The sequence below is a fragment of the Rana temporaria genome, chromosome 2 (genome assembly GCF_905171775.1).
Source record: "Rana temporaria chromosome 2, aRanTem1.1, whole genome shotgun sequence".
Taxonomy (NCBI): domain Eukaryota; kingdom Metazoa; phylum Chordata; class Amphibia; order Anura; family Ranidae; genus Rana; species Rana temporaria.
The window spans coordinates 177,263,269-177,335,357 of NC_053490.1; positions in this window are offsets into that span (position 1 = coordinate 177,263,269).

Consider the following 72,089-nt stretch of genomic DNA (forward strand, 5'->3'; position numbering starts at 1 on the left):
TAGATTTGAGTAACAGATACATTATAAAATGCATGCAGGAGAGTGGGAGTGCTGATTGGATTACCATTACCCATTAATTGCATGATCTTTGTAAATTGATTTCTCCAATGTGATAAACACCATGTCCGACCCTGGCCACCTTCGCCAACATGTGACAAATTGCTGGTGAAACTCACACTGTGTTGTCACGAATATGTGACAATGACACTATCAGACTTTTCCTGCACAAAAGTTTAACAGCTTGCTGGACCACAATCTAAGTGCCAGCAGACTGAGAGTGATTGATACTGGGTTTAAATCAATTTAACCATGCAGTTTACCTGCCAGGATGCAGTCCTCATGAGATCTGGCAGTCCTGCTATTATCTTACATGGTCAACAGGGCTTTTTTTCAGGGGGAACTTGGGGGAACTCAGTTCCACCAGCTCTAGCTCAGACCCTTTGGTGCCTGCTTACCACAATCACTTGTAAACACAGAAGTCTGTTTTTTGTGTTTACAAGTGACAGCTCTGCACTCTGTGTGTAACCCCCTGAACTCTGCACCCTTTAAGACCCTCTTAGGCCCCGTACACACGACCAAACATGTCTGCTGAAACTGGTCCGCGGGCCAGTTTCAGCAGACATGTTCGGTCGTGTGTAGGCCCGAGTGTGCAGGATTCCAGCAAACTTTTGCCCGCCGGGCCTTTTCCCAGTGGGCAAATATTCCTGGACTTGTTTTAAAACAGTCCGCTGGAATCCTGCCCGCTTGGACATATTCGGTCGTCTGTACAGACCTACCGTACATGTCCGAGCGCCCGCCATCCCTCGCATGCGTCAAATGACTTTTACGCATGCGTGGAAGCATTTAACTGACAGGCCCGCCCACGTTGCCGCGGCGACGCCGCGGACACGCCGCGGACACGCCCCGCGTATTGTTTACGCGCGGATTTCTGTACGATGGTTAGTACAGCCATCGTACAGAAATCCCCGGCCAGATATGTATGGTGAAAACGGTCCGGCTGACCACTTTCATCGTACATGTTTGGTCGTCTGTACACGGCCTAACTGTTTGTGAAATCAGACTGGGGTTGTGGTTGGGTTCCTGCACCTATTTTCTGAGAAAAAAAGCTCTGCACAGGAATATGTGGTGGCACATAATGGATGCATTAGGATGCACGCTGAAGCACAGATAGATACTGTTGCATGGCCATGCATGCTCTCAGACCAGATTGGTGCCAAACGGCCTTCATAAGGGAGCTAGCGGCCCTACATGATTGATGGATGATCTTCGGCTTTCTATTGCCCTTGTTCTTGTGATTCCCTGTATCTGTGATTTCTGTTACAGACACGGCTTCCCCTGGGACCTGTCTTCTTCCTGCCTCCTGGTTTGAAGCAGCATTAAATTATAATTTCCGATGATCCAAAGATAAGTTGGCCAGAGTTGAAGCTCCTGATTCCTTGGTGAACTTCACCTGCAGGAATGTTTCACGCATACCCACTCCTTCCAGCCCACATGGGTACTAAGGTTCCGGGTCCTGCCACTCCTGCTCCTACTTCTCAAGCTACCAGAACCTCTGAGGGAGAACCTATGCAAAATAGCCTTCTTCTGACCTGTTCTAAGCTCTGAAGAAAGGGCACGCTGGCAACAGGGCAATCTCTGCTTATACAGCGGTGCCACAGGCCACTTCCTTTGCAACTGCCCTATTCAACCTAGTAACTCCAGTCTACCAAATCCTATGTACCTCCAGTTATCTGGGACTTTATTGACTCATATCATTCTCCCCATTTCATTACAGGTGGCTGGAAGGTAACTCAAGCTGTGGGCAGTTGTTAACTTTGTAGCCTACAGCTGTGTCATCGATATTGCCCTTGAAAAAGCATCATGCATTCCTTTTAATTAAACAAAAACAGGGACTTGACATTCACCTAGCTGATGGCACTATCCCTAGCTTGGCACCTGTTACCCAGGAAACCATCTGTTATACCTGAAGGGTTCCATATGTACTGTTTAAGGCTGGCTCCACCAAGGAGTGATAACAAGGGTCAAGGGGCATTGTAACCATCTTAGAGCACATGGAAGGGAAGCATACTAAGATATACCTGTCCTGAGATGTATGTTGGAGTGTATAGTGAGTACTGAAGTAAACATCAGTTGTTCCAGACCAGAGTCTTGTGTCTCTCACAACTCCGAGAATATAACAGTGGTGACAAGGATGGGATTTACCAAGTGTATATCAGTCAGAGAGAGAGAGAAAGGCTGTGTGGATTGTCACCTGGATAAAAACACTCACAGAGCCCGGCAGGAAAATTAAATTGATCGAGACATTACGTGAATTTGATGGAGAACAGACATCCTGGAGCTGAGAGAATGGAATGCCTCCTACACATGACCGTTTTTCTCAGCAGGAAAAAAAACAATGTTTTTCCCAACGGGATTCCTCTCAAGCCTGCCTTGCATACACACGTTCAGGCCAAATACCGCCTGTCCAAAGCGTGGTGACGTACACCATGTACAACGGGACTATAAAGGGGAAGTTCTATTCAAATGGCGCCACCCTTTGGGCTGCTTTTGCTGATCCTCGTTTTAGTAAAAGTTTGGTGAGTGACGATTCACGGTTTTCGTGCTTTTCAGTTCGTTACAGCATGGCGAATGTGCTATCTTCATTCCGAATGCTAGTTTTACCAGAACGAGTGCTCCCGTCTCATACTTGATTCTGAGCATGCGCATTTTTTCCCTTCGGGAAAGCATAACACGACCGGTTTTCCCGATGGGAAAAAGTCCACTGGAGATCCTGGCAGAAAAAATAAAACATGTTTTTTTTTCCCCGCAGTTTTCTCATCGGGAAAACTGCGATAGAGCATACACATGGCTGGTTTTCCCAGCCAAAAGCTGTCATGCCAGTTTTCCCGATGGGAAAACCGGTCGTGTGTAGGAGGCAGAACAGTATTTCAGTGCAAATGCCATCCCAGACAACAGGCAAGTGGCAGAATTTTTTACAGTGGTTGGTGCTAAGACATATGACACTCTTAGGGATCTCCTATCCCCTGTAAAACCTGCAACTAAGACATTGGCAGAGCTACTGACACTGTTAGAAGATCATTTCCAGACTAAACCACTTGAGATTGCAAAAAGATTCCGGTTCTATCAGCGGCAGCAGCAGCCAGGTGAAGAAATTAAAGCTTATGTGCTTGCCCTTCGCAGACTAGCCTCTACCTGTTCTTTTGAGGAGTACTTACCTACTGCACTGACAAAAAAATGTTTGCTGAAATGACTGTTTACAGGGTATAGAGACATAATAGTTAACTTATTCCTTTTAAAAATGATTGAAAATAGATAAAAATCAATCATATAATGTACCTTCAGTTTCTAGTTTCGTTTTTGCATGTTTCCTACTTCTGTGATGTACAGAGCCACAGAGCCAATACAGGGCAGTGATGGTTTGGAAAACTAAACTGATTGGTGCTAAAGGGGTTTTAGACACACAGTAATCACACATCCTTGATTAGTGACCACAGAGAGAAAGCTCACAGTACTGTGGTTATCAGGAAACATGAGGACATGAAAACAGCACTGCATTAAGGTAAAGGAAGCTATTAAGATAAAACAAAATCCTTTACAAACCCTTTAAGGATCAGACCTGTCATAATTGCAGTAAGATGGGCCATCTTCAACGGGTGTGCCATAGCAACAAGGTGCAAGATAAACAACCTCCAAACCACAAGACTAATATATAGGTGGGAAGATATACATCATCATCTGAGTCAGAGGATGAGGAAGTGGTGTACAGATTAGACATACATCATATGCATTCAGCACCCTCTGCAATGACTGTAGAGGTAACCGGTGAGGGAAAGAAACTCAAGATGGATGTAGACACAGGAGCAGAAATTTCAGTCATCACCCAAAAACAATAGAGACAACTTCAGACCCAAACAACTGTCTGCCCAACACCAATCAAACTGCAGACATACTCAAAGCAGACACTCCACCCACTGGGTTACGCAAAAGTACAGATATCCTACAAGGGTCAGACAAAGAGACTTATATTAAATATCCTAGAAAATGGGGGACCCCCTCTCTTTAGGAGAGACTGGATTGCTCACTTTGTTATGCCAGACATAGCCATAAACCCCTGTAACATAGTTACAATTCCATTAGGAGATGATGAGGGATGGGTGGTGTCCCTGAAGCAGCAGTTTCCAAAGATATTTGATAACCAGTTGGGGAAAATAAAGCATGACTGTGTGAGACTCAAGCTGAAACCCAACCCCAAGCCTAAGTTCTTCAAAACTTAGACAGTACTTTTCACACTTTGAGCAGGAGTGGAAGCTGAACTAAGTCAGCTGGAGGAACATGTCCTCGAGGGTGCATTCAGCCCTGGACTTGGCCCATGGTTCCCTGGTTTTGCCTACACTTGGACACACCTTCTTGATCATAGTGGATGCCCATTCAAAGTGGTCTGAGGTCATTCCTGCTACTCAGCCAACGACTAAGGCGACTGTTACATCTCGGTGCTAAGTTTGGATGAACCAGACAAATTGTCACGGAAAACGGTGCACAATTCACCAGTCAGAAATTTCAGCGTTTTCTGACTGCCCACATCAAGCACAAGTTGACCGCACCTTTCCACCCAGTAACAAATGGTCAATCAAAACAGTTTGTGCAGACTTTCAAATGTTATTTCAAAGCTACAGTGGCTGCAAGTAAACAACAGTCCCTGTCACCCCAGCAGCTGGACTCCTTCCTTTCTGCTTACAGAAACACACCTCATGCAACCACCAGGAAAACTCCAGCTGAACTCCATCTGGGTCGTCAGCCATGGACTGTTTTGGACATTCTCCACCCTAAAATGGTCCAGGAACATGTACTGCAGTCCCAAGACAAGATGGTCAATCATGACAAGCTCCCCTAATTCACAGCCCAACAAAAGGTATGGCCCCGATCTTATGGGGCTCCCAACAGTCGTTGGCTTCTTGCTATCATTACAGAGACTTTGGGACCCAAGATGTATAAGGTCCGCCTGGAAGATGGTTCCATTTGCAGACAGCATACATCAACTGCATCCTGATTCTCAGCTACCCGAATCTCTGATGATGGCTGAACCACCAGTGTCTCAAGGGACCAGCGGATCAGGATGCACTGTTACTGATGATTGGGGGGACTCTGAACTTTTAAACTTGTCTCCAACAGAGCCTTCCAGCCCTGGTCCAGGGGGTCTGTTCACCCACCGGTGCCCATTCTGGCCAGCCCTGTTTCCTCCAGTTCTGAGTCGCTGGGTGCCCGCCCTCGAAACTGTTGCTCTCCTGACCGGTTTCAGCTGCAAGATCGGTTATAAGGCTTTCAACGGGGCTGCCAAAAGTGATCCAATGCCTTTTTATCCCTTGTAGCTGTCCCTGGAAACTTGTTCTCACATCTGGATGTGGGAGAAGTCCTGTGAATCTGTTTAGATGACTGTTATTGGACAGTTATTAGTTACTGTTTTGTACCTGTTCTCATTTTTGTTGTGTTTTTTTGAGAGATGAATGGAAGGTGTTATACCTGAAGGGTTCTACATGTATTGTCACTTTAAGGCTGGCTCCACCCAGGAGTGATTACAAGGGTCAAGTGGCATGGTAGCCATCTTAGAGCACATGTAAGGGAAGCATACTAAGATATACCTGTCCTGAGATGTATATTGCAGTGTACAGTGAGTATTGAAAAAAACATCAGTTGTTCAAGACCAGAGTCTTGTGTCTCTCACAACTCAGGGAATATAACACCATCCCAATCCTGCCAGCTACCAATTCCAGGAATTCCTTAATTTCAATGTCTTCAAGTCTCCTATATTTCTAGCCATCCTGGGAATACCCTGGTTGCAGGTGCATAACCCGCAAATTGATTGGCCCAAGGAAGAAATTACTTTGCAAATCAAACTACTGCCTCCAGCTTTGTTGCATTTCCAAATCCAACAATTGCCCAATTAAGCTTCTTCCAGGGACTGAAATACCCTTTAGACAAATCTTCCCTCTAGTCAAACTTGAGCTGGAAGGCCTCCAGTAGTACACAGATGAAAACCTTGCTAAGGGGTTTGTCCACCCCTCATCTTCACCTGCTGGGAATGACATCTTTGTTGAGTAGAAAGATCATTCACTCATACTCTGTGTTGATTACAGAGAGCTTAATAAAATGACAATAAAGAATTTATATTCACTTCCTCTCATTCCAAAACTGTTTCAAGGGTTCTGATCAGCCTGAGTGTTTACTAAGTTGGACTAAGTTGGACTTAGGGGATACTATAACTTATGCCACATATACACGATCAGTCCATCCGATGAGAACGGACCGATTTCATCGTTTAAGCGATGAAGCTGACTGATGGTCCGTCGCGCCTACACACCATCGGTTAAAAACCGATCGTGTCAGAATGCGGTGACGTAAAACACACAACGTGCTGAAAAAACGAAGTTCAATGCTTCCAAGCATGCGTCGACTTGATTCTGAGCATGTGTGGATTTTTAACCGATGGTTGTGCCTACTAATGATCGGTTTTGACCTATCGGTTAGGAATCCATCGGTTAAATTTAAAACAAGTTGACTTTTTTTTAACCGATGGTTAAATAACCGATGGCGCCCACACACGATCGTTTTTTTTTTTTTTATATATTCTTTATTTTACATTTTTCACCTTTTACATTGTCTTGAACTCAGTTTAGTATCAATACACACAATATAAACAGTTTTCTATTGCTGTGTTTCTTGCATTTCCAAGAACTGTTATTCCTTTCTATCCCTCTTCATCCTATTGTATCGTCCCCTTACTCGTGTTCTCCCCTGGTTCAAAACATCACATCCCCCCCTCCCCCCCTTGCCCCCAAGCCCTTCTTCCGGGCTTAGAGAAAAAACACCAAAAAAAAAAAAAAAAAAGGGAAAAAATCCCCTCTCTCTCTCCTTCCCTCCTCCTCCCACACCCCGTCATCCCTCCCTAGTCCCCCCCCCCCGCTCCCATCTCACAAAGGGTTCCCATGTCTCCCTCACTATCTCCTCCCTCTCCCCTAGAAATGCCGTAAGGTTCTCCATGCATTGCATTTCCTTGATTTTAGCTAGCCATTGTGCTTTACTTGGATAGCATGTGCTCTTCCAAAGTACCGGGATACACGATCTAGCTGTAACCACTAAATGTCTCACAAGGGATCTTTTGTATTTCTCCATTGACATAGGTATGTCTAATAGCAGATAAGTCGCCGGTTCCTCTCCTAGTGCTGTCTCCGTTATTTCTTCTATCACTTCAGATACCATTTTCCAGAAATCTTTAACCCCCTCACAGTTCCAAAAAATATGTAAGAGTGTTCCCTCTTCTTTTTTGACATCGCCAACGGGTATTTGACACCTGAGGGTAAATCTGGTTTAATACCTCCGGTGTCCTATACCATCGGCTCAGTATCTTATATCCTCCTTCTTGAAATTTGGAAGCGATTGATGCTTTATGGTTAAATTGGAAGATTTTTTTTTCCTGAATTTCCGTAAATCTAACCCCTAAGTCTGTTTCCCACTTCTGAATAAAGCCTATCTCTCGCGGTGCTTTCATTTCATTTATCAAGGAGTAGAATATAGAAAGTGAATGTCTCACCGACTCTCCCCTAAGACACATTTTCTCGAACTCTGTTGGTGTTTCTCTCATCCTAATATGTCCCCGTATAGATCGAAGAAATCCCCCTAACTGTCTCCTCCTGTAGGGATCTATGTACTCTGATAAATCCCTTTCTATTTCTTCTTTTGTCATTATCCGATTCTCTCTCTGGAAATGTATCAGTCTGGTTTGTCCGCTATTTTTTAAATTCGCGAACCCTAAGTCCTTCATACCCGGTACGAACGCTGGGTTCCCTAGGATTGGAGTCATCGGGTTCGCCCCGTTTTCATCTGTTACATTTTTAAATATTTTTTTCACAATGTTAATTGTCGTCCCTATCATCGGATGTCTTTTCACTGTCTGAGGTATCACCGATTTCGAGAGCCATATTAGTCCCTCCAGTGGAATCTCTGTCACTTCTTGTTCTAGTAGAATCCAAGGTTTATTTTTTGGCCTTACACACCAGTCTAGTGCTCTCGATAAATGTACTGCCTCGTAATAGGCTAGCGGGTCTGGAAATCCTACTCCCCCCTTTTCCTTAGGTAATGTAAGGATATCTCTTCTTACTCTAGCTGGTTTCCCTGCCCATATGAATCCTACAAACTTCCCTCTGATTTCTTTGAGGACTCCCTGAGATATTTTTGTTGGTAGTGTCTGTAATAAATATAGCACTCTCGGCATTGCATTCATCTTAATAATGTTTATCCTACCAAACCAGGTAAACACCTCCTTATCCCATTTCTGTAGGTCCTTTTTCAATTGTCTTGCCAAAGGTGCTAGGTTTAACTCATGTATTCTGCTTAATTTCTTTGGAATATTAGTCCCCAGGTAACCTATATGCGAGTTTGTCCATCTAAATGGAAAAAAGTTAGTCAGTTGTTGTTGTTGTATAATGCTCATCTCTACCCCCATCGCTTCCGATTTGTTATAGTTCACCCTGAAATTTGAAAGTTTGCCATACTTATCTATCTCAGCTAACAATGGGGGTAGAGATAGCACTGGTTCCGAGACGAAAAACATTAAGTCATCAGCAAATGCCGCTAGTTTCTGTTCTCCCCCCTTCGCTTTTATACCTCTAATATCTGTACATAATCTTATTGTCCTCAAAAAAGGTTCTAACGTCAAAATAAAAATCAGTGGTGACAAGGGGCATCCCTGCCGCGTCCCGTTTCGTATTTCGAAGGGTTTGGACATCATGCTGTTTATCTTAATTTTCGCTTTAGGTCTGGAATAAAGGCTTGTGATCCATCTTTGCATCCCCTCTCGCAGGCCTATATGTTGTATAATTGCTTTTAAAAATTTCCAATCTACCCTATCGAATGCTTTTTCAGCATCGGTAGATACTAGTACTAAGGGCATTTTATATGTCTGCGAGAGGTGGATAGCATTTATTACTCGTTGGGTGTTTTCCCTGCCTTCTCTTCCTGGCGTAAAGCCCACCTGATCTTGGTGTACCAGCCCAGGAATGTATGGTATTATTCTATTAGCAAGGATCTTTGCAAAGATTTTTAGATCGACATTCAGCAATGAAATTGGGCGATAGTTGGCACATTGCGCTGGGTCTTTACCCTCTTTCTTTATGACCGCTATGTGTGCCATTAGGGTTTCCTCTGGCATCTCCTGTCCCTCCCGTATCGAATTAAATGCATCTAAGAATCTCGGCAACAGTTCTTCTACATATGTCTTATAGTACAGGAGGTTAAAACCGTCTGGTCCTGGTGCTTTACCTGGTTTTAACTGCTTTAGCGTATTTTTAACTTCTTCCGCTGTTATTGGGTTTTCTAAACTTCTTCCTATTTCTTCTGATAGCTTTGGCATTTCCGACTTCTCTATATACTCTTTTATTTTTCTCTCCCTCTCCCCTATTTCTTCTGACTCCTGCTCCCCCTTCAACTGGTACAGACCCACATAATAGTTCCTAAATACTTCCGCCATTTCCTGTGGGGATTTTGTTATCTTATCTCCTGTTGATTTTATACCCTCTATATGGTTTTGCGCTCTTACCTCTCCTAAAGCTCTTGCTAACATTTTACTTGGTTTGTTGCCAAATTCGTAAAAAGCTTGTCTACACCTTCTCAGCGATGCTTTTGCTTTATCCGTTAGTAATAAGTTCAGTTCCTCTCGTGTCTTCCTCAACTTCTTCTCTACCTGTATAGCTAATGATTTTTTATGCATTTTTTCCAATCTTCGAATTTCTCCTAACAAGGTTTCCATCTGTGCTTCTGTCTTACGTTTCCTATGGGACCCCAAAGATATCAGGATTCCTCTAACAAAACACTTATGTGTTTCCCAAATACACATTGGGGACACCTCTCCTGCAACATTGTTGGAGAAAAACATCTTCATCTCCTGAATTATCTTTCCTTCATATTCTGGGTCTTTTATAAGGGACTCATTAATTTTCCATTGCCATTCCCGTGCTTCAGTACTCCCCCATTTTAATGTACATTTTGTCGGTGCGTGATCTGATATTGAAAATGACCCAATGGAAGCCTCTTCTATACTTTGTAGGGAATTTTGTGATATAAATATATAGTCTATTCTAGAATAGCTTCTATATTTAGCTGAAAAGAAGGTGTAATCTTTCTCATAGGGATGATTGGTTCTCCAACAATCTACTACCTGTATCTCTTGCAAGAGTCTATTAGCTTTGCTTAATTTACTGTATGCCAGGTGTGAGGCTCCCCTCGATGTATCTAGAATTGGATCCAAGGCAATATTTAGGTCTCCTGCCATTATTAAAATCCCCTCCATATTCTGTTGTATCCTGTTTATGTATCTCTCTAATGCCCCTACTTGACCCTCATTGGGCAAGTATACATTTACCAGGGTCACCTTCCGGTCGTCAATGTATCCTTTCACAATAAGGAGCCTTCCTTCCTCTTCCTGTATTACGCTTAATTCTTTCCATGAGATATTTTTAGAGAGCAAGATTGATACTCCCTTTGTTTTTGTTAAAGTTGAAGAACTATGATACACCTTTGGGAATCTATAATTTTCTAGTTTTGGTGTTTTGTTTTTTTTTAAATGAGTCTCTTGGAGAAATACTATTTGTGCCTTCGCTCTCCATAATTCTGCCCTTAGTTTAGATCGTTTCTCCGGACTATTCAGTCCTTTGACATTATAGGACATTACTGTGATTGACATTTTTCCCCCTTTTTTTTTCCTCTTCTCCCTTTAAATTTTACCGTGTTCCCCCTAAACTGGGGATCGAGGGAGAGGAGGCTCCCCTCGGTTGCGAGAACACCCGTCACACAAGGGGGGTAGGGGGCGGGGGGGGAGGGGAGCGCCGTGCGAAGAGAGAGAGAGCAAGCGGGAAAAAAAAAAAAAAAAACACACAACAAAAGGCCCGCACCGATTAATCCCCTAGGATCTCGGACGAGCAACTAACCAAAAAAAAAAAAACCCCCTAGCGTCTCTGACTTCCCTCCACACGGAGGAGAGGCGCTAAAAATGGGGATCAGTATATGAGCACCGAGGCGAGTCACGCCTTCGCACAGGTCCGGGTGCACCTCATCTAATTACCTCATCTAATTATCTCTTGTAAACCCCCCCCTCCAATCTATCCGGTGGAGGAGTAGGGCCCAAACAGGGAATGGGGAGTAACCGGGTGCTGGAGGGAAAATACCCCCCCCCCAATTGACCACCCCCCCCGCCCCCCCCCCGCTCATCCACCCACAGCAACCTCCGCTTCTCCATGATCACAATATTATACAATATTATACATAAATTTTTTATACATAACGTTGATTCTGAGCATGTGTGGATTTTTAACCGATGGTTGTGCCTACTAATGATCGGTTTTGACCTATCGGTTAGGAATCCATCGGTTAAATTTAAAACAAGTTGACTTTTTTTTAACCGATGGTTAAATAACCGATGGCGCCCACACACGATCGGTTTTGACCAATGAAAACGGTCTATCAGACCATTCTCATCGGTTTAACCAATCGTGTGTACGCGGCATAAGTCTGCATCAGGGAAGGTGATGAATGGAAGACTGCCTTCCAAACACGTTTTGGACACTTTAAATTTCTTGTAATGCCTCTGCAACATTCCAGCACTTCATAAACAACATATTCAGAGAATACCTTGACCTTTTCCTAATTGCAAATTTTATTGATACCTTGATCTGTTCAACTTCACTCAAACTTGTGGAGACCACATCCAGAAAATGCTGTCCACACCTTGGATGCATGGCCTGTGTGCAATGTGTGAGTTTGAGAAGCAGTTTATTCAGTTCCTGGATACACAGAAGGTTTCTGCTTTTCTGAACTGGCCTGCCCCTAATGATAGGAAGGGGGTTCAGAGATTTGTAGGCATTGCCAACTTTTATCGAACTCCAAATTGTATTTATTAAGAACTTTTCAACCATTATTGCCCAAATTACTCAGCTCACACATGTCCTTTGGAATCAAGAAGCTCAAGCAGCATTTGATCAGTTAGCCCTGTTCACTTCTGCTACTGTTCTGCAACATCCAGACCCTGCATTACCCTATGTCCTTGAAATAGATGCCTCTGAAGTTGCAACAGGGGCAGTGCTCTCCCAACGGCAGACTCTGCTTCATCCAGTAGCCTTTTGTTCTGGAAATTTGAACCAGGCTTAGGAGGCACTGTGATGTGAGCGAATCTTGCAATTAAAGTAGTCATTGAAAAATGTAAGATATATGATCTTCTGGAATATTTGAAGATCCACAAAGCGCATAAAACCCCGGCAAGCCAGGTGGGCTCAGTTCTTTTCCAGATTCAACTTCCACATAACCTGGGTTCCAAAAATGGGAAAGCAGGCACTTTATTTTGCATTTTCCTGAATAATTCAAGTCTGCACCCCCAAGCACTATCCTGTCTTCTATATTTTTTTTGCTGATCCAGCCCTGTTTAATGGCATTCATTGAACAAGCCTCCACACTATGCACAGAACCTGAACATGGCCCTCTAAGAAAACAGGATGGAGTATTTTGGCATGAGAACAAGATCTTCGTACTTCAAGAAGTAGGATCTCAAGTCCTTAGGACCTTCCATGACCACCAGATGGAAATTTTGAGGTTCCTAAAACAAATGAACTAATCCAGCAGTCTTTTTGGTGGCCTAACTTGAATCAAGATTGCAAGAATTACAGTATGTGAAATCCTGCACAGTATGTCTACACAGCAAGGGTAAACATGGGGGCTTTGAGATCATTACCCATCCCAAACTGCACACATATCCATTAAATAAATTGTTATACTACATGGTCTACTCAGGAATATCTTCTCTCTCCTCCTCTCCTCCTGCAGCTTCGGTGTCCTCCAGCATGGCGGGGTGGCGGGCAGCGGCTCTGGTGTCCTCTCCGCCTCCTCTCTTCTCATCCTAGGCGCTACAACGCTCAACGAGTGACGGCTCACTTGGACAGTCTTCCACCCATCACCATATAAGACCCCCCAATCAACATTACTTCTCTGCGTTTTTTTCTGCGACCATGGGTTACCTAAAATACTCTGCAGAAACCATCCAGGAACTAAAACCATTGGCCTCTATACTACCAGTTGTCACCAACAAAGCTCTAAGGAATGAGCGACTGTTGAGAATCAATCGACGATCAACAATCAAAAACTATGCGCAGGTACCCCAGCCCAAGCGCATAATATGCGCTTTGGTCAACACAAGATCGGCAGTAAAACACTGACAAGAAATCTATGATTTCATCCTTCAACACGATCTTGACTGCCTCTTCATCACAGAAAGCTGGCTGACAGCCGACTGCAACACCATTCTAGCAGAATTGGTGCCAGCAAATTATCGCATTCAAATGCAAAACAGAGTGGGGCAAAGAGGGGGGGCCTGGCGGTGATCCACAAGACTCACCTCTCGATCACCAAACCAGTCCTTCAAAACTCGCTTCCATTCATGGAAACCCTCACTCTGCAGCTGCAAACAAATCCCCAAGATACGGTCCATATGCTACTTTGCTATAGACCACCAGGCCCAAAAACGCACCTTCTCACGTCATTGACTGAATTCATCTCCACATATACCCTAAACATCAAACACCTTTTGGTGCTTGGGGATTTCAACCTCTGGGCCAACTCCTCGCTGGACCCCGTAGCCGACGCCTGCATCAACCATATGGAAGGATTAGGTCTGCAGCAACTAATACAAGGCCCCACTCATGCCTCAGGCCATACGCTCGATCTCATTTTCAAAAAAGATTTGGAAATTGACGTCCTGGGAAATGAGCCGCAACCATGGACCAATCACCATGCCATCAAATTCACAATCACCAAAAATGCCAGCCCAAAAAAAACGACAAAACCGGTGACAACTCACTGGACTAGATCTCAGAAGAAGCTCCACTCGGAACTCTTCAAAACAACACTAGGGAATGAAATAAAAACAACCCAACAAAAACAAACAGCCACAGAAACACTTGACGCCATCAACAAGGCGCTACTACAGTCAGCTGACTTAGTAGCACCAAAACGCAAAACTTGCATCCGGAAAAACAACTCCAGCTGGTTTGATGACCAGCTGACGTTGCTAAAGCAAGAGCGTAGAAGAGCAGAAGCTGCGTGGAAAAGGTGCTCTTCAGATAAAAACCACACCATTTACAAGATAATAACAAAGAAATATCACAAAGAAATCTTCACGGCCAAAAAAAAACATTTCTCCAACATCATCGCAAATGCCCTTAACCGACCCCGAGAACTCTTCAAGCTGGTCACTCAGACTATGAATCCAGCTTGTTTAGAGGCCCCCAATTCTGATTCACAAGAATTTTGCAACGAATTATCGGATTATTTCATTAATAAAATAGAAAAAATCCGTGAAAGTATTCAGCAAAATGGAACCGTCACCAACCCCCCCCCCCCAAATCACAAACCTAATACCCACATAAATCCGTCGCAACCACCAAAATTCACTCTAAAACCCATTTCCATCGATGCCACTAAAAACATCATCGGGACTCTGCGTAATAGCACAGCACCCAATGATATCATCCCCACTAAACTGCTGAAAGAAAGTGCCGATATACTGGCACCAGCTATCATACAGCTCATTAACCAATCATTCAAGGAGGGTATGGTGCCCACCTTGCTAAAACAAGGTACAATAAAACCAATTCTAAAAAAAACTACCCTCGACCCCAAAGACCCAAACAACCGGAGGCCCATAACAGCTCTAAATGTCTTCTCCAAGGTAATGTAGAAAGTAGTTGTACAACAGCTGCAACTGCATTTAGACACCCATAAATTACTCGATCCGTTTCAATCAGGCTTCCGTCCGGGTCACGGAACAGAAACGGCGCTGCTTAAAATATGGGATGACGCTCTAGAGGCCGCAGACGAAGGAGAATCTTGTCTCTTGATACTGCTGGACCTAAGCGCGGCTTTTGACACTGTAGACCACAGATTATTACTGGCTAGGCTAGCTGAAGTAGCCGGAGTCGCTGAAGGTGTTTTACCCTGGTTCTCCTCCTTCTTGGAAAAGCGATCACAAATAGTGAAACTGGGGTCTTTCACTTCTGAAAAACGTACGGTGTCATGCGGAGTCCCTCAGGGATCTCCCTTATCGCCCGTATTGTTTAATATCTATCTTCGCCCTCTCTTTGAAATCATCAGTAACCAGAAGTTACTTTATCACTCTTATGCAGACGACACACAACTGTATTTCCGCATCTGCAACAAAAAGGATCATTCTCTTGGACTAGAGAAATGCCTCACTCTAATAGATAACCGGATGACAAACAGTTATATTAAACTCAATGGTTTGAAAACAGAACTTCTCCTGTTTCATGCTAACCCAAAAAATCACCCTGCGTCACTCCCCCACCCATTCTGGGTAAAACTATCACCCCTAGCACCAAAGTCAAAAATCTCGGAGTCATTTTCGATACCTACATGACAATGGATGCACAAATAGGGTCAGTAGTCAGCGGATCCCACCATCTGCTGCGCCTACTACGCAGACTCACGCCCTTTATCCCGAAAGAGTACATTGCAGTCGTGGTGGGAACAATCATCAATTCCAGACTCGACTACGCAAATGCCCTCTATCTAGGACTCCCCAAATACCAAATCACTCGTCTGCAAGTCGTTCAAAATACGGCCGCTAGACTAGTGACTGGGAAAAAACCATGGGAATCAATCTCACCTTCACTGAGATCCCTTCATTGGTTGCCAGTAAAAGACAGAATCACTTTCAAGGCACTCTGCCTAATACATAAGTGTATTCAAGGCAATGCCCCCCAATATCTATGCGAAAAAATAAAAGCCCATAACCCCAATCGCATTCTGCGATCCACCAATCAAAACCTCCTCCAGATACCCAAGGCCAGATACAAGTGCAAAGGAGATCGAAGATTTGCAGTCCAGGGACCTCGCCTGTGGAATGCACTACCAACCACCATCCGACTGGAGTCGGACCACTTGGCCTTCAGGAGAAAGATTAAAAACCAATCTCTTCTGAGGTCAAGGGGTTCCTTACCCATGAAATGGATACAGCGCCCAGAGGCGATTCAGTTCGCATGTGTTGCTCTTTACAAGTCTCTCTCTCTCTCTCTCTCTCTCTCTCTCTCTCTCTCTCTCTCTCTCTCTCTACATGTCCAATAGGATTGCCTGACATTTTGGCCAATCAGCAAACTGGTCACTGGTCTCATGATTGGAGGTATGATTTCCTCCGTCCACATCCACATACCTGACCTTGCCTTTAAACAAACTACTCTTCTGACTCCTGCTCTACCTGATACCTGATACTTACCTTGGGTGCCACCTGTCTGCAGTCCTTTTCTAGTGCTTACTGCACTAAGAAACTGCAAATGTGGACGTCTCACCTGACAATGACAACTCCAGTAGAGACACACCAGCCTAGAGGAAAAGCCGGAAAATATTAATCTCCCGTCAGCTCTACTACAACCATTGCACTTAAATAGAGATTACTTCAACCTGTATCTGAATTTCACCAGTGAGTAAACCTGTTGCCACTTCTGACCCTTATCACTCTATATTTCTCTCCGCACATGGATGTTCACAAACTGACCATCCTATTACTGAAACCCTGTTCAAACAACCCTTGCTAATAACCCAGCACAACCAGAAGGAATCTCTCCTAGTTATACAGGAGACAGAAACTTACACCACCCATAGCGTAATGCAAGGATTATGCCCTTCAGTTGCCTTACTAAAGTTGCATTGCATGAATCCTAGTCAAATGATTAAACTCCTCAATCATAATGATTAGTCACAGCTCACCCCACTACAAACCTCCCCTAATTCCCGTTATACAGCATCTGGTTTGTTACCACCTTCCACTTGCGGGCAAAAAATGCAGTGCTGCATCGCCTTGTATCTCACATACAAAAAGTACACATAGTACACAGCCATGGCCTTGGCCTAGACAAACTCCTTTGGACATTATCATGGCAACACTCCAACGGCACTAGCACCCACCTGTTATGTCTCCCAACTAAATTTGTGGTCACGAGGTTGAGATGTGACAAGAAGAATAAGACCTTTTACCACAGGCTGGGTTATTTTATCCTTTTTTTGTATTGTATTTTTATTGGGTTATAAAGAGCAAATAAGACAAAACTGTTACATAATGTACAAAGTGCTGATAACAAAAACAGAATGTTATCGGATAAACGTTTAGAGAAAGAGAAAAAAAACAGATACAGATACACAGTGTCCAGAAACACAGAGTACAGTGGTGGTCTGCACAGCTTATCAAGAATGTACAAAATAAACAACTAATAGGTAAATAATAGAAATCAAAATCAGAGAGCAATTGTAAAAAATAAGAAGGTGAAGATTTTGTAGAGGGTATATATTAGGTTATATAAAACCCAAAAAGGCACCAATTAACATACATAGATATGGGATGAAGAGGAAGGAAACACATTCAAAAAAGATGTAATGTTAATAAAATTTGAGGTGGGGCCATTGGCACAGGGGTCCCATATTCTGATCGATCCCAAGGCTCACAAACTTTATCAAATTGTGAGATGGAATCGTGAACAGAGGCTGTTAAATATTCCATCCTCCGTATCTCAGTTACCAAGTGAAGGAATCTGGACCACGGAGGAGGAGCGTTAAACAACCAGCACAATGGAATAAGCCTCTTGGAAGCTAGCAAAATATAGGAGATTAGTCGATTGAGATTTTTGGTTATGCCTGAAAATGGAAGGTCCATTAGACAATTCAAGGGATCTAACGGAAGGGACACATCCACCACCTTCTGTATTAGTAGCCTCACATTCTTCCAGAAAGGTTGAATCAGAGAACATTGCCATAAAATATGAAATAAAGAAGCTGTGTCAGATCTGCAACACCAGCAGTGCGGTGAGACTATGGAATCATATTTGTGAATGACATCAGGGGTTTTATACCAAAACATGAGAATTTTTAAGGACGTTTCCCTTTGTGTTTTGCATTTGGAGGACTTAAAGGTGGAAGACCAAATCCTGTCCCAAACTTGAACCGTGATAGGTCTACCTAGTAAGTGAGACCATTTTCTCATGTAGTGGTGTGTGGTCTCAGAGAGAGGGGTCGACTCATGGAGGATTCGATAGACAGAGGATATTAAGTGCAATTGGTGGGGGCCCTGAGCACACAAAAGTTCAATAACTGTTGGTTTATCAAGAGTCAGGGTAGGAGATTTGGAGTGAAAGAAATGTCTAATCTGTAAATAAAAATGAAAAAGGTGGGAGGGTATTTCTTGCATAAAGTATCAAAATGATGTAATCTCCGTGTGATGGGATGGACCAAATTCCAGAGCTGAAAAAGAGGTGCGTCAAGCCATGGAACTATCCTGCCCAGGGACATACTATCTGCTATGATTGGGTTAAACAGCACATTCACAAGGGGAGGGCAAGGTGAGGCAAGAGGGTAGCATTTGAGACACTTACGCCAAATGGTTAGAGAAAAGGTCATTGGGGCAGTGCATTGGTGTTTAAAAAAGGGATCCAGGGATGGAAGGGTGCCCCAAACCAAAGAGCAAGGATGAACCGGTATAACACCCCCTTTTCAATGGCAGTCCATTGATTCGGTGCATGTAGAGAGGACCAAGAAACAACAGCCCCCAGGTGTGAGGCATAATAATATTTAACAATGTCCGGGGCTCCCAAACCCCCCCTGGATCTTGGGGCAAACACCACTGAACCCGCTATATGGTGAGCCCTGCTGCCCCATATGCTTCTCTGAAGCACTTTCAATTGAGAAGAAGGCAAGGCAACCAGCAATGTTTCAAAGTGGTAATCTATCTGACCAGTATTAGGGGCATAGAGATTGACCAGAGTGAATGAGGTGGTCAAACATTCACAATCCAAAAATGAGGAATCTCCCATGAGGGTCAGCATGGGAGTTTTTAACCTTAATAGGGCAGGATTTCCTAATTAGATATGCCACTTCCCTCCTTGCCTGTGGAATCAGAGGCAAGGAAGGAGGTGGGGAAAAACTTTCAGACAAATTTAAATGAACCTCCTGCCCGGAAGTGAGTTTCCTGGATCATTACCATATCTGCGCCTGAGGCCCTGAAATCCTTCGAATGGAACCCAGACCCTTTACATTATATGACAGAATCCTTAAGGCCATGTATGCAATCTATTTAAATAGGCTTGTGTACGAATAATGAAAATGGAGGGCAGCAAAATACAGGAAACATAAAAATAATAATAAAAACAGAGCTGTTTATAAACATTACTGGAAACAACACCACCTCAGTACCTGGGGGTGAACAGATATACCCTGCAACAAGACATCAGTGAGTTAGGAAAATAAGAACATTGCAATTCCAACCTATAGAGATGATCTAAATATATGGACACAGCAAACAAAACAAAAAAAAAAGAAAGAAAAATAACTTAAGTTTTTGAAAACCTGAGATGTGGTTACCACTAAGGAAGTCCAGGACATAATCCAAGGCCACATACGGACTTCCATCAGGAGACTCTGGGTAAAGAGACGGGGAGGACCGTCTGCTCACCTTATTAACTCGGTAGCGTTCAAAATAAGTTTAACAGTTAAACACCTGTTAATAGTGGGGGAAAAAAGTCAGCAGGTAAACAGGGATGACTGTCAGCTGAGGTACGATAACCTGAGAAAAAGAAAACCACTAATTAAATATCCTATGGGTTGGGAAAAAAATTCTATCCCAAACCGGAAACAAGGTAGACACAAAACTTTGTAAGACCAGGAAAGCAAACTTAGGGCCAGATCCACATAGAAATGGATTGGAGCAGCGTATCAGAGATACGCTACACTGCCGTAACTTTTCCGGCTTTGGTTCGAATCCTGAAAGATTGCGCGCCGAAAGTTACGGCGGCGTAGTGTATTTCTGGCGGCAGAATTTAAATCGGCGATTAGGGGGTGTGATTCATTTAAATTCAAAATTTCCCGCCGCGCTTTGCACAAAATGACATCGCAACGACGTAATTTTTTGAACTTAGACGTGACTTACGTCCATCCCTATTCACGGATGACTTACGCAAAAAATAAAAAACATTCAAATTTTGATGCGGGAACGACGGCCATACTTAACATGGCAAGTCTATCTATACGCCGCAAAATAGCCGACTAGAGACGACGTAAGAGAATGCGATGGCCGCGCGTACGTTCGTGGATTGACGGAAAAAGCTCATTTGCATACCCAACGCGGAAAACGACGCAAACTCCACCCAGCGGACGCCGAAGTATTGCATCTACGATCCGAAGGCGTACGAAGCCGTACTCCTGTCGGATCAAACCCAGATGCCATCATATCCTGGTTTGAGGATTCAAACTAAAGATACGACGCGGGAAATTTGAAAGTACGCCGGCGTATCAGTAGATACGCCGGCGTACTCTCACTGTGGATCTGCCCCTTAGTTTCTTACGGATTAAGAAGAAACTGAAATGCAAGGAGCAATGAAGTGTGGATCCAAGGAGAAGTATTCAAAAGATTCAAGGAGGTTGCTTGGAGAAACGTGGAAGTTGAAGTGTAAAGAGATGCTTCCTAGATCTGCCCCTCATGTGGGTCCAGATGCGGCTGGGAGCGTTAGGAGGAGGACAGACCTGGGCGACAGGAGGATTCAAATCTTCTTCCAGAAGAGGAGACAAGCCGAGATTTTTCAGAAATGCTTCACCCTCCTGCAATTTTATCCTTTCTTATAATCATCTAAAAATAAAAAAAAAATAAAAACAAAATCTAGTCCGAACAATATCTCCCACAAACAGGCTAACACTTTCTAACGCTAGCTTAACATAACCTGGAGGTGCTTGCTTGAGACACAAATTTAAGCAGGCCAATGCTGCAAGCTAGGTCTGTTTGTTTTTGATCTGGGGGCAGGGGAGTGGTTTCGTGTAGCAGTGGGTGACTGACATGTATTTTAGCTCTTGGGCACATCCCCTGTTTTCAGGGAGAATATTCTGGAAAAGTGGCAGGGCAGAGAGCTGGAGTGACATGGGGTACATGTGCATAGCTCCCAACTGTCCCTGATTTTGAGGGACTGTCCCTGATTTGGAACAAAGTCCCTCTGAGCTCCTCATTTGTCCCTCATTCTGGTCTGATTTATATAGTTGTTTATAAAATGCACTATTTATCTTTCAAAAAGTGTGAGATGTATGTGTAGCATGTTACCTCTGTATCTCCGCCATCTAGGGAACTGGATGAGAGCTGTAATAAAGTCAATGTCCACATGACAGGTGTCTTTTCTGTGCTTTTATTACCCAACGGGGAAAAAAATGGTAAATAGTAGTAAGGTGAAGGGATAGAAGGGATAGACAGGTCTGGTATGGATATTAAGGGGAACCCTGCCCTCAATTTAAAACAAAATTACGTGGGGTTCCCCCCAAATATCTATTCCAGACCCTTCAGGTCTGGTGTGGATTATAATGGGAATTCCACCCCAAATAAAAAAAAATGGCGTGGAGTTCCCCCAAAAATCCACACCAGACCCCTTATCCAAGCACGTAACCTGGCCGGCCACAGAAAATAGTGGGGGATGAGAGAGCACCCCCCCGAACCATACTAGGCCACATGCCCTCAACATGGGGAGAATGTCCCCATTTTGATGGGGACAAGGGCCTCATCCCCACAACCCTGGCCGGTGATTGTGGGGGTCTGCGGGCGGGGGGCTCATCAGAATCTGGAAGACCCCTTTAACAAAGGGGACCCCCAGATCCTGCCTCCCCTATGTGAATTGGTAATAGGGTACATTGTACCCCTACCATTTCACGAAGGAAGTGTAAATAAATGTAAAAAAACACACACACCGTGGAAAAAAAGAAATAAAAAATCCAGCGGTGGCTTTCCACTCTCCGTCCCCGCTCCAACGTTGTCTGGCCCGGATTCAGAGAGAATTTACGCCGGCGTATCCATAGATACGCCGCGTAAATTCAAATCTGTGCCGGCGTATCTACTTTCTGTATTCAGAAAGCTAGATACGTCGACATTAGCCTAAGATACGACTGGCATAAGTCTCTTCTGCCGTTGTATCTTAGGGTGCATTCTGATGCAGGCCGCTAGGGGCGCTTCCGTCGTTGTCAGCGTAGAATATGCTAATTACCTACATACGCCGATTCACAAACGTACGTACGCCCGGCGCAATTTATTTACGTTGTTTACGTTAGGCTTTTTTTGCGTAAGGTTGTTTCTGATATTAGGAGGCGCAGCCAATGTTAAGTATGGACGTCGTTCCTGCTTCGAAATTTGAATTGTTTTCGTCGTTTGCGTAAGTCGTTCGCAAATAGGGCTGGGCGTAATTTACGTTCACGTTGAAACCAATACGTCTTTGCACCGTACTTGGAAGCAATGCACACTGGGATATGTACATGGACGGCGCATCAATCACATCGGGTCATCAAACATTTACATAAAACACGCCCCCCTTCCACATTTGAATTACGCGCGCTTACGCCGGCCCCATTTACGCTATGCCTCCGCAACTTACGGAGCAAGTGCTTTGTGAATACTGCACTTGCTCCTGTAAGTTACGCAGGCGTAGCGTAAAGACGATACGCTGCGCCGCCGTACGAGGAAGCGCAGCTACGTGAATCCACCCCTCTGTATCCAGAGACGGGTGATCTTCTCTCCGTCGGGGTCCAGCCATGAGAAGATCATTTCAGGTACGGGATCCAGAGCGCAGCATCGCCGGGTGCCTGTCTCCACCGGAGACAGCCCGGCGAATGACGCGGCTGGAGCTAGTGACACTTCTTATATAGGTGAGACGGGGCCACCGGTCACGTGACCCCGCCTCACCTCCGTTACTGGGCTTCCCCAGTGATGTAGCATAGGGTGCGTCAGTGGGGGTGGGGTCACGTGACTGGTGGCCCCCGCCTCACCTATATAAGAAATGTCACTAGCTCCAGCCGCGTCATTCGCTGGGCTGTCTCGGCCGGCGATGCTGCGCTCTGGATCTGAAATGATCTTCTCATTGCTGGACCCCGACGGAGAGGAGATCACCAGTTGAGATCACAACATTGGAGCGGGCACCGAGAGTGGATTACCACCGCTGAATTTATTTTTTATTTTTAATAAATAACTTTTTTCCATGGTGTGTTTTTTTACAATTATTTACACTTCCTTTGTGAAATGGTAGGGGTACAATGTACCCCATTACCAATTCACATAGGGGGGGCAGGATCTGGGGGTCCCCTTTGTTAAAGGGGGCTTCCAGATTCTGATAATCCCCCCACCCGCAGACTCCCACAACCACCGGCCGGGGTTGTGGGGATGAGGCCCTTGTCTCCATCAACATGGGGACATCCTCCCCATGTTGAGGGCATGTGGCCTGGTACGGTTCAGGAGAGGGGGGCACTCTCTCGTCCCCCCTCTTTTCTGCAGGCGGCCAGGTTACGTGCTTGGATAAGGGGTCTGGTGTGGATTTTTGAGGGGACTCCTCGACATTTTTTTTTACATTTGGGGTGGAGTTCCCCTTAAAATCCACACCAGACCTGAAGGGTCTGGAATGGATATTTGGGGGGAACCCCACGTCATTTTTTTTAAATTGACGGCGGGGTTCCCCTTAATATCCATACCAGACCGGAAGGGCCTGGTAATTGAATTTGGGGGGACCCCCATGCTTTTTTTTATTTTTTATGAATTCTCTCTCAATTGCTGGGAGCCGACAATTCATTATAGCCACGAGTCATTTTTAAATGATGTTTTTCCTTAAGAAATTACACTTTGTGCAGAGATAGTTCTAAGTACGGGAGACATGCGCTATTTCACATGCATACTTTACACCCCCCCTAGGTACGAAATTTAAATAAATATTTCACTTTTATTGTTTCACTTTAAGCATTATTAAATTCACTGCTCCCTGCATTGATACATGTCCCCTGGGGCAGGACCCAGGTCCCCAAACACTTTTTAGAACAATAACTTGGATATTAGCCTTTAAAATTAGCACTTTAGATTTCAAACATTTGAGTCCCATAGACTTTAATGGGGTTCTAAGTTCACACAAACATTTGGTGTGTTCGCAAGTTCTGGTGCGAACCGAACAGGGGGTGTTCAGCTCATCCCTATTTAACATATAGCTGGCTATTTTGGGAAAATATGTTGGACTATGTAGGCAGAGAGTGGAAAGGCTTCATGTTACAAATCCACAGGAATTGCTCTAATACAAATGTTGAAAAAGGCTTTGAAATGCAAGTCCAACATATTCTGGCATTAGGGATGAGCCCGATGTTCGAGTCAAACGCCAGTTCGACTCGAACATTGGGTGTCCCCCGAATAGTGAACAATTTGGGTTGTTTGTGGCACATTCGAAACCCCCGGAACACCCTTTAAAAGTCTATGGGAAAAATAAAAAGTGCTAATTTTAAAGGTTAATATGCAAGTTATTGTCATAAAAAATGTTTGGGGACCTGGGTCCTGCCCCAGGGGACATGTATCAATGCAAAAAAAAAAAATTAAATTTTTTCGGGAGCAGTGATTTTAATAATGCTTAAAGTGAAACAATAAAAGTGAAATGTTCCTTTAAATTTTGCACCTGGTTGTGTCTATAGTATGCCTGTAAAGTGGCACATTTTTCCAGTGTTTAGAACAGTCCCTGCACAAAATGACATTTCTAAAGGAAAAAAAGTCATTTAAAACTACTCGCGGCTATAATGAATTTCCGGTCCCGGCAATACAGATAAAGGTTATTGAAAAAAACGTCATGGGTTCCCCCCCAGTCCATTACCAGGCCCTTTGGGTCTGGTATGAATATTAAGGGGAACTCCAAACCAAATAAAAAACAAAACAAATGGTGTAGGGGTCCCCCTCAAAATCCATACTAGAAAAGAAAACGCTGAGACACGATCTGCCTCCATGGGAGGTTCCCGTCGAATGACACTACGCCCACCGTGACAGCTCTTAAATATCTGCAGGTGGGGCCACCCATTACATACGCAGGTGACCCTGCCCCCTTCTGACGCCACGGGGAAATGCTGAGAGGTTACCCAGTGATGTTAATGGGCGACCCCGCCCCTTGTTGAATCAGAGGGGGCAGGGTCACCCACACACGTGATGGGTGGCCCTGCCCTCAGCTATTTAAGAGATGTCACGGCGGGTGTAGTGTCATTCGACGGGAACCTCCCATGGAGGCGGATCATGTCTTTGCGTTTTTTTTCTTGGATTTATATCACTTGAATTTGTTTCTTTTTTTTCTTTTTCAATAAAGGACTTGTCCCAAGCTGTCTCCTGTGTTTTTTTACCATTTTTAAAACTTTTTTTTTGTGAAATGGTAGTTTTACCCCAATACCAATTCACATAGGGGGGCCAGGATCTGGGGGTCCCCTTTGTTAAAGGGGGCTTCCAGATTCTGATAAGCCCCCCGCCCGCAGACCCTCACAACCACCACGCAAGGGTTGTGGGGATAAGGCCCTTGTCCCCATCAACATGGGGACATCCTCCCCATGTTGAGGGCATGTGGCCTGGTATGGTTCAGGAGGGGGGCACTCTCTCGTCCCACCTCTTTTCCTGTGGCCTGTCAGGTTGCATGCTCGGATAAGGGTCTGGTATGGATTTTTGGGGAGACCCCACACCATTTTTTTTTTTTTTTTTGGTTTAGGGTTCCCCTTAAAATCCATACCAGACCTGAAGGATCTGGTATGATTTTTTTGGGGGGGATGCAATGCCATTTAAAAAAAATGGTGTGGGGTTCCCCTTAATATCCATACCAGACCTGAAGGGCCTGATATGGAATTTGGGGGGACCCCCATGCTTTTTTTTTGGTTCAGGGTTCCCCTTAATATTCATACCAGACCCAAAGGGCCTGGTAATGGACTGAGGGGGACCCCTGAAGTTTTTTCCAATGACTTTGATCTGTATTGCCGACACCTGACAATTCATGAATAGCCGCACATTTTTTAATTATTTTTTTTTTCCTTTAGAAATTACATTTTGTGCAGGGACAGTTCTAAACACAGGAAACATGTGCTACTTTACAGGCATACTATAGACACCCCCAGGTATGAAATTTAAAGGAATATTTCACTTTTATTGTTTCACTTAGCATTATTAGAACCACTGCTCCCGAAAAAACTTCAGTTTTCTTTTTTTTAATTGCTTTGACTCATGCCCCTTGGGGCAGGACCCAGGTCCTCAAACACTTTTTATGACAATAACTTGCATATTAACCTTTAAAATTAACACTTTAGATTTCCCCAATAGACTTTTAAAGGGTGTTCTGTGGCTTTTTGAATTTGGCGTGAACACCCCAAATTGTTCGCTGTTCGCCGAACGGGCGAACAGCCAATGTTCGAGTCAAACTCATGTTCGACCCGAACATAAAGCTCATCCCTAGCCGCAAATAGTTTTAAATTACTGGGACTGTTCTAAACACTGGGAAAATGTGCCACTTTACAGGCATACTATAGACACCCCCAGGTACGAAATTTAAATGAATATTTTACTTTTATTGTTTTACTTTAAACAATATTAAAATTACTGCTCCCAAAGAAAATGCCGTTTTTAAAACTTTTTTTTGCATTGATACATGTCCCCTGGGGCAGGACCCGGGTCCCCAAACACTTTTTATGACAATAACTTGTATATTAACCTTTAAAATGAGCACTTTTGATTTTTCACGTTCGTGTCCCAGAGACTTTTAACAGTGTTCGATCTAATTTTTTGCCTGTTCGCATGTTCTGCTGCAAACCGAAGATTGATAGTTAGAGATTAAAACAAATCAAGAAAATGGTGCCTGGACAGTCAAACCATAGTTAAAGCGGTTGTATACCCTGTTTTTTTTCTTTACACCTGTAAAGGAAAAGCCATAATGAGCTAGTATGCACTGCATACTAGCTCATTATGAAATATTTACCTTAAAACTAGGTGAAGAGAACTTACCTGGTCCACGCCGAGCGAGATGTCATCTTGCTCTGGCGTGTCTTCCGGGTATCGCCACTCCAGCGCTGTGATTGGCTGGAGCTGCGGGAGACTTCAATTCGGCAAGGTCCGGCGGCTGCCGGTCCTTTAGCCGAGGATCACCTCTGTGCATGCGCCACTGCAATCAGTGGCACATTGCGGGGGGAATATCTCCTAAACCGTACAGGTTTAGGAGATATTCTTTATACCTACAGGTAAGCCTTATTATAGGCTTACCTGTAGGTAAAAGTCAACAAGTGGGGTTTACAACCACTTTAACCACATGTACTATTCAGATAATATATTTGCCCAACATAGTTCAGACCAGGAAGTCAAATGTTTTGCATTATTTGCTTCTTCAGGACCTTGTATTCTTGGAGGCAAAGAGAAATAGCCTAACTGAAAAGATATATACATAATAAGTACACGTACAGTATTAAATGTAAGTAAAGAATTTCCTGGCAAATCTGTGCAACTTACACATTGCTTCTAGGTTACAGATATCGGCATTGAACACTGACACCAAATGAGGCAGCTAATGGGTATTATGGTAATGCTTATCCAATGAATGGCAACAATAGACCTAGCAACTAGATAAAACAGAAAAACAGGGGGAAGGACCAATATGAGAACAGGGACCAAGCAAATAATATAAGCTAGTTCCCAAAATAAATCCACTTACTTAAAAAACAACCTTTATAACCTTTCCAGTAAGGAGTATATGGGGGCAGATATGAAAACAGGGGAAACTCCCAAAATCAACCCCATATAAGTCAGATAATCCAAATCCATATTATGTTCATCCACTAATAAAAAATCTATAGATTTACAAATATCCATCCACATAGAAATACCTGATAATTAGTATTAGTCATGAGAACAGATTTCTCCATTGGATGTCCAGCTGTAATAGATTAAATATCAAAAAGCCAGGCCATATAACTTCCTTAGTGTGGATGCTGGTAGCTAAAGCTAAACAATAAGCCACAATACCACACATATCTGAAAGGGACATTAAATGTTAAATACTCTTGCTGGAGAAACAATGGGGGTTATTTACGGCAAATCCACTTTGCACTACAAGTGCAAACTACACTTGAAAATGCACTGAAAGTGCACCTGGAAGTGCAGTCACTGTAAATCCGAGGGGGGCATGCAAGGAATATAAAAAAAACAGCATTTTAGCTTACACATGATTGGATGATAAAATCAGCAGAGCTTCCCCTCATTTCAGATCCCCCCCTCAGATTTACAGCGACTGCACTTCCAAGTGCCTTTCTTAAATAACCCCCAATGTGTATTAGACCAATAGATAGATTCAGGTAGGTTTAGGTCGGCATATCAGTAGATACGCCGACCTAACTCTGCATCTGCGCCGACCTAGGTTTAAGTGTATTCTCAAACAGAGATACACTTAAACCTATCTAAGATACGACGGCTTGCGCCATCCTATCTTAGGGTGCAATATTTTGGCTGGTCGCTAGGTGGCGCTTCCATTGCGGTCGGCGTAGAATAAGTAAATCACTAGTTACGCCTATTCATGAACGTACGCCCGGCCGACGCAGTACAGATACACCGTTTCCGTAACGCATTATCAGGCCTAAAGTTATTCCAACTAATAGATGGAATAGTAATGTTAAAGTATGGCCGCCGTTCCCGCTTCGAAATTCGAAAATTTTACGTCGTTTGCGTAAGTCGTCCGTGAATAGGGATTTACGTTGTTTACGTCCACGTCGAAATCAATAGGCCCGTGCGGCGGACTTAGCCGCAATGCACACTGGGAAATGTGTGTGAGGTGAGACCGCTGCACTAAAGTGCCCAGCAGACCAGCGTGGAGTGGTGAGTGCTGTGGGAGGAAATCTGGAACAGAGCTACAGTGTGCAAGGTGAGAGTGCGGTACTACAGAGATCAGCAGACCAGCACGGATTAGTGTGCGCTGTAGGAGGAAGCTTGGAGCAGAGCCATAGTGTGAGTGGAGAGAGTGAGGTACTAAAGAGCCCAGCATCTCAGCGTGAGATGGAGCAGGACTTGAGGGCTTTGATACAAGCTCTGCCCACGAGAGTAGGCATTGCCTACTAAAAATGACATAGAAGCCCTCATTGCTAAAATTGAAGAGGCGCATCACGCTGATATACAACAAGTGTATGGAGAGATACAGGAGGTATCTGAACGAGTGGAGGCAGGAGAGGTGAAAGTCTTAAAACTGGAGGAAAGAATTGAAAAATTAGAGAAAAAGGTGAGAAGAACATACAGAAATGGCTTTGGAGATGCAGTTGCAGATAGAAGAGTTAGGAGACCGCAGCCGTCGCTGTAATTTAAGACTTCAATGAACAGGAAAATTTGCAAGAAAAAGTAATGAGTATTTTTCAATTGATTTTAGAGAGCAAAATTCCATCAAATTTGGACATGGACAGAGTTCACAGGGCCCTTGGTCCAATCGGTGGACCCCCCAGAGACCCCGGGACATTATATGCCGATTGCATAGATATGCGCATAAAGAAGCTCTGCTCAGGAAAGCGTGGGATATGGGCACGGTTGATTTTGAGGGGGGCTCAGTGAAAATTTTGCCTGACCTGTCTCGAGCCACACTACAGCGTAGGGCAATGCTGCGACCTGTTTTGGAGTGTGTGCGAAAGGAGGGGGGAACATATCGATGGAGGTACCCCATTGCAGTGGCTATAAGGAAGGATGCAGCTACGTATATATTACAAACATACAATGACCTTCCAGGGTTTTTTTCTTTCCTGAAAGTAGAACCTTTTACAGTCCAGAATAGGCGACTCCCAATTAAAAATCTGAGGAACACTGGGCATATGCGAATTTCTGAACACTCGTAAATAAAATCATAAATAGGCAACAACATATGTATTGATGTCCCTGCAGGAAAATGAACATTTAAAGAAGTATACTGGGTTTTTTCTTTTTTCTTATGAACGGTGTATGTAAAGGAACTTCAACATAGCGTTACATATCCTGTAATGTAAATTTTTTTATTTTTTTATGAGGGGAAATCTACAGTCCCACAGATAATATTTTTTTTTCTTTATGTGGGACCACTGGAACTATTAAAAATATTAAAATTTGATTCCCCTCACCCTTTTTTCTCTCTGGGGGAAATTTGCAATTTTATTTTTATTTTTTTGGGGACGATAGGAATTATAAAATTTTTTGATTCCCCCCATTTAGGAGAACCCTAGAGAAGGAGCTATTTAATTAATCTGTTAATTATCAATTAATTATTAATTTGTCTTAGAGCATTTAAATTTATGGTAATAGGGTTTTTTTTTTTTTCTCGCCCTTTCCCTTATCCTTTTTCCTAGTGAATAATGTTTATGAGTACTCAATTTATGCCACCCCTTCCTCCCTCAGCCTCTTACCTTTTTATTTATTTATTTATTTATTTATTTATTTTATTTTATATAAAGTGGAAAAGGCGTAAGTGATAAAAAAAAAAATATTAAGATGCTTTAGATGCGACAAGATTTACGATACAAGATATATTGTAATTGGATGGACTCCAAATGTTGGGTGATTATTATATTGGATATCAGCTAGTTGGAGGGGAGGGGGGAGGGGGGGATATAGGAATAAGTTGGTATAGTAATAATAATAATAAATTGGTAGGGGAGGAAGGGGAGATGGTGGGGGTAGGGCACTAAAGGACAAATCACTGGTACACCATGAAACACTTTTTTTTTTTTTTGGTTTTGGTTGAGATATGGGGATAGGAAATGGGAGTATGTCCCTATGGGGAGACTCACCTCGGATTGGGAGGGCTGGGGGGAGGGGGGTTTGGTGGGTGGAGATATAATATAAGGGAGAGGGGGGGTAGTGATGTTATTGTACACTGACACTGGACACTAGTGGGTTTTAATGGGTGTAGATGAGACCACCCCCCAATTGGCAAAAGAGCGAGGGGGGAGGTATATGATAGATAGGGGAGGGAGGGGTAGGGGATTGTAATATTATTGTACACTGATATTGGACATAATTAGGACACATAAGGGGTGTAGAGGGGACCCCTCTAACTGGCTAAATGTAAATGGTAAGATAAACCCCCTTTTTTTTGTTTTTTTTTTCTCCTGAGGAAGAGTTATATTGAGAGGAAATGGAGCCATACTATTAGAAATAGCATCTGGAGGATGGTTAAGTAACATGGGTAATGAGTGATATGAGAGGCAGGCGGAGAGAGGAGGAAGAGGAGCAAATTAGAGTGTAGAGGGAGGGAAGAGGAGAGGGGGGAGGGAATATTAGGGGAGATGAGAAGAAAAGGAGGGGAATGATCTAATGAAGATATTGGGACTTTTCCCCCTGAGGGGTTCCCCCTTTTTTTTTTTTTGTTCGTTGTTTGATGGGACAAAATGAATAATGCTATTAAATTGTTTATACATATATAAACAGGTGGGCTATGGACGGAGAGTCAGCTCTGGCTCAGCTGCTCTTTACCCCAACACCTCAATAGGCCAACACTCAATTATAGATTGGGAATTGAGTGTATAAAGCAAGAAGCTTTACTGACTTGTGCGGCCAAGTAGGGGTTGGTTGTAGAGTTATTAGGGAATTTGTGTACTGTTTTATTTTTATTTTTTTGTTTTTTTTTCCTTTCCCTTTTTTTTTTTTCCTGTGTTGGGTGGGGGTTTTTTTTTTTTCTGTGTTGGGTGGGTTTTTTTTTTTTTTTTTTTTTTTTTTTTTCTTCATCTCTCTTTCTCTCCCTCTCTCTCTCCCCCAATATTGTTATTCTTTACTCTCTCTTTAGACCCTTTGTCCTGTTGATCCTCCATTCAAACTTCGATCAGCTTCAAACGGGGTAAGGTAGGAAAGGAAAAAAATGAAAACTTTGCAGATTATGTCATTTAATGTCAAAGGATTAAACACTCCTGAAAAACGCCGAATGTTAGTACAGGATCTTAAGAGATATCAAGTCGATATTGCCTTTATGCAAGAAACTAATTTTAAAGAGGAAAAGTTGAATCTACTTAGGAGTAGAGAATATTCAACGGTATACCATTCCACTAACCCAGAGGCAAAGACTAAGGGAGTATCTATTATGATATCTAATAGAGTAACATGGGAACATAGGGAAGTCTTGACAGATGCATCAGGAAGATACTTGTTTATTAAAAGGAACAATTAGAGGGATTATAATGACATTTGTAACCTACTACGCCCCAAATGTTCAACAAGATAATTTTTTAAAAGAATGTTGGGTGGTACTCATTGAATTCTCAGAGGGCAGTTAATTATGGGAGAGATGCGAATATCCCTTTAATACCAAGTGAAGATACTTCAGGGGAACATCATCAGTGCCAGCTAAAGTTAGAAAGTAGTAGATATTTGGAGATTATTACATCCGAAGGAAAAAGATTTCTCCTTCTTTTCTAACCCTCATAGGTCTTATTCACGAATAGATATTTTTTTAATCCCACATAAACAATTACATTTTGTTAAAGAAACCTCAATTGGTATAATTACCTGGTCTGATCATGCGCCAATCTTTTTAAAATATAAATCAGTAGAAGGGAAATATTCAACTTTAACTACCTGGAAACTTAATGAGAGTCCACCCAATGGTCTTGGAGGATGTACAGAAATAATTAGTATTCTTCTTTCAAACCAAATGATAATTTGGAAAGCCCTACGGAGGTAATTTGGGAAACGCATAAAAGCGTAATAGCGCGAATACTGATTAAGCATGGCTCAAGAATTAAGAAAATTAGGGAGGCCAAATTAACTGAATTATTAGCAAAGATTCATATATTAGAAGCAAAACATAAACATGCTCAGACAACTGTAGTGGAACAATAATTATTTAAAATAAGGACCCAGGTAACAGGTTTACTACAATATAAAGCTAAAATGGCACTACAGATAGGTCGCAAATGTAGTTATGAATCAGGGAACAAATGTGGGAGACAATTAGCTAGAGCCCTACGAGATGTACAAGCAAGGACCTATATACCCTCAATTAAGAAAAAAGATGGAGTGGAGGTTCAAATGCCAGGACAAATTGCGGATACTTTGGTGATTTTTACTCCTCACTCTATAATTTATATCTGGAGGTCCCAGACCAAGTAGAAATGGAGGAATACTTAACATTAAGTGGAATGCCATGCCTGTCTATAACAGATATTGAGGAGTTGGAATCACCAATAACAGTAGAAGAAACTAGAAGAGCAATACAATTATTAGAAAATGGAAAAGCACTAGGCCCAGATGGCTTTACGGCTCAGTATTACAAATCACTTTGCCCAGAACTGATACTCTTTATGGTTAAAATGTTCAATGAAATGGGTAATAAATCAGCTTTTCATTCTGAAACAACAAAAGCCACAATAGCAGTGATTCCAAAGGAGGGTAAAGACCTGAGGCAATGCGGCAGCTATAGGCCGATATCCTTGCTGAATGTGGATCTTAAAATATTCAGCAAGATACTAGCCCTCAGATTGCAACAACATCTTCCCTCCTTGATCCATCAAGATCAGGCAGGCTTTATCCCAACAAGAGAGGCAAGAGATGACACTATTAGAGCAATAATTTGATGCGTATAGCAGATTCGTCTAAAACTCCCTGCGTGTTTCTTGGGACGGATGCCGAAAAGGCTTTTGATCGGTGGGGTGGGAGTTTATGTTTTCAGTCCTACGACATATAAAATTAGGAGAGAAGATGGTTGGAAGGATTGCAAGCATGTATAAGAACCCCTACGGCGCAGGTAAAGGTAAACGGAGTAATTCATCTTCTCTTAAAAGATAACAAATGGGACAAGACAAGGTTGCCCTCTATCACCCTTGATTTTTGCCCTGACCTTAGAACCCTTCTTATGTAAAATAAGACTTAATAAAGAAATCAAAGGAATTGAAATGAAAGGAACACAACATAAAATAGCAGCATATGCTGATGATATGTTATTTTCAATAACAAATCCGACAGTGTCATTACCGATTCTGATCAAGGAAATGGAACTATACGGTAGATTATCATATTTTAAAATAAATTGTAGCAAGTCAGAAGCTTTGATGATAGCAATACCAAAAGAAATATCAAAAGGATTAGGACTAAGTTTTAAGTTTAAATGGGCAGACCAAAGTCTGAAATATTTGGGGACAAGGATCGCAGTGACCTCAAAGAAAATGTATGAATTGAACTTTGTACCATTACTGAATAAAATATGTGAATTATTGGAAAGATGGAATAAGGGAATGTTCTCCTGGTTTGGAAGGAGTAATATAATCAAGATGAACATATTGCCCAAAATATTGTATATGCTCCAGGCAATTCCGATAACATTACCAAGAACATTTTTTAAGAATTTACAAACAGTATTTACAAAGTTCATATGGGTAGGAAAGCAACCAAGCGTAAAGAGGTCACTGCTATCCCTACCAAGGCTCTATGGAGGCTTAGCAGTACCAGATATTTATAAATATTACCAGGCAGTACATTTAGGTCGAGTACTTGATTGGTGTAGACATAAGAATACAAAGATTTGGCCAAATTTAGAACAATTACAATGTAAAGAACTATTAAGTAGAGCCCCCTGGTGCTATAAAGCGGTCGCAATTAACACCAAAAAACACCCAACAATAGGTACAACTTTAAAGATTTGCTATAATTTGTTTTCTAGGCAATTGATATCTACGGATAATTCGCCCCTTACACCTATACTGGGTAATCCGCAGTTTATACCTGGCATACAGAAAGGCCCTTTTACGGCATTGATTGAGAGAGGGACATATCAGATTTCCCATTTCAGAAATGAAGGCAACTGGCCAACAATACAGAACTTGATGGATAAAAATGGACCTTATCAGCTAGAGTTCTGGCAAGCAGCTCAATTAATACATTTTTTAAATTCTCAAGTTGTGCCATGGTACCGGGAACGGGAAATGTCACAATTTGAGAAATATTGCATGGAAAAAGAACCAAGTACACATACAATATCTAAAATGTATGCAATACTGAGTAGTCCATCAGGAAATTTTCAGTTGCATTTTATCCAGAAATGGGAATTAGACTTGGGTAGGACTTTTGAGGAAAAACAAAAAACTAAAATGATAAAAGCTATATTTAAGACAGCAACCTGTACCAAAATGCAGGAATGTAATTATAAAATAATTGCACAATGGTACAGGACTCCAGATAAGTTACACAGATACTACCCAAACATAAAAAAATGAATGCTGGAGATGTAAGACAGAAAATGGCACGATGGTGCATATCTTCTGGACATGCTCTAGAATGAGGGGGTTTTGGGGAGGGGTCCGGAAGATTACACACACAATTTGTAAAATGACTATACCAGAGGACCCAGCTTTCTTCTTGCTGCACCTGTCAGACATTGCCTGGGGAATAAATGGGAACCCACTATTGTATCACCTGTTGAATGCTGCTAAAGCATGCATACCGCTTAAATGGAAACAAATGCAACCCCCTACTTTGAGTATGTGGATTAGGAAGTATTAAGTATTAGGGGGGGAGAGGGCACGGGGAGTGGGCTAAAACAAAAAGGGAGGGCATGGGACAGAATCCCCCCATGTCCAAACATTAGGGAATTTGAAGTTTTTGTTTATCAAACGCTACCTCCTACAGAGCCCCCCCTCCTGTTATGGATCAATATTGGGAGTTAACTGGCCACGCTCTCGACTCGGAAGACTGGGAGGATGGGAATTAACAGGGGAGATGAAAAGACCCCAATGGTAGGAATGTTATTGTTTAGTTCCTTTTTTCTCTTTTTTTTTTTCCTTCTCCTTTCTCTCTCCTTCCTCTCTCTCTTTTGAGAAGAACGGATAGAGAGATTGCACTGTGATAAGTTTTTTTTTTTTCTTTTTGAATGTACTTGGATTTATTTACTTATATTTGTTAGATGATTTATATTTCCTATGTTTTGTATAAATGAAGAGGAAAAATTTATTTTGAAAATAAAGAAATTGAAAAAAATAAATAAACATCAATCACATCGGGTCAAGCCTCATTATCATAAAACACGCCCCCTCAGACAAATTTGAATTAGGCGCCCTTACGCCCGCCCGCTTTAGGCTACGCCACCGTAACTTAGCAGACAAGAACTTTGAGAATAAAGTACTTGCCTCGCTAACTTACGGCGGCATAGCCTAAACACGCTAAGCTACGCGGCCGCAAAGTTGCGGCCATCTCTCTGAATCTAGCTACAAGTCTTCAACAAGCATAATGGATGGATAAATATGGCCCAAATCTTCAGCAAGCATGACGGGTAGATGAAAGAAACCACCGCTCTGTCATTCCAAAGAAAACCTTAAAAACAAACATACAACTATATCAGAAGATCCATAAACATCCCAAAGTATAGTCCTTACCTCATCTAGTAGATAAAGGGCTGGATTCACGTAGATCCGCGCATTTTTACGGCGGCGTAGCGTATCGTATTTTTGCTACACTGCCGTAAGTCAGAGAGGCAAGTGCTGTATTCACAAAGCACTTACGGCGGCATAGCGTAAATGGGGCCAGCGTAAGCGCGCCTAATTCAAATGAGGATGAGGGGGCGTGTTTTATGTAAATTATTGGTGACCCGACGTGATTGATGTTTTTTATGAACGGCGCATGCGCGACGTCCGTGTACATATCCCAGTGTGCATTGCTCCAAAGTACGCCGCAAGGACGTCATTGGTTTCGACGTGAACGTTAATTATGTCCAGCCCCATTCACGGACGATTTTCAAATTTCGACGTGGGACGATGGCTATACTTAACATTGGCTACGCCACCTAGGGGGCAGCTTTATCTTTACGCGGCGTATCTCTTACGAAAACGGCATATCTTTACTGCGACGGCAAGCGTATGTTCGTGAATCGGCGTATCTAGTCATTTACATATTCTACGCCAAAATCAACGGAAGCGCCACCTAGCGGCCAGCGGAAAAATTGCACCCTAAGATACAACGGCGCAGGCCGTCGTATCTTAGCTAGGTTTAAGTGTATCTCAGTTTGAGCATACACTTAAACTTACGACGGGCTTAGATTCCGAGTTACGTACGACGTTGCATACTGCCACAGAGCCTATGAACAATGCTAGTAATGCATCAGAGAGAGTATTTGTTTCAATTGGGATGAACATTTATTAATATTTCTGCCAATGTCACCACCACCTTTTTATAATCTGTGAAACAATTACACTAATTAGACTAATAGCACAAACCAATATGAGGTACTAGAGTCAATACAAGGTAGGGATAAAGGGCATTACAAAGGCAAGGCTGTGAGGTGAAGAGGACTCAGCATTAGTTGAAAATGTCAACAAGTATTTATTTTTCCCAGCTTTAATAAAGCTTACAGAAATGATGAAGAGTATTTGCAATGTGGTACATGGTCATTATTTGTGTTTATTTGGCTTTGAATTTTTTTTGGCAATAATTCTCTTCTTGGGCCCAAAACTGTAATAATTTTCTTATTAGAGTCCTCTGATTAATCATTCATCACCAAGCATCCACTGTAATCATCCATCTCTAGCCACTGTCATTTACTTTACCTATTGTAGGTCATGTTTTCCCACCTCTTAGATAGTAAGCTCATTCATGCATTGACAACTTTTCTGTACCAATTTTTATTCTGTTTGCATATTAACTTTGTTATTTACATTATGTTATTATTACAGCACTGTATATTGTGTTAACTTAAAAAAAAAAGAAGAAAAAAAAAAAGAATATGACAGCATTTAAAATTAAGGTACATTTCTTATGAGCAAATGCTAGGTCTGGCATGTAGCATGATGTAATCCATCAGCCTACTCTGATCTTATTTGACAGAATTTCAGGGGATTAAACTGGAACAACTGTAAACGGAAGTTATAAGTCAGCAAATATCTTAAAAATTTCAGCTCTGATGATTCACCTAGATTGACTCCTCAATTACTTTCAAGTTAAAGAAATGTATGTAAGCTTGCAAATTTTCCAGTATTCAGAATTAAAAATGACCTGTGCAGTTTTTATTTTTTGCGCTATAAACAAAAATAGAGCGACAGTTTTGAAAAAAACACAATATTTTTTATTTTTTTGCTATAATAAATATCCCATTTAAAAAAAATATATATTGTTTTTCAGTTTAGTCCGATACGTATTTTTCTACATATTTTTGGTAAAAAAAAAAAAATCACAATAAGCGTATAGTGATTGGATTGCGCAAACGTTATAACGCCTACAAAATAGGGGATAGAATTATTACTTTTTTTTTTTTACTAGTAATGGCGGCGATCTGCGATTTTTGTCATGACTGCGATATTACGGCAGACACATTGGACACTTTTGACACATTGTTGGGAACATTCACATTTATACAGTGATCCCTGCTATAAAAATGCACTGGTTACGGTATAAATGTGACTGGCAGGGAAGGGGTTAACACTAGGGGGCATCAAGGGGTTAAATATGTACCCTGGGAGTGATTCTTACTGTGGGGGAGGGGGACTGACTGGGGGAGGTGACCTATGGTTGTCCCTATGTACAAGGGACACACCATTGGTCTCCTCTCCCTGACAGGACGTGGAGCTCTGTGTTTACACAAGCTCCACGTCCCTGGCTCTGTGACTGCCGATCGCAGGTGCCTGCTTAAACTGAGACCTCCTCATGATTGCTAGGAGAAATCAATTCAAATAGAGCCCTAAGCACACCAGCCACTCCCATCATTATGGTATATGAAGATCTGCACCATGCCCTGGAAAAAGAGAGAGATGCTTCAAACACAGAAACTCCTGGGTTTCTTGCCATCAATCTCCCAGAGGCCATGACAAAATGGAGGTGGTTCTTACATATGCCTCTAGTGGAATCATCCATGCCATCTTCATCTGTATCTGAGGTAGCAGCTGGAGAAACAGCAGGGTCCAAGACTAAGGATGGCCGAACGTTCCGGCCCAAGCATAAGTTCGGCCCAAACTTTTGCTGTTCGGTCCTTCGGGAACAGCCGAACATTCGGGACATTTGACCGTTTGTTAGCCCCCTCTGATCCGACCACAATGCATTGCAGTGCTGGACAGTGCATTGCAAGCCCTGATTGGCTGAAGCAGTGAAAACTTCAGCCAATCAGGGCACAAAGCGCTGTCAGAGTCATCATTGGACACTGTCATCATGACTTTATCCAATCATGGCTCATTGCCGCCCCACAGTATAAATGTATTATTGCAATTGCAGTCATTATCAGTGTGATCTTGGCATGGAGAGAGATAGAACAGGGCTCTGTTCAGTGCTATTAGCTAGTTAGTGTGCTATAGTGTGCTGTTTTGCTTCAATTGTCAGTGTAGAATATTAGTTTAGTGTCAGTCTAGGGATAGTGTGAGTGTAGTGAGGAGGACTATCATTCAGCTTTGCATAGTGTGCAGCTAGAGTAGGGAAAGCTCAGATAGTTTCACTATAGTGTAGTGAGGCCGTGTCATTTACACATACATTAGCTCAGATAGTTTCACTGTAGTGTAGTGAGACCGTGTCAGTAATCTTGACATTAGTGTATAGCTAGAGTAGGGACAGTTCAGATAGCGTCAGTGTAGTGACGGTTGAACACTGTCTATTTGATTGTGTTACTGCCAGTTAAATGCCATTTACTTCAGCATGCGTTACTGCCAGTTTATCGCCATATAGTTTTGCGTGCGTTACTGTGAGTTTAATGCCATATAGTTTTGCATGAATTACTGCCAGTTTAATGCCATATAGTTCTGTGTGTCACTGTACGTTTGCTGCATTATATTGCAGTATATTATATTGTATCCGTGGAGTGTGTCTGTGTAGTGTAAGTACTCAAATTAAAGGGCACCAAACACCTCTTTACATTGAGTAAAGTGCATCTACGTACAGATTTCAACTTCTCCTTTACATTTGCTTATAAGCACCGCCCCCTCCTCCCAATAATGTCTGTGAGGACAAGGAGAGGCAGACGTTTCCTTGGCACTGTAAGGGGGCCAGCAACAAATATGTCTATAAATCCTGTATAATAATAATAATAATAATAATAATAATAATAATAATAATAATAATAATATGTCCACAGGCAAAGGTGGACATGGTGGTAAAAGTCCAATTTTTCAGTACCTGTTTGACAAGTGCATATCATTGCAATTTTTTACAGCAAGGCGAATTCTTGCTTTTATCAAGATTATCTCTATAGGGATATGGTGGGAAGCCACCACTGACACCCAAAGACCAATTTTAGTCAAAGTGACACCAGAATGTATCCAAAAAATCTCTAATCTTGTCCCCAGTGCACTACATTGTGGCCTCATCATACACATTGGCTCCCCAATGTTGCTGAGCAAAATAAAGGCAGCTTGCAGGAAAAATTCCATTTTTGTTGGGCCTTTATAAATTCAATGATTGCTGCAGTAGATTCTAGACATGGTACAGATCTGCCACTTTTCAGTTAGACTAAGGGGAACCCCAGGCAATGTATTGGTAGACATTTTTCATTTTTATTTTTTTTACTTAAAAAAATAAATCACTGCTCATTTAAAAATGATGTTTTTCATAAACGTGTTTTTATTGATACATGTCCCCAAGGGCAGGACCCGGACCCCTATAACCATTGTATACCCAATTACTTGCATTTAAGCCTTCAAAATGGTCACTTTAAATATTTGACATTCAGGTCCCATTGACTTTAATGGGGTTTGTTATTCGGGTCCGAACATTTGCGGTGTTCGAACGTTCGGGTCCGAACCGTACAGGAGTTTGTTCGGTCCATCCCTATCCTAATCCTACCTTCCACACTTCAGTGAAGTTTAAACCTTGCAGATATTTCCCTCCCCCATGCGAGGAAGATGTGCCAGTGGAGGTAGGCTATGACATAGAACCTCACTTACCTTTTGCAACTCCTGATCCAATATTATTATATTATACAGAATTTATATAGCGCCAACAGTTTGTGTAGTGCTTTACAACATCGGGAAGCCAGTACAATTACTATACAATTCAATACAGGAGGAATCAGAGGGCTAGAGCTTGCAAATAACTCCACTACTTGGCAGCTGGTGTCAGACACTATGCTCAAAGACATGCTCATTTCTCTCAAGATTTACCTTCAAGCAGATTTAATGGCCTGTCTACACTAACAGAAAATAGAGCTACAGGAAATAGGGAAACGTATGGATCATGTGGAGCACTCATTATGTGACTTCACTGAGTATTACAACACCCTCAGTCTGAAAATATACAGTATCTTGAATTAAAGTGAAGCTAGCAGATATAGAAGAAATATCTTGCAGAAATAACCTTATAATCCGGGGTATCCCAGTGGCGGTCCAATCATCCCAGCTTCCGCATTACGTGCAAGATCTTTTCTTGGCAGTACTTCCAAATCTCACTTCTGCAGACCTGATGATCGATAGGATACATCAGGTCCCTAAAACCTCCTTTTTACCAGCTGAAACTCCCAGAGACGTCCTCATGAGAGGTAATTTCTTTTAGGGGAAGGAACAGCTATTAGAGGCATTCTGTCACCCAGTCCAGCTGCCTGAACAGGCCTCCAATCTTTGCTTACTACCTGACCTCTCACTATATACTCTCCCAAAAATTATCTGTCAGTTATGAAAGTACTCAGGAATCTAAATGCCCCATTCAAATGGAAGTTCCCTATGAAGCTTGAAATAAATAATCACAGATCTACAACTCGAGTCACCTCAGTGGAAGAAGGGCTCGCCCTACTCTGCAAATGGGATATTATTCTCAAAACCCCGCCTGATGCATCCCGGGCACATTTCCCCCCAAAAGAGTGCATGATTGGCAACTTGCTTGTCAAATAAGTACTACATAATATCTTGCTGAACTGGCTCACTAAGAGCATTACAATGCTCCACTAGGATGAGTCGAACACCCCCCCCCCCTGTTCGGTTCGCAACCAGAACCTGCGAACAGACCAAAAGTTTGTGTGAACTTTAGAACCCCATTAAAGTCTATGGGATTCGAATGTTTGAAATCTAAAGTGCTAATTTTAAAGGCTAATATGCAAGTTATTGTCCTAAAAAGTGTTTGGGGACCCAGGTCCTGCCTCAGGGGACATGTATCAATGCAAAAAAAAGGTTGCATGCTCGGATAAGGGTCTGGTATGGATTTTTAGTGGGAATCCCATGCCATTTTTGTTTTTAATTTGGCACAGGGTTCCCCTTAATGTCCATACCAGACCTGAAGGGCCTGGTAAAGGAATTTGGGGGACGCCCATGCATTTTTTTCAATGACTTTCAATTACTTTTATCTGTATTGCAGGAACCCGACAATTCATTATAGTCGCGAGTTTTAAATATTTTTTTTTCCTTTAGAAATTTAATTGTGTGCAGAGACTGTTATAAACACTGGAAACATGTGCTACTTTACAGGCATACTATAGACACCCCCCAGGTACGAAATTCAAAGGAATATTTCACTTTTATTGTTTCACTTTCAGCATTATTAAAATCACTGCTCCCAAAAAACTGACATTTTTAAAACTTTTTTGCCTGTTCGCATTGTCTGCTGCGAACCACAAAGGGGGGGGGGGGTGGCTCATCCCTAGAGCTAATATTTCACATGCACTTTTGCCAATTTTCAAAAAAAATTGATGTTAATCCACTGCTCCAGATTCCTCCATCTCATTTTCCACCGTTTTATTGCTTCTTCTATTTTATAAAGACTGAGTAAACTGGTCTGTAATCCAGATGAGTGTAAGTCAGAACATGTTAGAACATGCCTGAGCACAAATGGCATGACTCACCACCAAAGGGCTGTGCTGCAATATATATACAGGGCTTTTTTTCTCAGAGAAAAGGTGAAGGAACTCACCCCCCTCCCCTAGGTTACGCTTGTCTTTTCCCCCAAACTGCCCCTAGAACCTCCCCTTGTCTCCACCCCTACACACCTCCTAGCACTGCCCATTTAGAGAAAAGGGATCCGAGTAAAATTGGGGAATATACAACTAATTTGTTTTGAATGTATTAATAAAAAGCAATGCAGTAAAATGAGCAAAACAATAGAAATATCCAGCAATTTCAACTCTCTTATTATATGTATCTTCTGTGCTTCTCGCATCAGCAACATCTCCCATATGCAGCAAAGAGACATCCCCCATATCCAACAAAGAGACATTCTCCATATTCAGTAAAAAACTGCTTTGTATCCAGCTAATAGACATCCCCGTATCCAGCAAAGAGATATCCCTCATATCCAGTGATGAGACATCCCCCATATCCAGCAAAGAGATAGCCCATAGTCAGCAAAGAGACAGCCCATAGTCAGAAAAGAGACAGTCCAATCCAGCAAATAGACAGTCCAATCCAGCAAAGAGACATCCCCATATCCAGCAAAGACACAGTCCAGTAAAGAGACATCCCCATACCCAGAAAAGAGACAGCCACAACCCCACATTAAAGCAGCACTAACAGACACAGACCGATTCAGCAACATTGTAAACTTTCCAAAAAAAGCAATGCATAACACAACTTATCCCCACTCCACTGTCTTCTCCACAGCACAGTGAGCACTGAGCAGTCAGGAAAGGTTACCAATACCACAGCCCTTCTACACAGCTGTGGCTACTGCCGAATATTGGAAATTGCTTCGCTCCCTAACAGTCTATGGCAGAGGTGCCAGAAAGGAGTTCCAGTACATTCCACCAGAAAAAAAACACACATTTTATATATATATATATATATATATATATATATATATATATATATAAAAGTAGAGGAGAACTGCACCTGGTGTACAACAATTGCCAGCAAACAGGTCTTCCCACCGACCATATATATACACAGTTGCTATAAAAAGTATGTGAACCTTTTTGGAATGATATGGATTTCTGCACAAATTGGTCATAAAATGTGATCTGATCTTTATCTAAGTCACAACAATAGACAATCACAGTCTGCTTAAACTAATAACACACAAATAATTAAACGTTACCATGTTTTTATTGAACACACCATGTAAACATTCACAGTGCAGGTGGCAAAAGTATGTGAACCCCTAGACTAATGACATCTCCAAGAGCTAATTGGAGTGAGGTGTCAGCCAACTGAAGTCCAACCAATTAAATTCAAAGCTGCGCCGGCGTATCTTCTTTCTGTATTCAGAAAGCAAGATACGCCGACATTAGCCTAAGATACCACTGGCATAAGTCTCTTACACCTAGTTACACCGACTCACAAAGGTACATGCGCCCGGCGGTAGTTTTTTTACGTCGTTTGCGTAAGACTTTTTCGGCGTAACGTTGCTCCTGCTATTAGGTGGCGCAGCCAATGTTAATTATTGATGTCGTTCCCGCTTCTAAATTTGAATTTTTTGCGTCGTTTGAGTAAGTCGTTCGCGAATAGGGCTGGACGTAATTTACGTTCACGTCAAAACCAATGACGTCCTTGCGACGTCATTTGGAGCAATGCACACTGGGATATGTACACGGACGACGCATGCGCCATTCGTAAAACGCGTCAATCACGTCAGGTCATCACATATTAGCATAAAACACGCCCTCCTTCCACATTTGAATTACGCGGGCTTACGTCGGCCTCATTTACGCTACGCCGCCGCAACTTACGGAGCAAGTGCTTTGTGAATACTGCACTTGCTCCTGTAAGTTGCGGCGGCGTAAATACGATACGCTGCGCCGCCGTAAGAAGGGGCGCAGCTACCTGAATCTAGCCCATTGTCTATAAATGGAGAAAGTTCAGCACTGCTGCTACTCTCTCTAGGAGTGGCCGTCCTGTAAAGATGACTGCAAGAGCACAGCACAGACTGCTCAATGAGGTGAAGAAGAATCCTAGAGTGTCAGCTAAAGACTTACAAAAGTCTCTGTAATATGCTAAAATCCCTGTTAGCGAATCTACGATACGTAAAACACTAAACAAGAATGGATTTCATGGGAGGATACCACAGAGGAAGCCACTGCTGTCCAAAGAAAAAACATTGCTGCACGTTTACAGTTTGCACAAGAGCACTTGGATGTTCCACAGCAGTACTGGTAAAATATTCTGTGGACAGATGAAACCAAAGTTGAGTTATTTGGAAGAAACACACAACACTATGTTTGGAGAAAAAGAGGCACAGCACACCAACATCAAAACCTCATTCCAACTGTGAAGTATTGTGGTGGGGGCATTATGGTTTGGGGCTGCTTTGCTACGTCAGGGCCTGGCCAGATTGCTATCATCAAAGGAAACATGAATTACCAAGTTTATCAAGACATTTTGCAGGAGAACTTAAGGCCATCTGTCCACCAGCTGAAGCTCAACAGAAGATGGGTGTTGCAACATGACAACGACCCAAAGCATAACAACAACAGATTGGCTTAAACAGAAGAAAATACACCTTCTGGAGTGGCCCAGTCAGAGTCCTGACCTCAACCCGATTGAGATGCTGTGGCATGACCTCAAGAAAGCAATTCACACCAGACATCCCAAGAATATTGCTGAACTGAAACAGTTCTGTAAAGAGGACTGGTCAAGAATTACTCCTGACCGCTGTGCACGTCTGATCTGCAAATACAGGAAACGTTTGGTTGAAGTTATTGCTGCCAAAGGAGGTTCAACCAGTTATTAAATCCAATGGTTCACATACTTTTTCCACCTGCACTGTGAATGTTTTCATGGTGTATTCAATAAAAACATTGTAACATTTAATTATTTGTGTGTTATTAGTTTAAGCAGACTGTGATTGTCTATTGTTGTGACTTAAATGAAGATCAGATCACATTTTATGACCAATTTGTGCAGAAATCCAAATTATTCCAAAAGGGTTCACATACTTTTTATGGCAACTGTATGAAGAAAGTTCAAGAGTTGCAAAAATAAAAGGTCTGCAGTCACCGGTGATGTACCTCCATCCTTATATGCATATGCCGAAAAAGAGTCGTCCTTGGGACTTTAAATGAGGTGGTCACAGATAGCCACTGAATAACAAAAATAGTAACAGTGCCACACTTTGGCTGCTGCCGTCCATTTGGGGGTTCAGCAATGGAGACACTGGTTTCATTCATTGGTAAGTATTGGACCAGTTTGTTCTGGCCCATTCTGTCATTGTTCTTGCATTTACCACTGTGACACATCTCTTTATCTATTTAGATACATCCCATCCGCATCTACCCCTGATGAGCGAGCAATGATCTTGTGAAACATGTGTCGGGTTCTCTGATGCATGCATTTGTATATACTGCATTGTATAACGTTTGTATCAATTTTAATTACTCTTTATTATGTGCAAATCCATTGGCTGAGCTATTATGCTGTATTATTCATGTATGTACATCTATTTTAATAAAAATGTATACTGTTACTATTTTTGTTACTCAGTGGCAAACTGAGACCACCTCATTTAAAGTCCCAAGGGCGACTAATGTTCTGAAAGTTCAAGAGTTGCTGCACTTAAAATAGTTTCTTTCTTTTTTAAATATCTTCATAAAGGTTACATACCAAAAAAGTATTCAAGATATTCAGACAAACATCCATGTCTGAATATCTTGAATACTTTTTGGGTATGTAACCTTTATGAAGATATTTGAAAAATAAAGAAACAATTTTAGGTGCAGCAACTCTTGAACTTGAACGTTCTTCATATATTTATATATATATATATATATATATATATATATATATAGCTCAATTGCAGAAAGAAATAAAGAAAGACAAATAATCTTATTCAACGTGGTTTCATTCACACCATTTCAGTGTGTTAGGGCATGTGTGTTAACATCTTTATCAAGCATACATCACTAACATATAGCCTAGGATTAAATAAGTACAATTTTGAAAAGACACATTCTTCAATTAACAAAACAATAAAGCAGGTGAGTTTATTAGGTAATGAACCATCCATATTGGGATGTTTTTGAATAGAAATAGTGAATATTTTATTTCAAAATCTATTGTTTTAGATTGAATTTGAATTGTCATTAAAAATACTACTAAATTAGTACACTTATCATTCCTAAATTATGTATTTTTATTAACAAGTTCCATAAAACAAGTTTGCTTATTTCCTGGCATGCATAATAGATGAATATTCCAATTGCATTTGCAATTTGCTACCAAGGAAACTAGCTTCAGTATCACACTGCAATGATGTTCTTTTATGGAAAAATGAAAACTAAAATAAATTATTTTTTTCTGACATAGCAGATGTTCAGGATTTGTACTTATTATTTTTTTAATAGGTTGACATATTTATCTCAATAGGTTATATAATGCTGTTCAGATTTAACATTATGGATTTGTTTTATTGTGCAAACATGTGCTTGAATACATGATCTGTTCAGTCCTAGGAACACAAGAGGGTATAATAATGAACCCATGTGCACTGTTACTAAAATTCCACGTCTGCGCTTTGTAAGAAAATACAGTATATATCTCCCAGAAAAGTCAAATAAAATGTTCAAATGAAAACTGATAATATTTTATATGCTGTAACTCAAAATGTTGAAAGAGCAAGTACTGTTTAGAGCATTAGTGTAATCCAACTATTTAATAACTTAAAGTGATACTAAAGGATCGTTTATTTTTTTTAAATAACAAACATGTCATACCTCCATTGTGCAGCTGGTTTTGAACAGTGGCCCCGAACATCAACTCCTGGGGTCCCTCTGCAGCTCTCATCAGCGTTCTACCAGGGGGTTACCTTGCGGGCGCGCTCCACCATAGACGCCGAATGTATGACTCGGCCCTACTCCCTCGAACCTGCGTCATAGGATTTGATTGACAGCAGCAGGAGCCAATGGCTGCGTTGATATCAATCTATCCAATTAAGAGCCAGGGCCCCATGGAGAAAGGCAGAGCGTGTCACAGCCGAGTAAATTCCATGGCTCAGGTAAGTAAACGGGGGGCTGGGAGGCCGGTGACTGCCAGAAGATTTTTCACCTTAATGCACATGAGGGTTTACAACCCCTTTAACAACTCTGATTTATCATGTAAGTGGCTTATAACTGCCATGTTTAAAAATAAAATAAGATAAAATAAATGTGCAGATACACAGAACTGCTGGTGGTGAGACACAAGATAATTGTATATGTAAAAGTTTATTTTTTGCCTGTGCCCCAATAGTATGCATTAAACATTTATAAATGTCTAACCAGTACAGATGCTATGTGTGGAATATTTCTGGTTGCTACAAATTGTCGATAAAGATGTTTGTAAGTAGATGTATATCTTGATTAGGGATGAGCTTCGAGTTCGAGACGAACTTATGTTCGACTCGAACATCGCCTGTTCACCTGTTCGGCGAACAACGAACAATTAGGGGTGTTTGCGGCAAATTTGAAAAGCCGCGGAACACCCTGTTAAAGTCTATGGGAGAAATCTAAAGTGTTAATTTTAAAGGCTAATAAGCAATTTATTGTCCTAAAAAGTGTTTGGGGACCTGGGTCCTGTCCCAGGAAACATGTATCAATGCAAAAAAAAGTTTTAAAAACGTCAGTTTTTTCAGGAGCAGTGAATTTAATAATGCTAAAAGTGAAACAATAAAAGTGTAATATTACATTAAATTTCGTACCTAGGGGGGGTGTAAAGTCAGCATGTGAAAAAGCGCATGTTTCCCATACATAGAACTGTCCCTGCACAAAGTGTCATTTCTGAAAGAAAACAAGGCATTTAAAACCGGCTTTGCGGCTCTAATGAATTGTCGGCTCTGGCAATTCAGAGATGATTCATTCATACAAAAAAAAAAGCGTGGGGGTCCCCCCAAATTCCATTAACAGGCCCTTCAGGTCTGATATAGATATTAAGGGGAACCCCGCCGTCAATTTAAAATAAAATGACGTGGGGTTCCCCCAAAAATCCACACCAGACCCTTATCCGAGCACGTTAACCTGGCCGGCCGCAGAAAAGAGGGGGGACAGAGTGCGGCTCCCCTCTCCTGAACCGCACCAGACCACATGCCCTCAACATGGGGAGGATGTCCCCATGTTGATGGGGACAAGGGCCTCATCCCCACAACCCTTGCACGGTGGTTGTGGGGGTCTGCGGGCGGGGGGCTTATCAGAATCTGAAAGACCCCTTGAACAAAGGGGACCCCCAGATCCTGGCCCCCCCTATGTGAATTGGTAATGGGGTACACTGTACCTCTACCATTTCACAAAGGAAGTGTAAATAGTTAAAAACAAACACACAGACACCGTAAAAAAAAAATCCTTTATTAATAAAAAAAAATAAAAAATCCAGCGGTGGTAATGCACTCTCGATGCGGCTCCCAGCTCCAACATTGTCTTCTATCCAGCGACGGATGATCTCTCCAGCGATGGGTGATCAGCGGTCCGGTCCAGCGATGAGAAGGTCCATCCGTCCAGAGCGCGGCAGGCGAGCTCCACTCTCCACTGGACACAGCCCAGTGGAATGACGCGCTGGAGCTTTGACATTTCTTATATAGGGGAAGCGGCCACCCGTCATGTGACCCCGCCCCCTCTGACGCACCTTCGTACGTCACTGGGAAAGCCCGGTCTTTCCGCTGGGCTGTGTCCAGCGGAGAGAGGAGCTCGCCTGCTGCGCTCTGGACAGATGGATCTTCTCATTGCTGGACCGGACCGCTGATCACCAGTCGCTGGAGAGATCATCCGTCGCTGGATAGAAGACAACATTGGAGCAGGGAGCCGCATCGAGAGTGCATTACCACCCTGTTTTTTTTTTTTATTAATAAAGATTTTTTTTCTACGGTGTCTGTGTTTTTTTTTTTAACTATTTACACTTCCTTTGTGAAATGGTAGAGGTACAGTGTACCCCATTACCAATTCACATAGGGGGGGCAGGATCTAGGGGTCCCCTTTGTTAAAGGGGTCTTCCAGATTCTGATAAGCCCCCCGCCCGCAGACCCCCACAACCCCCGGGCAAGGGTTGTGGGGATGAGGCCCTTGTCCCCATCAACATGGGGACATCCTCCCCATGTTGAGGGCATGTGGCCTGGTGCGGTTCAGGAGAGGGGGGGCCACACTCTGTCCCCCCCTCTTTTCTGTGGCCGGCCAGGTTAACATGCTCGGATAAGGGTCTGGTGTGGATTTTTGGGGGAACTCCACGCCATTTTTTTTTAATTTGGGGTGGAGTTCCCCTTAAAATCCACACCAGACCTGAAGGGCCTGTTAATGGAATTTGGGGGACCCCCACGTTTTTTTGTTTTTTTTTTATGAATGAATCATCTCTGAATTGCCAGAGCCGACAATTCATTAGAGGCGCAAAGCCGGTTTTAAATGCCTTTTTTTCTTTCAGAAATGACACTTTGTGCAGAGACAGTTCTATGTACGGGAAACATGCGCTTTTTCACATGCTGACTTTACACCCCCCCTAGGTACGAAATTTAAAGTAATATTACACTTTTATTGTTTCACTTTTAGCATTATTAAATTCACTGCTCCTGAAAAAACGTCCGTTTTTAAAACTTTTTTTTGCATTGATACATGTTTCATGGGACAGGACCCAGGTCCCCAAACACTTTTTAGGACAATAACTTGCATATTAGCCTTTAAAATTAACACTTTAGATTTCATATGTTCGAGTCCCATAGACTTTACCAGGGTTCTAAAGTTCACACAAACATTTGGTGGGTTCGCAAGTTCTGTTGCGAACCGAACAGGGGGGTGTTTGGCTCATCCTTAATCTTGATAATGCCCTTTTATGAATTTTTTTAAAGGGTCTGATTTTGACTCACAGTTTTCACTTCAATGAATGCTTTCTCATTTGCAGAATCTAACACACTCTAAAATTGGAGGACACTTGGTCAAATGGCTTTACAAGGTAATTTCATAGGCTTTTCTTTAACAATGTAACTAAGGATTAGCAAATCTCTCCGGTGCATATGTTTTATAGTTAGCCAAACCCAAGGACTCAAGTCCTCTCCCCAGGAATGCTCCAGTAGTTAGGATAGTGAAAAACTGCTTCAGGAAGTGACAATACAACACCAACTGTGGGCCATTAAAACATTCCTTCATTGTGCCCATAGGCTGGACTCTGTAGAAGACCCACATAATCTAAAAAACAGAATCTCTGTTTTTACATCTCTTTAAACAATGCAATCACAGAGATCTGAGATCTACCATAGGACAGAGTATAACCTCCCTGTGAATATGGTGCTGATGCACACCCATGATGACAGCACAACATCAGCAGAAGGAAAGTGCTCACTTGCAGAGAAGCCTAGAGAAAAAAAAATAGGTAATTAACAACAATGGAAAAATGTATGGAAACCTGCGCTAGGATATATGAGGTTATAGGCTGCTGCCTTCCTAAAAAACTGTCCCCTAAGGGGCAGAGATAAATATAGATATGTGAGTAGGATAAGTGGCGCTGCCTAAGTGTACACCTGCTGTAATGTGGCCCTGGAGGTGTAGTACCTAACCAGGAATAGGTGTCAAAAATAGCCCCAAGGGGGGTACCTGGGTTTCCAATAGACCAACAAAGCCTAAGGGGTATGATCCGGTGTCCCACAAGGGCCAATGAGTCTAGGCTTGGAAAGGCCGTCAGCTACACTTAAGTGCTCTGCTAATGAGGCGCATAAGCTAAAGAAAATGTGCTGCTAGACAGTAGTGATACATGTATCGGTGTGTCCCTAATAGACAAAAAGGGGACCTCACCCTAACAGTAAATGTGTTCACGATACAAAATATCAGCAGTAATATGACAAAGGTCAGTGTCAAATGCAATAAAGACCGGCATCAGTGTGGCGACTGCAGTCTAGCCACATATGATATAGAGACTGATCCGTGCTGCTAAAATGTTAAGGAAATTAAATGAAAATAAATGCAAAAAATCCTGGAAACAATAAGTATAAATAACAACTAAAGTCCATCCATGTCCACTAGTCCTTACGCATAGGTAAAAACATATATAATAAATGGAAGAGTCTTGGTGAAGCGGAGTGTGGCAGATGAGGTGCTCCTACAACAGAATTCGGCGTGATCCCGGTGCTCCCCTCAAGTTTCCCCACTCACCAGAACGAAGCCCCCTCTTGGGGTAGCATGCATATATCGGGGAATCCTGTAGCTGCTGATCCGCTCCGCTGCTTCCTCTCTTTTCCAAATGGCTGTGTGGACTGTAAACGTTCCCAGTTTTCTATTTTCTTAGTTCCTCAAAAAGAAAAATCGGGTACTCCAATAGTGTGATATAGCATGAGACCTTGGTTGCTTAGGTAAAATCTCTGTTTATTAAAATAATGCCATGCAATAGCCTGCTGAAGGGCAAGCCGCTGCAGATAATGCAGACAGTAACAATGTCCCCAAACTCACACCTAGCGAGAGGTGCACAACTATTGCATAAGTAAAAAATAGTGGTAAACTAAAAAAATAAATAAACAAATGAGGACCGTAGTCTACTGAGAGCCGTACTCGTGGCCAATATAAGCCGGCGTGTGAACAGCGCTAGTTGGCTTGTCTCAGAGACCAGCGTGTGCTTGCTTGGTGGTGGCGTGCGTTCCAGCCGAACCACCTGACGTACACCCGGAAGTGACGTAGCACGTGAGGCTACGTCACGTGCTACGTCACTTCCGGGTGTACGTCAGGTGGTTCGGCTGGAACGCACGCCACCACCAAGCAAGCACACGCTGGTCTCTGAGACAAGCCAACTAGCGCTGTTCACACGCCGGCTTATATTGGCCACGAGTACGGCTCTCAGTAGACTACGGTCCTCATTTGTTTATTTATTTTTTTAGTTTACCACTATTTTTTACTTATGCAATAGTTGTGCACCTCTCGCTAGGTGTGAGTTTGGGGACATTGTTACTGTCTGCATTATCTGCAGCGGCTTGCCCTTCAGCAGGCTATTGCATGGCATTATTTTAATAAACAGAGATTTTACCTAAGCAACCAAGGTCTCATGCTATATCACACTATTGGAGTACCCGATTTTTCTTTTTGAGGAACTAAGAAAATAGAAAACTGGGAACGTTTACAGTCCACACATCCATTTGGAAAAGAGAGGAAGCAGCGGAGCGGATCAGCAGCTACAGGATTCCCCGATATATGCATGCTACCCCAAGAGGGGGCTTCGTTCTGGTGAGTGGGGAAACTTGAGGGGAGCACCGGGATCACGCCGAATTCTGTTGTAGGAGCACCTCATCTGCCACACTCCGCTTCACCAAGACTCTTCCATTTATTATATATGTTTTTACCTATGCGTAAGGACTAGTGGACATGGATGGACTTTAGTTGTTATTTATACTTATTGTTTCCAGGATTTTTTGCATTTATTTTCATTTAATTTCCTTAACATTTTAGCAGCACGGATCAGTCTCTATATCATATGTGGCTAGACTGCAGTCGCCACACTGATGCCAGTCTTTATTGCATTTGACACTGACCTTTGTCATATTACTGCTGATATTTTGTATCGTGAACACATTTACTGTTGGGGTGAGGTCCCCTTTTTGTCTATTAGGGACACACCGATACATGTATCACTACTGTCTAGCAGCACATTTTCTTTAGCTTATGCGCCTCATTAGCAGAGCACTTAAGTGTAGCTGACGGCCTTTCCAAGCCTAGACTCATTGGTCCTTGTGGGACACCGGATCATACCCCTTAGGCTTTGTTGGTCTATTGGAGACCCAGGTACCCCCCTTGGGGCTATTTTTGACACCTATTCCTGGTTAGGTACTACACCTCCAGGGCCACATTACAGCAGGTGTACACTTAGGCAGCGCCACTTATCCTACTCACATATCTATAATTAACAACAATGTTTTTGATTTAATATAAATCTTTGCAGCATAGTTAAATTGGGTAATGCATTTTTTCATAAATGTACAAAAGATTAATTCTCTCTCGATCCTTCTGTTGGAGCCTTGCCTGTCATTGTATCCAATAGTGGGCTATGTCAATTCCTTTGAAACTACAAAAGGTTTATTTTTTTAATGACACACATGACTTTTCAGATTCACTCACTGCATTTGTTTTGTTTGTTGTTTCTTTGTTTTCGGGACCTTCAGGCAGTCCAGAATTCCAATCACCAACAAATGAATTAGACTTAACTGAACGTCCTGTAGGAATGAAATTCTTTCTACCTTTAGCTTTCTTATTTCTGTCACACATTTCTGTATAATTCTATTATTTAACTAAAATAAATACATTTGTACAATTAAATATCTAACACTTTTAAATTCAATAGAAAAAAAAAATATACAACTCTTGGTTAAAACCCATTCTATCCCCATCCTCAAATGTATATAATGTATATCATGGATTTTAGACTCTTTCAAATCGGTTTTGTTTGCACTGTAAAATGCACACCAATTGGGGTTTTGGTTTTCAGAATATAAATCATAAATTATTTCCATGCACAGGAGAATTCTGTTTAAAAAAAAAAATAGCAAATGAGTGTGACAGTGTATTGGAATATATGCAACTGGATAGTTCAACTATATTGAGTATTTTTAGGAACATTAATTTTGGTAACAGAATGAATCATCATGTTCAATCTCTTCCCATATCAATTATTTTAGGCCATGCCCGCCAAATCTGGAACTTTTAGCCAGATTCAGAAAGAGTTAGGCCGGCGTATCAGTAGATACGCCGACCTAACTCAGAATCTGCGCCGACCTATGTTTAAGTGTATTCTCCATTGCGGTTGGCGTAGAATATGTAAATTAGTAGATACGCCTATTCACGAACATACGCCCGGCCGCCACAGTACATTTACGCCATTTACGTAAGAGAATGGCCGCCTAAAGTTATTCCATCAAATAGATGGAATAGTAATGTTAAGTATGGCCGCCGTTCCCGCGTCGAAATTCAAAAATTTTACGTCGTTTGCGTAAGTCGTCCGTGAATAGGGATTTACGTCATTTACGTCCACGTCAAAATCAATAGGCCCGTGCGGCGGACGTAGCCGCAATGCACACTGGAAAATGTAGGCGCACGGCGCATGCGCAGTTAAAAAAAACGTAAAAAACATCAGGTCAAGCCCCATTAACATAAAACACGCCCCCTTAGCTAAATTTGAATTAGGTGACATTGTGAATCATGTACTTGCCTCGCTAACTTACGTCGGCGTAGCTTAAATGCCTTAAGCTACGCCGCCTTAAAGTTGCGGCCATGTATGTGAATATAGGCAATTGTTTCTATTAGTTCACAGCCTCTGTTACAAATTGAGGAGGCATCAATGTATATTAGCAATCCTAGCAGAAACTAGCTACCATGAAGAAAATATTTTAGAATTAGCTTTGATAATTGGAGAAAGGGGGGGGGGAGTCATTAACACTTTGTTGAAGCACACTCTCATCTCTTTTGATATCAAAGGAGACAGGAACACCAAGCGCCCAGAGGCGATTTAGTTTGCATGTGCCGCGCTATATACGTTTTCATTCATTCACTCTTACTTATAAGTAAGCTAAAAAATTCAAAGACGCAGGTGATATTGGTGACTGGAGGCACTGTGGGAACATCATCCCTGGGAGCTGAATTAGTGGTAACTGCAGCAACACGGTGATAAACAGACAATAGGAAGGGAGCATCAGGAGGGATATGATCCCCAATCAACAGCTGTTGTAATATATGCTGTATAGCTGCCCATAGAGCTTCTGTGAAAAAAATATAAAATATAGTGTATCAACAAAGTGACTTCACAACTGAAAATTGGGGGAAATAAGAAAAGGAAAAACAAAGACTCAAGTGTAAAGTAGAAAGAATTAATGAGTGTTAGGAACAGTAGATGCCACATACAGTAAACACCATTGATAGATACCATTGATAAACACTATTGATAGATACAAAACCAAATAATAGCCTTAAGTTAGAAGTTAACTTAGGTTATTATTTAGTTTCACAGAAGCCCTATGGGCAGCTATCAATCTATCAAGAATTTAGTTCAAAGCCATGTTGGATTCCCCAAAAATCATTCTATATGTTTAAATAAAAAGTTAATAAAAAAATTTAAGATAATTTCATGAATTATAAAAAATAACATTTATAATCACCTACAGGCCCAGACTGGCCACCAGTTCAGTTCAGCCCAGCCGTCAGGGCTGGGGGGCAGAAACTACAGGTCAGCTGACCTGTGACCATGAAGAGAGAGGAACTGGAGGAGACGCAGGAAAAGAGAGAACGTGAGGGCGGCCCCATTTACCTTGATAGGATGAGCTGTGGGTGTGGCTGCATTTAGCAGAATCAATATGTCTATTTTCCTCCTGCAGCCTCTGAAAGCTGGCTTCTCCTCCTCTCTCTCCCAGAGGCATTCAGAGGCTGCAGGAGGAAAATGAACAGATTGATTCTTCTAAATGCAGCCGCCCCTTCTATCCAGCTTTCTTCTGCTGCCCCCTTATGCTCTCCAGCCCCCCTGTGCTTTTCCCCCCTGTGCACTTAGTTTCTACTTAGAGATCTCCTTACCCCCAGTGCTCTCCAGCCCCCCAGTGCTCTATGCCCCCCAATGCTCTCCATCCCTCCAGTGCTCTCTGTTTCCCCATTCTCTCCACCCTCCTATGCTCTCCGCCCCCCGTGCTCTCTGCCCCCTATTCTCTCTGCCCCCTAAGCTGTCAGGTTCCCCTCTGCTCTTAGTTCCCCCTAGTGCTCTCCTTCCCACAGTGCTCTCTGGCCCCCTTAGTGCTCTCTGCCCCCTGTGCTCACCAGTTCCCCCTTGCTCTCTGCCCCCAATGCTCTCCATTCCCCCACTGCTCTCTGGCTCCCTTGTTCTCTCCACTCTCATGTACTCTCTGCCCCCCCAGTGCTCTCTGATCCCCCAGTGTTCTATGCCCCCTCAATGACATCAGCCAACAGTGGTCTTCAAAACAGATCACATGAGTGCCTAATTAACTGCACGCCTGTGATACACAGAATAGGTAAGGCCAAAAAATCTTTGGCCATACTTCGTTAAATATTTTACAAAAAATATAAAAAATTGCCCAGAGCTTAATGCCTCAAGATGCATTGGAAAATAAATAGAGTCAAGGCTCTGTGCACATGATCTAGTTCCAAGTTATAAGAGGGGAATTAAATCTTGGATCAGTTATTTTACTGTCTCTTCTATAATAGTGATGAATTCTGGCCAGCCATGTATAGAGATTCTTCAATTTTAGTAAGAGCCTCTGACAGAGGTCTTCAGAGGTCTAGGATACAATCCACGTTTAGGTTTGTTCTCAGTGCACCTTCCTGGCTGTCTTGCAGACATGATTCGTAACAATTATCCAGTCTAAAAGTTCTAGCGGGCCGTGACTTCCTCAAGGTCTTTCCATCACCAAAGGCCACTACGCATACTGAGTGACACTGTTATTAACTGTGATAGATACTGTTTCCTCCCTTGCGCTAAGAATTATAGTTGGAACATGAGCAGGTGCCCATGTGCCCAAGGAATCATCGATATGCATGACGACGTTGTGCCCAGATGACTAAGGCACTGAGAAGCCATCAAACAAGCGGACGTATCTGTCCTCAGAATTTTGTTCCTGACTGTGACCACTTTCTCTGATGGAAGCAAAACAAAGGAACTTGCAGAGCACTCCCAGGGACACTAACTGTTGGGTTGAGAAAGTTGGCTTTGCTTCCCCCATCTTTTTTTTTGGAAGTAGATAAACCAGCCATATCTGAGGACCTCTTGGTGCAACAGCAATTGTTTCAGTTCTCTGGATAAAAGAAGAATGACGTCCAGGTAGTGGCGAACCTGTTTACTAAGTTGAACTGAGACCCTTGCAAACATTCTCAGAGATATTTATAGGCCAAAAGATAGGCTGTTAAAGTGGAGATGCATCTAACCGATCGACAAACTTACTTATTTTTGAAGTAAAGAAGGAAAGAAATTGGGATGTGAGGATAAGCAACCTGACAATCCAGCAGTAGCATCTAGCCGTTTGGTTGTACTGTTTGATTGGACTCCAACTTAAAGATCTCTAAGAGGGCCAAAAAGGTTCAACCTCTTCCGATCTGCAACTAGACACTAACCACCGTCCTCAGCGAACTACAAACAGGGTTGTATAAAAAAACATGCATTTTTTCCTTTGAAGGGGAGCGGGACTAGGACCCCCTGAGTCACAAGTGTCTGTAAGTATTGTAGCAGCCCACCCGCTTTTGCGGTGGATTTGGCAGCTCCATGGGAGAGAAATGGTCTGAAGGAGGAGTAGTGAGGAATCTCCCAAAATGACCATGAGTGCCTGATACCTTCCTCCAAGGATCTGTACAACATGCTGTCCAGAAACCCGTGAAATGCGTCCTTTGGCTCTTACTTCAAGAGTCTGGGCATGAGCTTGTCAAAAGGGCTTAGTGGGTACCTGCGGTATATCCAATGATTTTCACGTATGGGTCTTGTGAAAGGTTGCCTGAGTTCCCTTCCATCCTCTACCTGGGACCCTGGCCTGACAGCTGGCCATAGGCTCCCTGGACCTAGAGGAGTGGAACTTTCCGGGAGAAACATTATCTTTTTCTTTTTGCTTCTGATCTGCTCTTATGGGAGCAGATCAGACTTACCTCCTGTCACTTCCAATATGGCTGTCTCCAGTTTCCTTAGGGCCCCTCTAGCCGTGACTGAGTATAGCCTTGCCTTGGCCAGGCACCTGGTTGAGACTATTGCTGCTTCTGCAATGCAATTCAGACACATTAATTTTGGCTAGGCTTCGAATGATATCAGTTTTAGGGATTTTCTTCTCAACTGCTGTCTATCCCCCAGAACCAGAAACCTAAAGCATAAGCCACAGAAGTAAGGGTAACTGCCGCATGGCAGACCATTATCGGTCACCTTGTTACTAGGCTTAAGTCGCATTTACTGTGCCATCCCTCTGATTACATTTCTTCCATAAACAAAAAAGGGATTGCCATTTTGAAGAAAGGGAAAATATGACTTTGTCTTATTACCCATGTAATGACCTGCATGACTGCCTGGATACACAATTCCACAAAGGGAAGACTGAAAGCAAGCAGCTCCAGGTCCTCCTCTGGTAGAGAGAAGCTACTATTATCCGCAAGCTGCTCCCTTCACCAGGTTAGCATACCTGAGTGGTTGAGCGCCACATGCCAAGGTGCCAGGTTGCTCTTCTAGTGGCTAGACTAGCATCCAGGAGAGGGCTGCCTGGCCAGGGCAATTAAAGTAAATTCAAAACAGAATCTTTTGCTACTCTTATAAATAATAAATCCATTTGGCGATACCTGTTAGCTGCAAACTCCTCCATGCCGGCTTTACTCACCCACCTCTTGGGCATAGGCACTGTGCCACAGGTCCTGCAGGACTCTTGCAGGTGCGCTGGCTCTGGGGAAGAGGAGATAAGATTTTTTGTTGGAACTCTTCTCCTGAGTGGGATCAGCATCCGTGCTCCTCCACCTTTCCCTGGCCCCTGGCTCTGATCTCTGAGAGCGTGGGAATGTGGGGCTGAAGAAAATCAAAGTAATCCGCATAAGGGCACTCTTTTCATGAAAACTTACCGCTATGGTGGTCCCCACCCTAGGTGATGAATGGTTAGCTGAAAAGCAACAGACGTAGAAGGAGGAGTTGTTTATTTATATATATATATATATATATATATATATATATATATATATATATATATATATATATATATATAGCACTCTTTTTCATCAACAAAATGACATTCAGCCTAGTTGGCTCTCACTTGCAGCACTTCTGCTCTGGCCTTACACTCCAGGTCCTTGTCTGTCTCGTACAGACTGTTTCACTGACCACCTTGATGCACACAGCTAGCAGCCTCTTGCTGCACTGGCTCCCCCTTGGAGCCCTCCTGACTCCTGGTACTCAGACTTCCTGCCTGCTGGGGTGGAGCCCAGAACCATGGTCAGGTTACTACTAAAAGCCTAGCACACACCTGACCAATAATTATGCTGGCTGTTCTCAAAATCAGGACCCAGGACTGGGGATTTCATCCCACCTGGATCTCTCAGAAATCCCTGGGCTCCAGACAAACACTTTAGGCTACAACAAGTATGTCCCATAGGAACACAGGCTATCCAATCAAACAACACATCCCTAAATGCCAGCATTACATAAAACACAAAATAACACAGCTCAAACATACACTCTTGTTCCCAAATGCAGTTCATATACTTACTCTGGCATCAGATTCCACAGGAACAAGAAATTGAGAAATACAAACAGCTATGGTTGCATGCATGATCTTTGCATCTCAAAACAATAGAGTTGAAAGGGTATCTCCCTTTCAACTAACAGATACTATTGTAAGTGATGTCTCAGCAATGCACGCCCTTCCCCCCTGAGCCACATGGCGACTTGATTATGCGGCAGCCATTTTCAAATCTAAATGACCATCAAAAGTTCACTAAACCATTTCTAGGTGAAAAATTGTATTACATTTATGGGGACATGTGTCTTGCATAGGTAATAACCACAATTCATAAATTTCTATTTCTCATATGCATCACAAAGTTATTACACAGCATACAGTTACACAGCCTGCTCAGTCATACACACAATATAGTTACTTACATACCGTGCTCAGTCATACACAACATTTACTTTAGGTATGTAATAAATGGGAACTATAGAGGATTCAAATATAGGTACTCCCCCAATTAATAGACCTACTTACAATGACAAAAATATAACCTACAATTAAAGTCCCGCCATTATACAGAAATCAACAAAAAAAATTAGGGTTCTTTGCCTAGCAGAACTTACCCCATATAGCGGACATAGAATCAAGATCCCAAATACAGAACAGCAAAAGTGTACAAAAACTTGAAATATGGTTGTCTTACCATAGGCCGGTCTTTGCTGGTTCTGGTTCTGGATGTCTTTTCCCACTCAAGGTCCGCTGAATTCGGAAGATCTGTTGGCTTCCTTTCTGGCCCCGCAAAACTGTCTGGTAAATTTTAAGCTTCTCCTATAAGCAAATCATTTATTTGCACTTAAAAGCACAAATACGGCTCTCTTGTATAATGCCAGGGAAAGCATGCTTGTATATCTCCAAGTAGCACAGACACAGACGCTGGTATCACATTGAGCTTAGCAAAATCCTCTCTTGGAAAGGCAGCTCTGTTTATTTATACTGTCAACATGAATAACAAAGAAAGTTGGTGGCTTCAGAATTAGCCAATCAGACATTTGTATTCTTTCAAAAGAACCAATCACATACATGTGTATATTCAAATAGAATTCCAGTAGTGATGCGTGCATATGCTCGTGTGCAGAGCCATGTGTCAGGCTTTCTGTGAGACACAAAGTGGGGCTGATTTACTAAAACCAATGCACTGCGCCGGTTCATGGCTTAATTGGCACACCGGATAAATCCTTAATTGAGCGCATGAACCGGCGCAGCAGAGGGCGCAATGCAATTAATATGTAAAGCCGCCAAACTCCCTTTAGAATTCTATGGGAGAAACCAAAAGTGTTAATTTTAAATGTTCATATGCTAGTTTTTGTCCTAAAAAGTGTTTGGGGACCTGAGTCCTGCCCCAGGGGACATGTATCAATATTTTTTTTATTTTTTAAAACAGCCGTTTTTTTCGGGAGCAGTGAATTTAATAATGCTTAAAGTGCAACAATAAAAGTGAAATATTTATTTTAATTTCGTACCTAGGGGGGTGTATAATATGCCTGTAAATGAGCGTGTATTTCCCGTGGTTAGAACTGTCTCTGCACAAAATGACATTCTGATGGAAAAAAAGTAATTTTAAACTGACTCACGACTATAATGAATTGTCAGCTACCGGCAATTCAGAGCAAATTCATTCATAAAACAAACAAAAAAAAAGCATGGGGTCCCCCCAAATTCAATTACCAGGCCCTTCAGGTCTGGTGTGGATATTAAGGGGAACCCTTCCATCAAATTAAAAAAAAATTATGTGGAGTACAGAAAAGAGGGGGGGGGGGGCGAGAGAGCGCCCCCCCTCTCCTGAACCGTACCAGGCCACATGCCCTCAACATGGGGAGGATGCTTTGGGGTCCCCCCAAAGCACCTTGTCCCCATTTTGATGGGGACAAGGGCCTCATCCCCACAACCCTGTCCGGTGGTTGTGGGGGTCTGCGGGCGGGGGGCTTATAGGAATCTGGAAGACCCCTTTAACAAAGGATATGTACAGTTAACTTGGCACTTTGACTCTCACACAAATGATTATTTTAATGTGTATGCATCATTTGTTGTATTGTTCACTTTATCGATATTATTTTGGCTATCTTCTCTATCGTGTATTTAGAAGATAGGGACACGTCTGGGTACTGTTCTCAGATTGGGCATTGGGTTTAGAACTGGTCTAAATACCACAGTGAATCATGTTTAAAGGAAAGGAATTTGACACATTGATGGGTCAATATAGGGAACACGGCAAAAAAGAGGCGAAGAAATCTGAGATGAATACACTATTCACTCAACTAAAAGCATCTGTTGAAAAAAAGGTTGTTATGTTTTGGCAAGTGGAGAACTTTGAGCACTATATTCGAGAGTAGATCAATCCCCCTGGTTTAAGAGTACAGTTCTTCCCCACATTGGACGATATGGACAACACTTTCAAAAAGCGATGGGAAAACAACCTTCAACAATGTACAAAAATTATGATGCGACTGTTGATAGAGGAATACCAAAAAATAATTCTTAGCTCAGAAAAGGAAATTGAGGACCTATATGTCCAATTGTAAGCCTTCAGGGAAGTAAACACCTTTAATGATCAGGAGGTAAAAATTAAGGATCACGTAGACACACTTGTGAAGGATTTAATCACAAATAAAGAACACAAATTTTCCTCAACCTCAATTCTCTGTCTTCTGCACGGTCACAGCCATCCAAGCAAGAAACAAGAAAACAAAAGTGGAAATCACTAAACATGTGCATTCGTTTTCGTCCGAATGCATTTTCGTCCGACTTTCAGGTATTTTCGTTATCCTTTTTTACAAACGATAACGAAAGCACAGAAAACGAAAACCGAAAGATCCGACATAAAAAATGCTTTATTTTTGTTTTCGTTGCAGTCGAATATGCCTAACATTAACTCTATTAGTCCAATATTATTTTACATAAAGAGAAAAGATTCGACATAGAGAGAAAAGATTTGACATTATAGAGACATGAAGAAGAGTCGACATAGAGAGAAAAGATTCGACATAGAGAGCAAAGATTCCACATAGAGAGACATGAAGAGTCGAATTGTTTTTTTGTTTTTTTTAAAGATTCTGTTGAATCTTTTTTTTTTCTTCTTAGAAGATTCGACAGACACCATAAGCCATCAATGACAGATTCGACCTTAATTGTGCCTAACCTTAACTCTATTAGTCCAATATTATTCTACATAAAGAGAAAAGATTCGACATAGAGAGAAAAGATTCGACATTATAAAGACATGAAGAGGAGTCGACATAGAGAGAAAAGATTCAACATAGAAACATGAAGATTCGACATAGAGAGACATGAAGATTCGACATAGAGAGACATGAAGATTCGAAATAGAGAGACATGAAGATTTGACATAGAGAGACATGAAGAGTAGCAAATTGGCAGGGAAGACAGTTCTGGAGTAGAGCATGTTCACTTGAAAAATTAAATTTTTTACCTAGCTTGATGAATAAAGTTTGTTTAGAACCCTAAAACATGTGCACAAACAATAAAGATAACATGATTTTAACTGGATAGTTTAGGTCATCACAGCATTTACTGACTTTGCTTACTAAACATGTATAGCTGATGAAGTAAAATTGATGACAAAAAAAACATATATTTGTTCAAAAAAAATCATCTTGCAAAGAGAACACCCTTTATTCCTTTATCCCTTTTACTGCCAGGTCCCATGCTCCACTTTTAAACCTAGATGGCTAGAGGGTTTTTTTTTTTACATTCTACATTTTTTTCTCTTATAGCTTTCAGAGTTTGTGAAAGACCCCCCTCCCCCAAATCATATATTTTCTGAAAGCAAGTAGAATAAAAACAAGGTGCTAATGATTTTTTTAGGCCTTTATATTTGGATATTTGCAACAATGTTCATCAAACAGAAGTTTTGTTAAAAATATGGTAAACTCATTATTAGTGAATAAATACACAGCCCAACTTACAAAATGTCAGCTACATTCCTATAAGCTAAAATGATATTGAGTTAATAAATAACAAATATTTGTAAATTTTTAATTGTCACTTTTTTGAAAATGGTGAAAACGGAAGGTGCGCAACACTTAAAATAAAACAATTTACTCTACAAATCTGGAGGTTATCATGTTTCACTTACAGCTTTCAGAGTTTGTAAAGGACCACCCAAACCATACAATTTCCGAAAGCATATGACCTGTAGAATAAAAGAATATTGTGCTACTGATCTTTTAGACCCACAATAGTTGAGAAAATGTTTATCAAATCACTATTTAAAAAAAAAACACTAAAATCATTATTAGCACAAGCACACAAACACAACATAATTTACAAAATTCCTGCAAAATGTCTACTACAGACCTTGTTCTAATGGGGCATACTAAAAGACAGTCCCAATTATATTAATTGAGATGCAGCAGCTGCACAGGCACAGATGCTGCTCCAAATCTTAAATCCATGTTGAGTGGGATTTGGGGACTTTGGCGAGATATCAGGGGTCTAAACAGGCCCCATTTTATGAGACAGAGAAAAGGACTGAAGACATAAAGTCCTCAGTCCCTTTCTCTGCAGCCTCAGCTTCCCTGCATATGAATAACTAGTGGTTTCTGTGTAGAGAATCCTATTTCTTACCAAACTGAAGCATAGTAAACACAGTTATGATATCCTCCTGTGATGAATGAACACAGTGAGTAATCAGTACAGAGCTTACTGTGCTTATTCAGGAAAGGAAGGGGGCTGGTAAACATATTATTACCACCCCCCACCCACCATTCTCCATTCTGACATTGATCTCCCAAGTGTGCTACAACAGCAGCCACAGTCAACAAGAGGGGGAGGAAGAAAAGCTGCAATGGGGGGTCTGGGATCGATGAAGGGCAGTCCACTGCAGGAGGGGTCAGAATGGCAAGGGGTGCAATTGGATATGTTTTTCTCTGTGGCTTCCCTTTATCACCTAAAGCTAATGGGAGGGGAGGGGGAAAGAAGTTGACAGCTGCAGGGAAGCCACAGTGAATCAGTGTTGCGGGCGGAATCAGTGGCGGGAAGGTAGAATGAATGCTGTGAGAATCGGCACATGGGTAGAGGGGGGAATTAGAGGGGTTGGAGTGGGCCATTTTAAATTACTGCAGTTTTTCTGGATTTTAAGAATAGGCAAGGCAGGGGAAGAAAGGTAAAAGAAGGGGCAGCAACAGCGGGTGGGGGGCATTTTAGGTGAATAGCTCTGATCAGCAGATTGCCAGCTAATCACAGCTATTCAGAGGTGGCTCTAGGCTTTGTGAGGCCTTAGGCAAAACTTAGACATGAGGACCCACTCACGCCCAAAATGCGAAAAATAATTCAAGTGAGCAAAATGGCTGCAGAAAATGCACAGATTTAGCACACAGGTGATCGGCACCACTTCCAGGGCACCCTCCTCACGCATCAGACATATTCAGCCAATGCAAGAGGGGGGAGAGAGGGGGAAGTGAGAAAGAGAGAGGGGTGATAGAGATCCGATGATTAATATTGATCGCAGGCAAACTAGGTGGCCGCATTGCCCCTGTGAGTTCGAAACCCTAGACGACCGCCTAATTTGCCTAATTAGAGAGCAGCCTCTGCAGCTATTGGTTTGTTCAGCAGAGCTTGCTGATCAGTTTTGCTGTAAGCTCTGGGCCACTAAAGTGACCATGAACCTATAGCAGAAGGGAGAATGCACCAAACTGGTTAGCTGGAAGCAGTTCTGTAGGTCCATGCACTGCATGGACCTGGCAATGATAGGATCAATGAATTAACCCTTCTATATTACAAAAAGTAAATCATTGTTAAAACAAACTACAAGAAAAAAAACACAAGTGATATATTGTAATATGTTTATCATAGAAAGCACAAAAATATAGCCTGTGATTTGTGTCTCTAATCAATTTAGACCTAATCTTGCTATTGGTGGTAAGGTGACAGGGAGTGCCAGGGTACAGAGTGTGCACGAGTGCCTGACTGGGCTTTTGTTGATGGATGCTGAAGAGTAGGCTGTGTGTCTCGGAACAGCAGGAAGGCAGACTGGAAGCAGTACTGGCAGGTAGACTGGAGCAGGAAACTGGCACAGATCAGCAGGCTCAGATGCAGGAAGAAATCTGTAAGCAGGGTCAGGCAATCTGAGTCAGCAACTAGCGGGCAACTAGCGGGCAGATCAAGTACATGCAACAGAGTCAGAGGTCAGGCCAGGGTCGGAAACAGCAGGCAGATAGGAGGATAGGCAGAGACAAAATCCAAAAACAAGCCAGGCATCAGTACAGACAGCATTCAGGCAGAGTCAGGAAAAGATCGAGTCAGTAGGAGGTCAACACAGTGGCCAACAGAAGCTTAGGAAACATAGTAGGCCAAATGGCAATGACTCAAGGCCATAGTTCAGATTAAATAGCCCGCCTGACCACTGTGCATGCTTGCGACCCATTCACACACTCACACATACGCACCTGCAAGTTGCCCGCATACAGGGCTTCTTGGTATTCTGCACCTGCGCACAGTAATTCATCTTTCGTGACAGCAGGTCTGTTACCTCATCTGATAAAAGCCTTCTTTTTCCAAATAAAATAAATCAGATTGCGGAAGTGCTGTTTTGTAAGAAACAACTAGTCCACAAAATAGGCACTGCCAATGTATACTGTCACAGAGACTGTTTGTTCTGCAACACAATGTATAGATTTAAAGCATCCCCAAAAATGTATATTAAAGGATTTGCCTCTTTTTTTATCTTTGAATCCGCATGAAAGCCCTTCTCCTCACTGTATAATTTTAAAAAAAATTGTAACATGTCTTCCCATGGCCAGAATCTACTAAAAAAACCCTATACTGGGGGATTCACTGCTAAAATTGTGTTTGCTAAATTTAAAACAGGATTTACCAAAACTCTTTGCATATTAAACCTTGGCTTGTCCAAACAATAACATGATAAACAACCTGACAATTAGGGGCCTTTCACACGGACGGATAGAATGGTGCTTTTAGCTGCGTATTTTCTAGTTTTCTACTGCAGCTAAAAGCACACAATGCTTTCCTATGGCCCCATTCACACACAACATTTAGCTGCGATTTCATTGAATGCGAATTGGTGCGAATAGAAAAAATTTAATTGAACGCTTCCAGGTACGATTTAGCGCAGTTATATGCACTTAACCACAGGTAATCGCAGTCTTTGTGTCAACAGCGGATAGCAGTGTGAGAAAAAAAAAAAAGAACAACAGGAAGCACATCATAATAAAAAATAAATAAAAAGGGTTGTTATGGAAATGACTGGAAAAAGTACAGCGCAAAAACAAAATAATTGAAATTCTGATAACAATCCAAAATTACATGAATGATATAACAAAAACACCATGCATCAATAATGTATGAACAAAATTAGCTGTGAAAAATATACTAATCAGAAAAAATTAATACTGATAAATAAACTACAAATGCAAATAAATAATCATTGAGTGATTACATAAAATATAAAAAGTAGTGTCTGTATTTATATGAATAAACAGTGAGTACAAAAAATGCAAGTAAATAGCTCCAAACTTAGGTAGAAAAATATATGTGTCCATAAAAAAATTCCCAAGTGTCTAAAGAAACATTCATGAAAAGTGAATTCCAGAAAACGATCTTCCAATAGAGGGTATTTAAAAGCTGGCACCACCTTCCACCAAGGGTACACCCGAGTGACAGAAGTAAAATCTCCTTACCAGATGCACTGACCACAACGGCGGTCAGACTGAGCGCAGGTTATTTTAAAGTCACCCAAACGACTGTATGCTGTGTGTTGAAACTGCCTCAAATCAGATCCGATCAACCAAAGCGGATGGATGGCTTCTCTGTGCAATGAAAAGCGAGGAGTCCCCCGGTGTGGGGCTTTAAAGGAAGGCAACAGTAATTAAAGTAAAAATAATGTAAGCAAAATAATTGTATTTATCAAATAGAAAAAGGGGTTTACACAGCATAATGAATTTAAAAACAAATGACATAGGTAAAAAAGTTGAAACTGATCCACAGAGTAAGTACAGGGCCCTACGCATTTTGGGTATTCCCTTCTTCAGGGGCCGAAGTCTGTGTGGAGCCGGAATATATCTAATACATTTACAAAGAGAAACAAACATATTGTGGGTAATGACTAACAGTACAAAGATAAATGGCAGTGTGCATATTAAAGTGCAATTTGACAGCATCATACCGGTCACTAGGAAATAGATGCAGAGTCCCTCTTTGGAGAGGCTAAAAGAGCAAAAAGAGCCAGTTCCCTCTGGATCTCATTGCGGATGGTTCTCTCCATGGACTCTGCATCTATTTCCTTTGGAATTTCCTTATCAGCTCAAAACACAGCCCAGCTCGGGATCGAGACCGCATGCAGAGAAGAGGAGGAGCCAAGATCGCTGGTGGGGGACAACAGAAAAGGAGGTGTAAAACCATTGCACAGAGAAGCCATCCATCCGCTTTGGTTGATCGGATCTGATTTGAGGCAGTTCCAACACACAGCATACAGTCGTTTGGGTGACTTTAAAATAACCCACGCTCAGTCTGACCGCCGTTATGGTCAGTGCATCTGGTAAGGAGATTTTACTTCTGTCACTCGGGTATACCCTTGGTGGAAGGTGGTGCCAGCTTTTAAATACCCTCTATTGGAAGATCGTTTTCTGGAATTCACTTTTCATGAATGTTTCTTTAGACACTTGGGAATTTTTTTATGGACACATATATTTTTCTACCTAAGTTTGGAGCTATTTACTTGCATTTTTTGTACTCACTGTTTATTCATATAAATACACGGACAGACACTACTTTTTATATTTTATGTAATCGCTCAATGATTATTTATTTGCATTTGTAGTTTATTTATCAGTATTAATTTTTTCTGATTAGTATATTTTTCACAGCTAATTTTGTTCATACATTATTGATGCATGGTGTTTTTGTTATATCATTCATATAATTTTGGATTATTATCAGAATTTCAATTATTTCGTTTTTGCGCTGTACTTCACTCTTTTTCACTCTATCTCTTCCAAATATACGTATCTATATTTTTGGTACTAGCAGCAATTTCACGGTTTTTGGTTTAGCGCATTGTTTTTTCAATTTTTTATGGAAATGACTACCACAGCTAAACGCGGCCGCATGTAACCCGCACGTAATCGCAATGTACAAATGCAGCTAATCGCAGTGCCCAGAGCCTTGAATTTCACTAAAAATGTACATGCTTTTAATTGCGGCAAAACTGAGTCCGTCTGAAAGGGGCCTTACATTTTGGGTTGTGAAAGTATTAAAAAAATCTAATGATGAAGTGGTAGTTAAGATAGGGGGAACAGATCATCAAGATGAAGGGTATTTTCATATAGAAGGGAAGGAGGGTAATGCCGCGTACACGCGATCGGTCCATCCGATGAGAACGGACCGATGGAAAGTTTTCATTGGTTAACCGATGAAGCTGACTGATGGTCCGTCGTGCCTACACACCATCGGTTAAAAAAACGATCGTGTCAGAACGCGGTGACGTAAAACACAACGACGTGCTGAAAAAAATGAAGTTCAATGCTTCCAAGCATGCGTCGACTTGATTCTGAGCATGCGCAGGTTTTTAACCAATGGTTGTGCCTACTAACGATCATTTTTTTCACATCGGTTAGGAATCCATTGGTTAAATTTAAAACAAGTTGGCTTTTTTTTAACCGATGGTTATATAACCGATGGCGCCCACACACGATCGGTTCGGACCGATGAAAACGGTCCATCAGACCATTCTCATCGGATGGACCGATCGTGTGTACACGGCATAAGGGATTCTTCTGTGCTACACTACCTATTGGTGATGTCTCTAGCCATAATGATTTAGTTTTTTTTTTAAAATACGTCAGATATAGCTTTCTTCTCAATTATAATTTTCAATATCCATCAAGGAAATATTGCCTTTAGTCAAATGAAGCACACTGGTAAACAAAAGATGAATGCAAATAAAATTACTAACATCTAATTTACAAGTGGAGAGTGCTAAGTGCAGTTAATGAGATGTAAAATGACAATGACATTACAAATTTTCATTTTAAACTAATACAAATGACCCTTTATAAAGACTTATTTAAAACCTTTAAGCTTTAAAAGTTCTTCAGACATCAGTGCTTGAGAAGCAAACATATCACCTCTGATGACAAATTGCATTCACTTCAAATGCAAGAAAATGACACAGGAGTATGTTGCTAGAGGTTATTATAAATGCTTCAGAAGTGACCTCAGCTGACTGGATGACATAAGGAAAATAGACAGAATTCTATTCATGTCGATCTGCAATAAACTTTCTAAAGAAAAACAAAAGTATGCATTATGCATTTTGCTCTTTAAAACCTAATGGGCGCGATTCAAATACATTGTCGTATCTTTGAGCGGGTGTAACGCATCTCCTATGTGCTACGCCGACGTAACATTGAGATGCAAGTACTGTGTTCAGAAAGCACTTGCTCCCAAAGTTACGTTGGCGTATCGTAAATGGGCCGGCGTAAGCCCGCATAATTCAAAGTAGCAAGGCAGTGGGCGTGTTGTATTGTAATGAAGCGTTATCCCATGTAAATGCTTGGCCTATCGAACGGCACATGCGCGCGCATGCTCAGAGTCACGTCGCAAATACTCCCTAATATACGTCAGCACAATGCTTTGTCGACGTGAAGGTAACATACGCCCAGCCCCATTCACGTAGACTTACGCAAATGACGTAAAATACGACGCTGTTCCTACGTCCATACCTTAACATGACTTACCCCTGCTTTATGAGGGGTAAAGTTACGCCGGACCGACGCCTCACGTAAACGGGCGCAAGTACGTTTCTGAATCGGCGTATCTAGGTCATTTGCATATTCGACGCGTAAATCTACAGAAGCGCCCCTAGCGGCCAGCGTAAATATTCACCCAAGATACGACGATGTAAGAGACTTACGTCGATCGTATCTTGGCCAAATTCAGGCGTAACTGCCTATATGAATCAGTGTATAGATACGACGGCGCTCATTTGGACTTACGATGGCGTATCTGGAGATACACCGTCGTAAGTCCTTTCTGAATCCGGGTCAATGTGTCTTTATTCTCATGAAGCACAAAAACGATTCTAATTAAATTTTCGTTATTTTGAATCAAATGTACAAAATCTTTTCCGTATTATGTCAGACATCTGATCATAATTTATGTCTTGAAAATATTCTTCTAAACTTAGGTGGAGTGTCTTGTAGAATAGAATTCCATCTAAAACCTTGACAATAATCACTCTACAGAACAGGATAAACTGTTCTGGGAACTTATAACTTCTGGTAGATATTATTTTGTCCAGGAATATACAGTTCCTTTCACCTTCAAAATATATATTTTGTATGTTCTTACTAGTTATGAAAAGATTATATTATGGAAAATGGAAATATACACTGCTGAAAAAAATTAAAGGAACACTTTGAAAACATATCAGCTCTCAACGGGCAAAAATCTCATGCTGGATATCTATACTGATATGGACTGGTTAATGTGTTAGGAATGAAAGGATGGCACATTATTTGATAGAAATGAAAATTATTCACCTACAGAGGGCTGAATTCAAAGACACCCCGAAAATCAAAGTGAAAAAATTATGCAGCAAGCCAGTCTATTTTGCTGAAATTTCATTGCAACAACTGTTGCTCTTTGTATGGTCCCCAAGTGCTTGTATGCATGCCTGACAACATCAGGGCATGCTCCTAATGAGACGACGGATGGTGTCCTGGGGTATTACCTCCCAGAACTGGACCAGAGCATCACTGAGCTACTGAACAGACTGAGGTGCAATCTGGCGGCACCGGATGGACCGTAGCATAATGTCCCAGAGGTGTTCTTTTGGATTCAGGTCAGGTGAGCATGGGAGCCATTCAATGGTATCAATTTCTTCATCCTCCAGGAACTGGCTGCATGTGCTTGCCACATGAGGCCAGGCTTTGTCGTGCACCAGGAGGAACCCAGGACCCAGTATAGGGTCTGACAATGGGTCCAAGGATTTCATCCCGATACCTAATAGGAGTCAGGGTAAAATCTCATTGTTTTTAATCTGTGTTATTCAAAAGTATCATGCTATGTTGCACTCTCTTTTCTGTTTCCCTTTCTTTGATATGTGTGTGCAGAGAAACGGGGTGATTAATTTTTTTTGTTAATTTATTTATTATATTTTCAATTTTTTTGTCATATTATATTTATTATTTTGCTCTCACAAGGGGCCTAACTAACCCCATATTTATAAACAGCTGTAAATCAAATGTGCTCATGCTGCAGAGGATATTTGGGAATTGATGTT